Source organism: Rhinolophus ferrumequinum, chromosome 13 (genome assembly GCF_004115265.2).
Source record: "Rhinolophus ferrumequinum isolate MPI-CBG mRhiFer1 chromosome 13, mRhiFer1_v1.p, whole genome shotgun sequence".
NCBI classification, from domain to species: Eukaryota; Metazoa; Chordata; class Mammalia; order Chiroptera; family Rhinolophidae; genus Rhinolophus; species Rhinolophus ferrumequinum.
This window is the reverse complement of record NC_046296.1, coordinates 53,793,239-53,864,319: the sequence shown is the minus strand read 5'-3', so window position 1 is coordinate 53,864,319 and position 71,081 is coordinate 53,793,239. Positions and strand designations below refer to the sequence as shown.

The window sequence follows — 71,081 nt, the reverse complement described above, 5'->3', positions numbered from 1 at the left end:
ACTGCCTAAAATATAGAATTCTAGAACATAAGATCAGGAAAAGTGCTTTTAAGAAATCTACACAGATGGTGAAATTGAAGGTCCAAGAGAAGGATGACAGGCCCAAGGTCACTCCACCAGCAAAGGGTACAACCCAGATCAAACACAGGTTTGTCTAACCCTGACACTATTATAGTTCCACTGTACCTGTTTCCCAAGGTCAAAAGCCAAGGTCACTGAGAGATACCATAACCCACACGAGAGAGCTCCACAGATAAAGCTGTAAGTGAGAGCTGAGCCATTCTGTGGGGAAACTGCCAGAGTCTAGAGAAAGCCCCAGAATAGACAGTTGAGTTGCCAAGGACACAGCTTCCCATGTTCCTTTTCCCAGCTTAGTAGCAACAGTTCCAATAGGTCCTTTCCAAAGGCAAGGCCAGTGGGGGGTGGCCCCACCCTCCAGGGGCCTGTGACCCCTCATCCTGCATCACAGCCCTGGGGTGGGGCAGACTTGACCTTGGGGTATTCTTTGGGCAGTAATAAGCGCCTTGACCTGGTGAACGCATGTGGAATACAGACTGGGAAGCTGGGCCCATGTGAAGGAGACTAGCTGGGCTGCAGCCTGAATCTTGGGGGATCTTTGTCAAACTGTGCAGGGGGGCTGCAGTGGGCAGCCACAGGTAGGAGGGTTATCCCCAAGACAGTATTCCTAGTGGGTAGAGCAATACCTGTGTCTGCAGATCAAGGAGAAAAGGCTGAGGCTGCAAGTTGAGTGGCATCCTAGACTCTTCCCTTGGACCCTGGGAATGTTTCCCAGAGTCATACCTAACTCCCCAGAGTGTGGGTCTTCACAAAGCTGGACCTCAAGGAGCCCCAGCCTTGTTCCTGGAGGTGGAGTTGGGGAAGGTGATGACAGGGAGGCCTACAATGCCGTTTGGCCTGTGCAACTTGAATCTCCATGAAACTTACAGAACGAGCTCCCGTTTCCAGCCCAGCATTTCCCAAAGTAAGCCTACGAAATAAAGCCATAGGGTGTTAGAGGAAAAAATGTTTCCATGGCCAAATAAGTTTGGGAAACCAGGTTAAATCAATCCTCAAACATATTACACATTTCCTGCAGACCTCCTAGAGCGGTGGTTCTCCGCCAGGGGTGAATTCATCCCCCAGTGCACATGTGGCAATGTATTTAGACAGTCTTAGTTGCCACATCTGGAGGGGCGCTACTTGCATCTAATGGGCAGAGGCCTGAATGCTGCTAAACATCCTACAATGCACAGGACAGCCCCACCACAAAGAAATTTGGCCCAAAATGTCAACAGTGCTGAGACAGAAACCCTGGAGCATTGCGAACTCCCAAAGGAAGCGTCTAAGGTCCACCGTGAGGGGAGAGAACACTTGTCATTCTTTGGGGCCATTCAGTATCTGCTGTCCCTTCCCACGCGTGAGGATTTCCCTTGTGTTGTGAAGCAGCACTGCCTCCCAGTACAATAGTTAAAAGTGGCCGATTCACATTGTCCCAGGCTCCCCTGAGCTAGGGTGCAGGCACCTGACCGCTCTCGTCCAACTAGATGTATTTCTCCAGGCTTTGAACCCAAAACTTGTGATACAACACAGCAGAGACTATGCAGAACCCATTCTAGTGAGCACAGTGGCAGCAGCTACAATCTGTTTCCAGAAGCTCCACCGGGGACTGTTCTAAAGGCAACATACAGTGTTGGTGGAGCTGGTGGCACAAGCAAAAGTGCCTGTGCCCAGGGGTGGCAGCAGTGGGGTCTTCCTGGGGCCAGTCCAACAACATGGTTTTAGGCATTGTTCCTGGCTGCTTTGCCTCTAACCTTGGTTTTCTGATCCTACAGGAAATTCTGTGAGCTACCCAAGATCCATAGAATAAATCCCTTTTAAGAATGAGTCAGCAGAGTTGGCTTCTGATGCTTGCAAACAATAACTAACTCTGAGGGATGCTCCGAGTTTCTCAAATGCATTTGAGCCCAGGATTCTTTCTTTTGCAGAATATCTCAAGGAACCTTTGTTCCTTGAGCCTACCTTGAAGAAAATTGACTAAATTGACGCATAAGGATTCCCATAACCTCTGCTCCAGCCACAAGCAGACACTGCAGTGGCCCACCTCTCCATGAGGCCATGGAGGCCTCTTAGCACCGCCTTCCTGGTCCTGAGTCAGAGCTAGCCCACAACTACCCTCCTCCCGAGCGCCCAGAATAACCGCAGCTGGCTGCAGCCTCAAAAACAGAATGTAATCAAGGTATGGAAACGCCTGGGCTGTCAGAAGGTGGAGGGAACTGAAATGTGAAGTCTGCTGCTTGATTGGGCTGCTGATGTTGGCAGGTCGGAGATAAGTTTAAAAAGAGACTTGAGATTTTGAAAATCTGTGGAGTCAGGAGGGGAAAAAGGGAAGCTTTCGGGAAGGTCAGCTCTCTACCCAAAAAAGAGTGAAGTTATTTTAGGGAAGTCTATGCCCCAATTTCACAGAAGGTGCTGAGGCCAGTTTCAGGTGTGCTTACATACAGCAATTTTAGACGCCCCTCATTCATTTACTCCACCAGTATATATGGTTCCCCAGTCATTGAGAAGGTCTGGGGAGACAGTGTTGAGCCAAACAGACACACCGACCTGTCCCTTCTTCCTGGTGCTTACGGTCTAGTGGGTGGGACATAGATATCCAATGCTTGAGGTGTAACAGGTCTTGAGGTGTCACGCAGGGTGTCTGCTCCCGCTCCCCACACAAGAATGCAGGACGTGGCGAACCCAAAAAGGAACACCAACGGAGCCATGGATGGGGGCTTCCTACCACTATATTCTTGTAGGTGGCTGGGTTGGAGACACAGGAAGTAGGAGCCACACGATGCGCAATCTGCTGTCTGCTTCTCTGCCAACCAACCAACCAACCCACGTGTTAGCTGCAATCCACCGTGCTAACTGCAATCCACGCTTGCTAGTTTAGCCACGGCAGTTATATCAGTGGCTAATGGCTAACAGGTAACAGCTGATGGCCAACTAGTCACAGCTGATGGCCATCTACTACCTGAGCCAGCACCTTTCCACGTGAGGCCAAGATCCTGGAAACTGCTCTCTGGGACTCTGTCTCCACGCTCCACCCCTCCAGGTTCTCACCTCACAATCTACGCGACAAGCATCTTCCGCAAAGGGCCCTGTGTGAGGAACCTGGAGGTGGATGCAACATGCTGGGCACAGCCAGGCTTTCTCAGGGTACCACCAGTTTTTCTGGGCACAGCCAGTCTCTCTCAGGGTACCGGCAGTCTTTCTGGGCACAGCCAGACTTCCTGGGCACAGCCAGGGTTCCCAGGGCACCACCAGTCTTTCTGGGCACAGCCAGGGTTCTCAGGGCACTATGCTGGAACAATAGTGGCTCACAGCCAAGGTGCTTACATATTCTCGATAGTGGCCGGTCGAGACACAGGAAGCAAGCATCCACCTGTTTCACTACATGGTAGTACGTTCCCAAGCAAACAGTCAAGAAGTCCATCAAATCCGGGATGGAAGGCAATTCCCCATAGTCCACAGTCATTCGCCAGGGCTATGCATTGGCCTCACAATGTGTGCCCTCTCTGCAGGGCGAGGGCTCCAAGTCCTCCCCAATCTTGGGGTAAGGGACGACCTTGATTTCACCCGCATCCTCCACAGAGGACTCAGCAAGTGTTTCCTCCTGGGACCACAAGTCCCGCATCTGGGCCGCCCCAGCAAGCACCTCCCAGCCCATACGGCTGCAACGACCTTCACTTTCTCCAGCCTATGCTGGTCAGAGAACCGTCCATGTCTTCCCACCCCTCCACAGGGGTCCAGTTCTCCTGAGAATAGTGGCTCCCGGGTACCATACACTGTGTGGGGGCCACCAGTCCTCCTGCCTAGAGTCAGACACCATTTCTACCTGGTCGGAATCCTGCTCGCCATGCCAGGTGTCTGATTGGGTGGAGGCCTCGGTGTAAAACGTCCAGAACTCTAGGAGCCCACGGCAGCAGCAGACCCCCAAAAGGCAGATGATACTTGCTTTGCCCAATAGGGCGGCGTGCCATCCGGAGGCTTGAGAGGACCACCAATTCACTGAGGGGTCACGTTTCTCCCAAGCAGATTGCGTTTCCCGTTCCCAGTGCCGCTCCTTCCGGGCTTCCTGAGACTCAGCTTTCATACACATAAACTGCTCCATTCTGCTTTTGAAAAGTCTGGCCGGCACCGTACCATGCTCGCTGCGCCATGTGTCAGGCAGGGTGTCTGCTCCCGCTCCCCGCACAAGAATGCAGGATACGTTGAGGCCAAAAAGGAACACCGATGGAGCCATGGATAGGGGGTTCATACCACTATATTCTCGCTGGCAGCTGGGTTGGAGATACAGGAAGTAGGAGCCACGCCATGCACAATCCTCCGTCCGCTTCTCTGCCAACCAACCCCACTTGCTAACTGCAATCCATGCTTGCTAGCTTCGCCACGGCAGTTGTATCAGTGGCTAATGGCTAACCAGTCACAGCTGATGGCCAGCTAGTCACAGCTGATGGCCGTCTACTACCCGAGCCAGAACCTTTCCACCTGAGGCTGAGAGCCTAGAAACTGCTCTCTGGGACTCTGTCCCCACACGGTCTTTTCCTTATGATGGTGTTTCTTCATCGGGGAGGAGAGGGGACGAGACGACCCCCGCATAAGGGACTGGCTCAAGGAGCACTTCCCTAGAGAAGGGACTGTCAGAGGAGCAGGTGAGAGCCAGGGGGAGACAGGATTGTGCCCCAACGGAGGTAGGCATCGCATGGAGGCTGAGACAGAAGGAGCGCAGTGGGTTTGGTACCTGAACGAAGGCTCCAACAGCCCAGAGGGGCAGGGCAAGTGGACCTCGAAGCCACACTGGAGAGGTAGGGAGAGTGGATCTGCAAGGACCTTGCAGACCATTCCGAGGGCTCAGCTCTTCATTCTAAAGCAATGGGAACCATTGAGGGTTCTGATTGGAGCCACGTGACACAGGTGGAGGGGGAACCTGAGAATGATATAACTTCTCCAGCAGCTGAGACAAGGGAAAGGAACCTGTCCTCAGATGGGGAATGACTGTCCAGGTGAACTAAAGGGGGAGGTGGAAGGGGAAAGAACGGACTTTGGGAAGCACCTACAGTGTGCTCAGGCCTCTTACTGGGTGCTCTACGTGGGACTTCGCATTTACAACAGAGCTGAAATCATTGTCATAGCAGCCCTGGCTCCACGCAGAGCCAGGATACGTGCTTCCCCACCCCACCCCAAATGCTCGCTGTCCAGACCTGAAGGCTGTCAGAAAAGTTCTGGGAGAAACAGGCAGGGCCCTTGAGAAGCAGGGGCTAAGGGAGGGAGAGGGAAATAAGCCAGGTGAACTGTCCCCAGCAGCTCCGAGAGTGGGCTGGGAAGGAATTTTAGTAAGGGGCTAGTCCAACCCTCTCCTTTACAGATCAGGACACTGAAGTTCAGGTTTCAGTGGCAAAGCTGGAAATAAAACCCAGGTTCCTCTGATGTTATTTATGCTGCTCCGTGTGTGTGTGTGTGTGTGTGTGTGTGTGTGTGTGTGTGTGTGTGAGACGAGGCCATCCGTTTCTCCCTCCATCCGTAATCCAGGCTGGCCATGATGTTGGCATGAATTAAGATGTTTATAGAAATTAAAAAATGCTTAGGAAAGAAGTTAATCTCTATATGGGGCATATCCAGATTCAGAAGGTTAATATCTTGATTTTTTTTTTAATCCCTATCTGTTTTTACAAAGAGGATTTGGTGTTCTCAGTCCCAGCTGGGCGCTTAAGAAAACAGAACAGGGTTTCTCCACTTGCTGCCTTCCCTGCAGCTCTAGGCTTCTTGCTGGACCTGGAGACCATGCCTGGACCCTGGCCTTAGCTCAGGCCAGCTCTGTGCCTCAGTTTCCCTCTCTGTACAGAGGTGTGGGGCTCCCCTTTCTGCGTCCCTCTTCTCACCCTTAGGGTGAAGAAGGTTGGTCTGGCCTGAGAGCGAAAGGGCTCAGTCACAGGAGTAGAACTTACATTGCAGGAGTTCAGGGGACCTGGCCTGGCAGCTGAGAAGAACCGCAGACCCTGAGGGAGGCTCTGGAGGTATTTGTAGAGATAGGATAAAGATGCACAAACCGCAGTGTGGGGTGGAGAACAACCCTGGAGTCCACCTCCCACATTCACTTCCTGGGTGAACCTCTGGGCCATCCTTCTTCCTTGGAAAAATGGAGGAGAATGGGACGACATGTGCACTGGATGTGCTCTTAAAACTGAGTTTCAGGGCAAACAGGAGAGTGTATATCTGGGGTCATCATTGGTGGGTGGTCAGAGGCTTGGCATGGTCATTTGTATCCCCCAGCCAAGGTCCTGGAGTCCCAGACCCCACAGCTCCCTGGCCCAAACTCCCAGGAAAGATCCCTCCTCTACAAAAGGCTGGGCCCCACACAGGGTTAATCGGGGTCTCAGCAATTCTGACTATAATTTAAAAAGCAGGTTCCAGCTTCTCCTGATTCCAAAAGTCAACACAAGTACTTCTCTCAAGTCCGATGACCTGCTCATGGCCTGGGACCCCATCCGCCCTTTGCTAGGCAGAGTTTCTTCCCATTAGGAAACTCAGCAATAGGATTTGAATTTAATCAAGACCCAAGTGCCATCATCATGTTGCATGTCCTTGACCCATCCCCTCTCTGGGCCTCTGTTTCCTCCCCTGTGAAATGGGAATTTAGATGGCCTCCCTCTCCCTGCCACACACACACACACACACACACACACACACACACACACACACACACTCCCTTTGGAACCCATTTCAAGATTCTCAATTGCCGGTGAGTCTCTGCCTCTAATCAGCTCAGCCCTTGTATAGCCTACACACCCCCCACCTCAAGCCAGCCCTCCAAGCCTCTTTCCCCTGCAGATCTCTTAAGCCTCAGGGCTGGCTTCATAGGGATTGGCTCCCCCCAGCCCTTGTCCAGGAAGAAGGAAACAGAGGGAAGGGAAGAAGGTATTTTCGACATGCCCGTCCTGACCTAAGGACCAGTGTTTCCTGTATCTCACTGAATCCTCCCAACCTCCATCCTAATAAGGTGGGTTATAGAGCCGGGCAGGGGCAGGCCACACCCAGGGATGCCGACCTCAGAGCCTGTGCTCTTTCCTCTGCCTCTTGGCTGCCTCCTTAGATCCACTTAGTTGAAATGGGACAGAGTTCTCTGGCCAGAAGGTCTGCCCTGAGTCAATTCATCAAGTCTGTATTAATAGACCAGAAGGTTTGTTTGGCAAGGTATTAGGGGGCAGAAAAGGTCCACGGAGCTTATGGGGTGATTCCCTTCTGGTGTCTGGGCTGGGGCTCTGTCCCTCCCCCAGGGCAGAGTCAGGCCATCATCAGACACCTCTGGGCCTTTGGCAGCTGTTTTCCCATTTGTGCTTTTGGATACAGCAACTTACAGCTCATTCCTTTGGCTGCATTGTTCCTCAACGACATCACTTTTTCCATCTCCCTGACGGCTCAGTGCCCTCTGCCTGAGCGCTGCCTCCCAGCTGATCTCCATCACCCTGACAAGCTGTGGATTCCATGGATCACAGGACTGCACGCCATCTGTAGGTCATTCAAGATCTCAGCACAGAGCCCAGGTGCCATCTGTGCCTCCCCATGGGGACCCAATAGAGTGAGCAACCCTCGTCCATGTGGTTGGTTGGTCCCTTCCCCTTCCGAACACTTGGTGCCCTGGAGACACTGCCCTTCTCCCAAACACCCAGTTCAAAGGGTCTACACAGCGGTGGAGACCCTTCTGAGTCCCTACCTGGATTGGGTGCCTGGGCTGGGTGCCTGGGCACCGTGCTAGGGCTGGGCTGTGGACAACTTTGCCTCCTCCCTGATCTCCACAATGGATACATCACCAAGTCCAGTTGATTCATGGACAGTCCTGTCTCCTGGCCCCTTTGCAAGCTGGAATATTTGGCCTCACCCACAGTTCTGCCCTGTTTCCTACGCAAAGTCAAGCAGCTGTCCCTCCTGGGCTAAACCCAGGTGCTGGATCCTGGCCCTTCCTACAGCCATCCTCTCTTAGCTGCTCATTCATTCACACAACCACTATTTTTTAAGCTCTAACTGTGCCAGGCTGTTGGTAGCACCTTGTGTTCTATTTCCCTATGCTGCCTAGCTCTGCCCTCAATCATTTCCTAGCAGGAGTATGGCAGAGAATTGAAAGCACAGGCTTTGGAGTCAGACTGATCTGGGTTTGAATCCTTGATCTGTCATCTATTTACCCATAAAAACGTAAACAAGTTGCTTCACTGTGACCCTCAGTTTTTTCCTCTATAAAATGGGAATGCTGCCTTTCCGAGGGTTATTTGAGAGCATGAAGGGCAATCAAATATGGACCTGGCCTAATGGGGCATTTCTGGCAGAAAGGCAAGAAAGAGCCTGGAGCATTTGGAGGAATAGCAAAGAATGGCTGGTGCAGAGAGCCCTAAGTGGAACGAGGGGATGAGGCCAGAGAGGTGAGCTAGGTAGATCACACAGGACAGGGGGCTGTGCCGAGGAAGACAGGCTTGGCTCTGAGGGTCATGAGCCCTTCATGGAGTGGCCCTCCACTGCGTCCAAGTAGCAGATGTCTTTGGCTGGCACTCCAGACTTTCCCCCAACCTCCCGGTCCAGCCTTCCCTCCTACAACTCCCAGAATAATACACGTATGGTGAATAAAGTGGCTTCTTCCTTATACCTCTTTCCTAGCAATTGATTAATGTGGGGTGCTGAGGGGCAGGGCAATCCAGGTCTTCTTGGTACCCCCATACCCCCACATATCCCACCTTCCTCCTTCTCTTCCCTGCCAGCCTGACCCAGGGAATCAGCTCTCCTCATCCCCAGTGTCTGAATCAAGGTCGCTTCTCCTCTCTCTTACAACGCCCAAGGGCTGTGCATGGCCTTGCAAGGCCACTGGTTGCCAATCAGCTCTAGGACTCCTCTTTGAGGACAGACCAAGGCTTTGGTCTAATTACATGGGCACCAGCCATCTGAGCTCACCAAGGCCAGAAAACACTGGAAGTCCGCTGGCCCCTACCAGCTGTTCCAGCAAGGCCGCCTGCTCTCAAAGCTACAACCACGAAAATCAAAACAGAGAAGGGCTAGGTTGGAGAGGGAGACCTGCGTCCCAGGGGTTCATAACAATTTCACCTTTCTTTTATTTATGTTTTTTAACTGAGACATAATTGACACAGTCTTAGGTACACAGCATAATGATTTGATGTATGTACATATTGTGAAATGATTACCACAATACATTTAGCTAACATCCCTCACCACAAATAGTTTTTTTCTTGCTATGAGAACTTCTAAGATCTACTCACTTTAGACACTTGTACAATATATACAATGCAGTGTTGTTAACTAAAGTCACCATGCTGTACATTAGATCCCCAAGACTAATTTATCTGGAGGTTTGTACTTTTAGACCATCTTCACCCACTGCCCCACCTCTGGCAAACACCAGTGTGTTGTTTTCTGTATCAATGGATTCAGTTGTTCTAGATTCCACATATAAGTGAATTCATACATTATTTATCTTTCTCTGTCTGACTTATTTCACTTAGCATAATGCCCTCCAGGTTCATTCATGTTGTTGCAAATGATAGGATGTCCTTCTTTCGATGGCTGAATAATATTTCACTGGATATATGGACCACATTTTCTTTACCCAATGATCAATGGATACTTAGATTTTTTCAAGGTCCTGGCTATTGTAAGTAAATAATGCTGCAATGAACATGGAGGTGCAGATATCTTTTCAAGATAATTATTTCGTTTCCCAGAAGTGAGATTCCTGGATCATTAAAAATTCTATTTTTAATTTTTTGAGGAAACTTCATACTGTTTTCCACAGTGGCTGCACCAACTTGCATTCCCACCAACAGTGCACAAAGGTTCTCTTTTCTTTACATCCTTGCCAACACTTATCTTGTGTCTTTTTGATGACAGCCATTCTGAAAGGTATAAGGTTATATCTCATTGTGGTTTTGATTTGCATTTCCCTGCTGATCAGTGATGTTAAGCACCTTTTCATGTACCTGTTGGCCATTTGTATGTCTTCTTTGCAAAACTGTCTATTCAGATCCTCTGACCATTTTTTTATTTGGATTGTTTGTGTTTTATGTATTAAGTTGTAAGAGTTCTTTATATATTTTGAATATTGACTCCTTATCAGATATATGATTTGCAAATCTTTCTCTTGTTCCAGACGTTGCCTTTTCATTGCGTTGGTGGTTTCCTGTGCTGTACAGAAGGCTTTTAGTTTACATTCTCTTCTTTTAATAGAATTAATTAGTCTTAGTTTCACATTCATCATCTCACCTGAAGTCCCCCAGCCACTGTGTAAGTGAGGCCACCTGGAGATGATCTCCTGACTGTCTCATGTTACAGAGGAAACTGAGGCTAAGAGAGGGGCCGTGGCTTGCCCAGTTCTCACCGCTGGTCACTACAGAGGTCTCCTGGCTTCTGTCCTCTCCCCTAGGCTGCTTGTCTGGAGAGTTTGGGTCACACCAGTTACTTAGTACTGACCCAGAATCCTAGAATTTCAGTCCTGGGAGGGACTGATGTTTAAAATCCCTCCTCAGTATCCTGACAGTGTCCAAAAATTTTTCAAGGAATTCTTCCCCGGAGAGGAACCAACACAGATAGAAGGGACACCACTGTAGCCCAGGGTCTCATCTGTCTCCATCCTGCTCATCACCTCCTCATTTCCAGGGACCTCCTGTCATGCAGGGTGTCACGCGGGGTCTCTGGTCCCACTCCCCGCATAAGAATGCAGGATATGGTGAGGCCAAAAAGGAACACCCATGGAGCCATAGATAGGGGAGTCATACGCTATATTCTTGATGGCAGCTAGGTTGGAGACACAGGAAGCAGGTGTCACATGATCCTCAACCTGCCGTTCACTTCTCTGCCAACCAACCAACCCCACTTGCTAACTACAATCCACCGTCTTCTTGCTACCCCCCATTCTTCTGCTAGCGTAGCCACGGCAGTTATATTAGTGGCCAATGGCTCACTGGTTACAGCTGACAACCAACTAGCCACAGCTGATGGCCATCCAATCACAGTTGATGGCCATTTACTACCCAAGTGAGCACCTTTCCACGTGAGGGTGAGAGCCTGGGAACTGCACTCCTGGCTCTGTCCCCACACCTCCCCTCTCCTTTCTTCCCACTCTGACATGATCCAACTTCCTCAAAGAATCTGGGACTCAGAATCATGGTCAAAAACATCATGGCTAGTGTTTTGGGAACACGCATTTCGTTAAACTTCTAAAGGAAAAAAGAATGCTAGGAGGGCATCCATAGTTTTTTAAAATATATGGTTTCAGTTATTTTTTAAAAGCATAATATAAAAATTAGACACTGCAGCATACATGTTCCATGTTTGAGGATTTCAGACAGGTTCTTCACTAGCTGGTCAGTTTCTCTTAGCCTGGACTAGAATCCAAACCAGATGGACTAGCTGAACTAGTGTTTCTGGTTTTGTCTTGTTTTGTTTTAACCATTTTATTGAGGTGTGAGTGAAATACAAAAAGCTGTACATATGTATACAACTTGATGAGTTCGGAGATAAATATACATCTGTGAAACCGCCACCAAAACCTATGCCATAAACATATCCATCACCTCCAAAAGTTCCTTCTCCCCTCTTTATTTATTATTATTGTTATTATTTTTTATAAGAACACTTAACATAAGCTATTCCCTCTTAGGAAAATTTTAAGTATAAAATACATTACTGAGATGGACTTGAGTTTCAAACTTGGAATGGATCCTCTCTAGTCCATTCTACTCATTTGACAGACAGGGAAAGTGAGGCTTGGGTCAGAGACATGCTCGTCTCAGTAAGATTCAGCTCCTTAGTGGCAGAGCCAAGCCTCAATCCAGATCTCTGAGTCCCCAATCACAGCTACTTCCATGGTATTACAGTCTCACTGTGGCCCGAAATCTGGGTAGTCTCAGGAAGGGGCCAGGGGACCACTTTCTGAGCAGCTCCTAGCCTCAGACCCACCTGCCCAGGCCTGAGCCTCAAGCTGCTTTGATGCTCCAACTCCCATATGTGTCTGGCTGAAATGGCTGTCCCTTTGGACTGCTATAAGGGGCTGATTAGATGTAATTACTCTGCCTAGAGCGAGCTATCTGCCTAATAGAATCAGCTGCCAGTAATTAGCCTGCCAGAGGCCCATTTCCCTTGCTGGAGTCCTTCAGTTTCCAGGTCCTTACTCCAACCGGTGAGCATTGGACCTCCGCATGCAGCAGAGTATGGGGGTGTGGGGGCTTTGGGCAGGAGAGGGGGAGAAAGGGAGCTGGGGACAGCGGTGCTGTGAAGGCTCAGCAAGAACTCCAGGTGCAGCCCTCCCTGGGGCCAGAGAATTGTAGTATTTCATGGTTGGAGGGACAGAGAGCCTGGCAGGGAAGGACTGCTCCATGAATGTTGAATTGAGCCTGACTGGACCACAAAGGGCATCAAGTCCATCCCCAAACCCAGTACATTTAACAGTCATGTCAAAATGTATTTCTTGCAGACCTACTATGTGCCAAGAACTGTACTAACCCCTTGGATCCTTCTAAAATGGCCTCAACCCAAGGGATCAATCAGGCTGTGCTGGCATATCTCCATTGATCAGGAGCGCATCACATTCTGGGCAACCCATTCCTTCTTAAGAGACATAGAGAATGTTCCATCTGTTTTGAGCTGAAAGTTCTTTCACTGTAGCATCTCCTCATAGATCACAGGACCCTCCTAGGCCACCCAGAACAAAACTAATCCTTCCTGCATATGACAGCACACATGTCCCTTGTATCTTTCCTCCAGGCAGAATATCCTAAGTTCCTTTGATTGTGCCACATACATCATGCTGGTGAGACCCCCTCGTTAATCTGGTTGACAGGCCTGGGACCTACTTCTGCTGTCAATTTCTCTCTCCCAGCATGGTCAGGAGCCCAGCAGCGGGGACCATGGGGGTGAGGATTCCTCTCCCAGCAGAAGAAAGTGCAGCCTTAGCCTGAACAGGACACTCCCCAAGGAGTGCCATGGAGGCGACCCAGCCCCTCTACTAAAGGAAGGACAGCTGAAACCTGCTCACTGGGAGGAAAGTCGCCTCTCTTGCCCTCTCCGCCACTGGACACACACACACACATGCTGCCGTGCACACTCACAGGCGCCACTCAATACTCACGGGCTGATTAATCATTGTAAGTGCTATTATAATTATCGTGTTTGGTGCTGAGAACAGGCTGCCTCTGCTTGCTTCTCAGAAGCCATAAACCTGCAAAGAAGGATTTCAAGATTTGTGAGGCTGTTGACTAGATCTCCAGGCTGGCCTTTTCCTTTAGTAGCAACATATTTGTCAGGGAATACAGGCCATGGCCGCTCCAGAATCTCTGCAGAGGACAAGCTTAAGGGACTTAATTTTTGCAATGGGGAGGGGGGCGACTTTAGGCAACTTATCTGGTAGCTAAGGTTTGGAAGTCACAATAGCTGGGCTCGGGTCCCAGCTGGGGCCCAGCAAGCTGTGCGGCTTGGAGATGCAGTGGGCATAAGCACTGTGACACTTCTGGGTATGCGTCCCAATGAAAAATGCCCTGCAGGTTCTTAAAGACACACATACTCGTACAAGGACTCACATACTCATACAGTGTAGTCTTCAAAATCAGAGATGGCGGCCGCCAAGGAGGCCGTCTCTAGGGGAAGGGATCTGTCAAATGTAGGTGGATGCTGACTTTGGACTAAGGCTTTCTGCTAACGAATGGAGCAGACCTGACCCCTACAACAACTCCATGAAGACTGGCTGGTTCCCACTCTCACTAGTAGAAGACGCAAGTCTGTATCCTGAGCTGGTCCCACAGCTCATCTGAGGCAGGACTGAGAACAGAGCCAGGTGTCTACCTCCGAGCGTGGTGCTGTCTCCCCAACAGCTTCCAGAGCCTCTCCTTTGTGAACAGCTGACTTTTGTGTTTGGTTTGAGCTTGAGATGTTAAACAAATAGTGTCTCTTGACAAACCCAAGCCGGCTGCCCTGGGACCAGTTATGCTCTGTATATCCAGACTAATCCTCCATGTCTCTCCCTCTAGAGATACACCAAGAAACACCTCAGTCATGTCTTAAACACCCTGATTTCCTCAGCTGGCTGTTGGAGGCCACAATCCCTGGTGCAGCTATCTATGTCAGTCATTTCCCTGTCTTTCTGCGGCAGCTCCTGGGCCCATTGGGCCCCTTACCATCTCAGGCCTTTCCCTGGTTTGATGTTGAGATGGCTCTGAACACTCCTTCCTATAACTATGGGCCCTAGAGCCTGCCCACCCACCTAGCCCAGCCAGGCCTAGTGGAACGGATGGAGGAGTGTTGATAGAATGTGTTCTGTGTCAGGTGCTGTACCAAGGGCTGGTGGCACAGGGATGAGTAAGGCCCTCTCCTTGCCCTGTAGGAGCTCAGGTCTGATCTACACAGGATGGATCAGAATTTCATGTGAGGCTCCAGTCCAGCTAGTAATTGATAGAGTCAGGATTTGAACCCAGCTTATCTGACTCAGGGTCAGCTCTTTCACTCTCTACCTCATTACCCCCTACCCCCATCCTCCAACCAAACTGGCCAATAAAGGGGGGCTTGAAAGCAACGGACAGAGAGGGCTCTGTGCCCCTCATCCTTCAAACCATATTCTTGGCCATTGTAGAATGAGCGTTGTTCTTCAGAGGTCCAGGTCTGTCATTAGCATCACAGAATGCCAGATAGTCAACCCTTTCTTCTGTAGAAAAGGACACTGAGCCACAGTGAGGCCATGTGGCTCTTTCAAGTTCCCCCAGCTAGGAGGTAGTTGATGCCAGCACTGGTACCAAGAACCAGGTGTCTGGACTGCCAGTTCAATGCCCTCTCCACACGCTTGCTCAGGCCTTCGGACAATCACATCTGTCTTTATCCTCTTCCGCTAAACCAGGCAGCGCTTGCTCCAGCTTTAGAAGTGTCTGTCTGCAAAGAGTCACAAAAACAGATTGCCAGGGTTTTTCTGCCTGTGGACTCCACTGTCTGTGCTCCTCTCCCCGCTGACACTGCTGGTCTCCAACCCAGCAGGTGTAGGATGCTTTAAGGCCTTCACTGTGTGCTGAGTGCACAAGAAAACATGTGGAGCAACTTTGATGTGCAAAACACTGTGCACCCCACTGAGGAAGGCATAGTGTGAGTAAGAAGGTTCTCCACCCTGGAGAAGATAATGAGCGAGGGGGGAAGACAAATATGAAAGAACAGACTAATCGACCAGGCAGGAGGAATATCTGTCGAATTGAAGCTTAGACAGGGTGCCTTGGAAGCACAAAGGAAACGGTGGTCCTCATTGGAGGTAACTAGGGAATGCTTCATGGAGGGAGTAGCCTTTGAGTTGGGTCGTGAAGCCTGAATAGGAGTTTAACTAATAGAAAATAGAGGAGCCAGCATCTCAGCTTATGGGAACCATGTGAGCCAGGAGTGGCATGAAAATACTTGGATGTGTCTAGAGCATAGAGAGAAATGGAATGGGAGACAAAGCTGGCAAATAATATGTGCATAGTGTTTAGTGCATAATAACATATAGAAACTAATGATAATTAAATTCTATATCATTTAACCTAACCCTGATTGTGTCCTATTCCTCATAAACTAAAGTCTTAAAAGTACTGGCTAGACCCACTTTTCACCTGATTCTTTTAAGAACTAGGGAGGCCAAAACAGTCCAGGAAGGTCATGGGATGCTATAAATGAAGGGAGAGACGTGTCCTGGTCCAAACCCTTCCATTTATGAATGCGCAAACCAAGGCTCAGGGAGTAGTGAATGGCCCCAAGTCCCGCAGCAAGCAAGTAGCAGAGACAGGACCCTAGCCTTCTAACTCTCCACCCTGTGTTCTTTACACCGGACAGGATTTCATAAAAGGCTGACCAGTGTCATGATTTGAGAGACGCAAAAAAAATCCCTCTCCACCTGGCCCAAAGCTTACTCTACTAAGTCACCAATGGATTAAAAAAAAAATAAGAAAAAAAAAATAGAAGAACATGGAGAAGCCACCAATGAGCAGTCTTTCTAATGTATAACAGATAAGATGGACAGAGGTGCTTTCTGACACTTGGCCCTGGGCAGACAGTGGGGCATCCCCATCAGGTGTAGTTAGGTCCCAGAAATCCTGGATGGAAGGGAGTGCAATAGGTATGAGGTCTTTGCCACAATCCCACCCAGGTCAAGGATGTGTCAAAGGGACTCTTGCCTGAAGGTCTCAGGGGCTACTTAGAAGTCTAGACTGGCACCAGCTTGAACCCCTCCCCCAGACCCCCCTCCTTAACAGAAGGGATGAAGGAGGGGCTGGAGGAGGAGACCCAGGCTGCTTTGTAGGCTCCAGGGGTACTGTGGATGTGCTGTGCTCCCCCCGCTAGCAGGTGCCCTGATCCCATACATAACGGAAGCTACAGGAAAGACTCTAATCATGAGGCATGAGTCCTAGGTCCCCCTCACTCACTGTGTGACCTTGGGCTACTCCCTTCCTACTCTCTGGGCCCCAGTTTCTTCATCTGTAACATGAGAGGGTTGAGCTAGACAATTTGTAAAGTCCTTCCAGTTTTGAAGTGTTGTGAGAACAAGCTTCATCATAATTAATAATAAATGCCCTGCCCCTAAAGACAGCTTTTTCCCTTTTCCAACGCTCTTTCACTCATAAGATCGCGTTTCATCTACACAGCAGACTCCCCAACAGCCAGAAGCAAGCAGACCCTCAACACATAGCCTTTCACACTGGAAACCATGTCTGGTAAGCCACTGCTCATCTCGGCTGGCTTTGGGGGAATTGTCTTCTGGGGGAGGGTGGTTGTGACCAGGAGCACAGGACCCAGCTTGTACCCTGACCCCTGGGAAGCCAGGAAAGGAAGCTCTGTTCTTCCAGAGAGACAGAAGATGCCAAGGGGGAAAGTCTGTAATAAGCTGCATTTGTGGCCAAAGGGGCAGGGCCAGAACGGTTGTATCTTCAAAGAAGCAAAGATCTTGGGTGGAGTGGGAAAGGGGTGGGAGGGTGGGGAGAGGGTGAGAAGGTGGGGAGGGGGTGGGAAGGTGGGGAGGGGGTGGGAGGGTGGCGATGAGATGACAGGAGATAAGGTGCCAGGAACGAGGGCCTTCTCATCAGGCTCTGGTGAGAAACGTTAAGTCCCAGGGGAAAAGAGACGCTACAGAGCCTAGAGCCTCAGATGGTCTGATTTGCACACATGTGGTCGGTCTCCTTTGATCCCTCACAACAATCTGTTCAAGAGCTAATATAATTAACTATCCTCTTTACAGATGATTAAAAAAAAAAAAAAACTGAGGCTTTGGGAGTCATGATGGAGAAGAGCGCGAGCTTGGGAGGCAAACTGAAGTCTCTTCCCGCCTGAAAGTCTTCGTGTGATTCTCTGCACTGCCTTTAGCCTCAGTTTTTCCACCTATAAGGAATGTAACCTGCCTAGCCTGACACACAGCAATGCTTGATACATACTTGTTGAATGAATGGTTGGAGAAAGCAATGGGTTAGTGGCAGTCCCGGGATATGCAGTGTAGCGTCCAGCAGTGACAGGCCAGCCCAGGATGTGGGCAGATGGTGTTCCCGCCTCTGGCTGACTGCCTCCTGGGCCAACCCGCAGCCAGGGGCCTTGGCGCCTCTTCCGTGTCTCTCCTCATCGCCTATGCCAGGGTCCTGTGAAAGACTTTTTGACCCTCCTTGGCAGTGGGATTTGCATTCCAATCATTCTGCTCACTCAGCCCATCCAAGTCTGGAGTTGTTTGGAAATAAGCAAGGCCTGTGGGATCATCTGCCATGGCAGCTCATCCAGGAGATAAGGAAGCAAGACTCCGAGAGGGGCAGTGACATTTCGCCTGAGGTCCCCCAGCCTGTCCGTCCTCACCACCGTTGCCAACATGTTGACAAATGAAGAAACCAAGGCCTGGGGAGGCCTCCCGGTTCTTCCAGTTCTCAGCAAGCCTCCTGATCTGGGCCCCACCTGCCCTACTTCAGCTGGGTCTCAGTTCTGCTGGGATGCCCCGAAGTGGTGTCCGGCCCTGTCTTCGGCAGCCCACCCCAAGCCCAGCCTGGCCTGCTCATGCAAGGCTGGAGCCATGGATGTCAAAACAGCCTGATAGCCCCTGGGGAGCAGAGCAGAAGCCCCTGGGTGCTAGGCCACCAGCCTGTGCTTTCACAGCCAGTTCCAGAAGCCATGATGACCTGGGAAGGGACACATTTTACGAGAGCAGGGCTTTCCCTTGGGTGTTGGCCCATGTGTGCCCAGGTCCACAGCTGTGTCCTCCTGCTTCTGAGAGAGCCAGCAGCCTGGTGCAGGGGAGGGGGGCGTGGCTTGGGAGGAGGGACAGCTTGGCTGAGATCTAGTGTTGGGCACACTAACTCACTGTGTACCCTTGCCCTCTCTGTGCCTCAGTTTCCTCATCCGCCTAATAAAGGGCAGGACAGCAAGGACCTGTGATTTAGGTGGAGCGATGGGGGTCAGGTGGGGGCTTGCTCTGTCTATTCCCTTCTCCTTCCTTGCTTTTCTGTGTCTGTGTCATCAGTTTATCTCCAGCTATCCAGGTCTCCCTGTCATGGTCTGCTGCTCTCTGCCTCTCTCCGCTCTCTATTTTTCTGCCCGCCCCTTCTTTTTCTGTGTCTATGAGTCTACCTCTGGTTTCATCTCCTTGTCTGTCACACCCCCTTCTGCCTTTTTCTCTCTCTTCCTCTGTAGTTATATGCGTTTCTCTGTCTAGTTATCTCTTTCCCTGGTTCCCTCTCTCTCTGTCCTGCCCGCTTTCTCCGCGGCTCTCCCTCTCGCTCCCCGTCCCCTCCCCCTCCGCTAGCCCCCCTCCTCCCTCCCTCGGCGCGTCTCCCCAGTCCTTATTTGGCTGGGCGGGAGGGCTGGCGGGAGGAGGCGGCCTGCGGGCGGGGGACGGGGGGCGGGAGCGGGGCCAGGCGGAGGAGGGCGGTGGGTGGTGCTGAAGGGACAGCTCCACGGCCGCGGCCGCGGCGGCGTTTGCGGCGACCGCCCCGGGGCGCGGAGCGGGTGCCCGGCGCGGGGAGCGGCGAGCGCAGCCATGCCCCAGGCCGCCTCCGGGGCAGCAGCAGCGGCGGCCGAGGCCGGGACGCGGGCGGGGGGTGACCGGGGGCCGGCGGCGGCCCGGGCGGGACGATGAAGCGGCAGAACGTGCGCACGCTGGCGCTCATCGTGTGCACCTTCACCTACCTGCTGGTGGGCGCCGCGGTCTTCGACGCGCTAGAGTCGGAGCCTGAGATGATCGAGCGGCAGCGGCTGGAGCTGCGGCAGCAGGAGCTGCGGGCGCGCTACAACCTCAGCCAGGGCGGCTACGAGGAGCTCGAGCGCGTCGTGCTGCGCCTCAAGCCGCACAAGGCCGGCGTGCAGTGGCGCTTCGCCGGCTCCTTCTATTTCGCCATCACCGTCATCACCACCATCGGTAACTACTCGCCGGGCGGGGGGTGGGCGGGGGGTGGGCGGGGGGGGGGTTTGGGGGGACCCGGGGACGGGTACTCCGGATCCGGCCTGGGCGGAGGGGTTCCCCGGGAGAGGGTCCAGGCGCCCAACGCCGCACTCCCAGAAACCTGAGTTCAGCCTGGCGTGTCTGCTCCGCCGGGACAGGACTCGGGGGAGGCGTCGATTCCTGGCTCTGGACCTGACTCTCCAGCCGGGCCAGCCCTAACTTGTCCCTGCTAGGCAGTGTGGGGCCCCAGGGGACTCTGAAGTGTGTGAGAGGGGCCAGGAACGACCAGCGGAGGCTGAGCAGGAGGGGTGTGGCCCGGCCAGGCCCTGGAGCTGGGCGCTGAGTGTGAGCTGCGGGGAGCAGCTACTCTTCCGTGTCCCTGCAGAAAGACTTCAGCACCCGGTGTGTCTACACGGGCGGGGGCTCTAGGGAGACGCGTGGATGCAGGTACTCGGCACTCCGGGGCACTCTCGGCCACTCTGGGTGACTGAAACACCTTATAATTGCGGCTGTGTGTGTGTGTCTGTGTGTGTGTATCCAGTTCCGGAAGTTTGGGCACCACCAACCAGTGCCTTTAAATTTTTTAGGGCAGCAGAGCTGGTGCTGGAAGCCAGATCCAGCCCTTTCCACCTTCTCTGCTGTCCCAGGAAAGCACTCGCCTCACAAGAATGGCCCAGTTCTCTTCTCCAAGCCAAGGCTGACTGTGGGGTAGAAAGCCATACACACACTCAACTTTCTCACAACATAGCACAGGCGCCCACACAGAGGTACACACATAAGCACACACAGGGCAGACACAGGCACACACACACATCACACAAACGATGTCCAGGAAAGAAATCTCCAGTGAGGTCCTTAATGTGCTGTTCAAGAGTCCAGACCGTGTAAACACCATACGCACTCCTAAGACCACGATTCCAGCCCAGCTCCATCACGTCTCCAGCTGGATGACCTTGGGCAAGTCCCTTCCCCTGCCTGGGTCTCAGGCTCACCTTCAGGCAATGTGAGGGGTTGGCTGAAATGATCTCAAGGAATCCTCTCAGTCCTGACGTGCTGCCAGCCCACCTTCCCTCGGAGCCCACTGGGATGCCTCCAGGAGCTGTTTCCTCCATCTTTCCCATTCCCTCTCCTCTCCCTGATCCCCTCCTTGTTTTGGCTGAGCTCCCAGGGGCTCATTGCCACTTGGCATAGCCCATGATAAGATGGCAGTGTTTTCTTGGGAGTCAACATGAGTCGAGAGGGTAAAAGACAGGACTGAATGCTGCCCCTGCCGTCTATCCACTGCAGGACTCTGTGCGGAGACTCCACAGCTCCCTTGGGACCACAGGGAGCTATGCTACATGGTCTCTGGATTCCTGTCTTGGAAGAAGAGCAAAAGGGCCTCAGAGGTAGATGTGGCTCAAGTGGGGGCACCTCTGGGTCCTGCTGACCCTGTGAGTTAAGGGCAGGATGATCAGACTCAGGCCTGCCCAGAGAGCAGCCTGCTTTTCTGGGAAGGACCAGACCAAGTTTGGTCTGGGGTCTCTTCCCTTCTCCCACTTCCCTGCCATCTGCCAGGGTTTCAGGAGCATGGAACACCCTCAGGCTTTCCCTCTCCCTCTTCCCACACTTCGTGCCCTTGGTTACGTACCCCCTTTCCTTCTCAGTCCCATAGTCACCAGCTCCCCAGTAACCTCCCAACTGACTTCCTTGCCTCCAGCCTTATTTCTCCAAGGGGCAAGTTCCCCTGGACAATGCTGCCAGAAAGAATCTCCCCAAAGCACAGATCTGACCATACCAATACCTTTCTCAGAAGCCCTTGCTGGCTCCCCTGCCCATGGAATCTTATCCCAAATTTTAAGGACTTTCATACCTGGCTCCAATCTCTATGTCTAACTTCATGTCTCGGTTCTTACTGACATGATCCCTCCACTGCAGCCAAACGGTCCCCTGAGATCACCTTAAGTGTACCTGCCTGGCATGCCTTTTTCTCTGCCTATTTATCTTATCCAAGCTAAGCTTTCAGGTCCAGCTCAAACCCCACTTCCTCCTTCAAGTCTCCCAGAATATCCCAAGGCACTGGTCTGGACAATTGCAGGACTTATTGTCAGGATGACCTGGGTGACAGTGTAGGCTCTTTTGCGTGGTTATTTACATGTTAGGGGATGTGTTTGGTCTCTTTCACCGGACTGTAATTAACCTGCCTGTGGGCAGGGCCCTGTGATTCCTGTCTCTGTGTTCCCCATGCTGTCACAGTACCCGGCAGCACACGTGAGCACTCAGAGGAGGCTTCTGATGGGTTTAAGGTGTGCAGACAGGAAACAGCATCGTCTTTGCCCTCCACCCCTGCCATTTCCCAAAGAGCTCGTAGTCCACACCAAGAGAGTTGCTAAAAGCTGGGGGCAGAGGCAGACAGAGTGTGGTTCTGGTGATTATTTATTTATAAAGTGCCGGACAAGAGAAAAGACAGCATCATAGCACCACCCTAGTTCTGGAGCGGGGCGGGGGGCAGACTGGCAATGTCCACTCCCTGCCTCACCCAACCGTCCCTGGCTTTTTGTCACCTCTTGCTCTGTCTGTGTCACATGGCTGGAAGCTGCCCACAGAGACTCTGCTTTAAGAAAAACCTGTCTGGGTTGTAATCGGACGACTGGAAGGGGCCCTACATTAGACTGGTCTTGACTCAAAACACGAAGACAGCGGCCTCTGTCCACCTGACCCCTTTGGGGATGCAAATGGGTCTCCTGCGGCACCAGCAATCCCATTGGGATAGAATAATGACAGACCTCCCATTCATTCAATATCTTAATGATCACAACGCACTTCCATCTCATTTCTTGAGTCCCAGCCTTCATAGCTCAAGGAAGTTTCCAGGGCAGGCATTGTTAGCTCCATTGCACAGATGAAAGCATGGAGGCTCAGGGAAGGAAAGGGACTCCCCCAAAGTAATGCAGCTGGCGAGCAGTGGAGTTAGAGCAAGGAGCTGGGTCTCCTGACTCCAAGAGCAGTGCTCTTTCCCCGGCCGGTCTCTTCGCTGCTTCCTCTGCCTCCATATGGTATGAAGCCCAGAGCCCGCCAGGACTGGCATGACCAAGTTGTGCTCAGTGATGCCAGCCTACAGGGCACCCACAGTCAGGCTGATTGGTGGAGGGTCAGCAGGGTGTGTTAGTCATTCACCTGGTTAGTCACACACAGTCGGCACTGGCTGCAAGGATTCCTCCAGCTCCCTATCTCTGGCCTCCCAGCCAGGAAACCCTTCCTTTGTTGGGCCCTAAGTTCGTCAAATGCAAACAGAAACTCTTTTCTGGGAAGCTTAAACTCTCTATAGCTGTTGAGTCATTAAACTCCTCCAGGGCCCCAGCCCCATCTATTCATAGCCAGGAGGCTGTCAGAGCAGGAAGGAACCTGGAAATCAGCTGCTGCCAACCCCTCCTCTTGCAGAGAGGTGATGGGAGTCTCATCGCCAAAGGGTAGCAAGACCTGCCTCCCAGGCCCCCACGCCTTCCACTTGCTCAGGATGCCTCTTTATTTATTATTATTAACAGCAGCAACGGCAACAATACTAATAGCAGCCACCATTTAATATCCACTCTTGGGTAGGCTCTACCCAACACACTCACTTGTATCCCCTCAATTCATTCTCTCACCTACCCTTCAAGGTGGGCATTATTATCTACATTTTTCAGAGGAGGAACCTAAGGCTCTGAGAATAAATGACCCATGGCCTTGTGACTTGGAGGGAAACACCTGCCCAGACACAACTGAGCCTCTCTGACTCCCATGCCCTGGATATTTTGCCAGTTCTTTCCCCACTTCGAGAACCCAGGCCGGACCTTTGTATCCCAAGGGCACAGAGTAGCCACAGCTTGTCCTTCCCCAGCACACTGCAGCCAGCCTAGTGCTGCCCCACACCCTGGCCCCTGACCTGCCTAGACCAGGTGCCAGAGCTGTGCCCAGCTCCAGGCCCCACCTGAGGCTGCCACAGGCTCACAGGTGCCTGTTCTCCCACTGCAGGTCCCCGAATCCTTGTGGCTCTAAGGCAACAAGAGACCGGGTGATTGATTAGCTGAGGGAGCTGGTACAGCAAAGCTCTGTTCTGCTCTTTCCTCAGCTTCCAGCCTGTTCTCAGCTGAACACAGGCTCCCCTCGCACACCACGTCACCTGGGAACCCTTAGACTGGGAATTCAAGCTGGCAGTTCATGAAGGGACCTGTCCTTTTTGCATCTTTCCAAGAAGAAGGAAAGTACAGAAGGGACCTGCCATCCCTAAAACCCCAGAGTCCTCAAATAAAAGAGTGAAAGGAGACATTAGCAATCATCCAAACACCCAGAGAGGTGAGTGACTTGCCCAAAGTCACACACTAAGTTGCAGGGACACCTCTGATTAGCACCTAGGCCTTTGGGCGCCCAGACTGGAGTTCTCCATCAGCCCAGCCTGTTCCCCTAATGACCCACCATCCCGCTTAGCAGTGGGACCTTGGCTGCTTATCACTGCACTCCAGTCTTCTACTGACTTCCTGGGGGCATATGGAGGAGGCCAGCCTGGAACAGCCCCACTGCCCACTCTCAGTCAGCATTTCTTTCCTCCCTGCCCACAGGCCACCTCTCTGCATCGACTGCCCAAGCCTTTTCTGAGGGTGCTGTAGGAACGCAGGTACTGGCTTAGAAGCCAGGTACCTGGGGTCGTCTCTCAACCCACCTCTCCATCCCCTTCCACCAGCTTGCACAAGTCACTTAGTCGCTCTGAGCTTGTTTTGTAATTTATAAAATGAGAGGATAATATCTGCCCCTTAGGATTAAATAGGATAATGTAAAGAAAGTGCCTGCTACAGCGGAGGCACTTAGTAAGCAGTACCTCTAATTATTGGTGTTATTAGTATAATTGCTCATGTATTATTACCTCCCCCACAGAAGGGAACTGCTCTGTTTCCCAAGGATTACCAGGACCACAGCTACCTCTGCTCCTTCCTAACAGGTGGGACAATGGGGTTGGGGAGCAGAGGCCACCCCACCCTTCCCTTCATTCCCCTCATCCCAGTCCCCCACCCCAGGCTTCCCAGATCTTCACCTATGCCTGGAGTCTGCCTGACATCCAGGCTCAGGGGCAATGCTCGCTCCTCTGAGCAGACAGACCAGTCAGGGAGAGTAAGTGCACAGTGGTAGGAGAACCTACCATTGGCGCAAGGAGGCAAAAGTTCCAATTCCACTTAGTGCAGTTGCTGGTCCTCTATGACCGTCAGTTTCCTCATCTACAAAGTGGGTGTGTTTGATCAGAGGTCCTTCTGACTGCCATGCCTCTTGCCTACACATCCAGTTCCCACACATCATGGCTGGGGGCTGGAGACGTGGAAGGAATGGGGGCGAGGACAGGACAGGAATAGAAGACACATGCCTGGCCACAGTGGAGACAGGACAAACACAATAAGTATTTTCAAAGAAAACATAAATAAGCACAGATGAATGTAGTGCAAATCACCACTATAAACAGCTTTCAGCTGGCAGCACAAACGGTGAATCTGTGAGTTGATTTTATAATTTAAAAAAACGTAGGAATGGTTTCCCTGGAGTCGGCCAGCAGCAGGCGAAGAGCCCCAGCTCTAACTGAGACCATTACCAGTTTGGGCAAACCTCGGCCTAGACCCAGGATGGCCATTCCCTCATCCTTGGACAAGTTACTTCATTTCTACCTGGGATGCAGGGGACTGCCATGTGTCTCTAACATGTCAGGCACTGTCCAAGGCGCGTTTCACTGCCAGCATTCCCACAAGTGCCCTAGGAGGACAGGCGTTATCATCCTGTTACAGTCGAGGAACGAGAAACTCCTAGAGGTTCGGAAATTGACCGAGGACCCTACAAATATAAAACGACAATGTCAGGGCTTACACTAGCGTTGGAGGGAGTATCTTTTCCCGGAGCTACGCTGCAGACACCACCACCCCCCCACCCCCCGCCACCTCCCATGGAGCTTCTGCAGTCCCTTCTATGTGAGTGTCATAAATGATGAAGGATGGGTACAGGGTCCACACAGGGCACTCAGCTGTGGCCTCAGCTTCAGGATCTCTTGCCTTGGGACGAGGGATAAAGCATTTCGCCCTAAGAGAAATCACAATTGTAGCTCCACCCCTCTCATTTTACAGTGTGGAAACTAAAATCCAGATTGGAAAGGGGGCTTGCTAAAGGCCACACTCAATTGTTCTCAGAGCTGGCCTTTGAGCCTTGTTTACTGACACCTCACTCCATGCTCTTGGGCCCCCCACGGGCTCTTAGAAAAGACAGCAAGCTGCCAGCGGGCCTGTTCTGTTTGCCCTGCACCTCCTTCTGACCCGTCTCTTAGCCTCTGGTCCTCAGAGAGCCGTATGACAAATGCCTGTCATGGCCCTTAAGTGAGGAGTCAACAGCCAAGCTGACACCACCGCCTCTGTGTCTGCCCACACTTGCTCGTTGTCCAGAAACTGCAGATGCTCAGGCAGCTCCCAGGTGGCTCCGAGAGACATGCTCCTCACCTGGAGCCACCCAACCCTGAGCTACTGCCCCAAGTCACACCTTCACTTTCCCGTTTGCTATAGCTGGCTTCCCTGCTGCCTAGAGCAAACAGCTCCAGGCCTCCCAGTCCTGTGGCCTCCTGGGATCCCTGCAAGGCTGAGGCCAACTTCCCACCCCTGCTTCTCCCTCCTTCTTCCTCCAGTGATACCTAAGGACCCCATTGTGAGGGGGCCACTGGCTGCTGTGAATACAAGGCAGGAGCCTGGCCTGGGCACTCGAAACAGGGTTCTTTCTCTCCCCTGAAGGCCTTAGACAAATCATTCCAGTGTTCTCTCTCTCTCTCTCTCTCTCTCTCTCTCTCTCTCTCTCTCTCCCCCCCCCTTCCCTTGTACTCATGGGAGGAGCAGGTACTTCCCTGTGTGCCTCAGTCTTCCCATCTGCATAGTGGAGGTGTTCCACAGGGGGAAGTTAAGTAGGCTAGCTCAGCAATGCAGAATTTTCTACGTTAATGCTTCTCGAATGGTCATGTGCAGTGGGATGACCTGGTTGATGTCATTTAAATGCAGATTCTGAATCAGTAGATCTCGGGCAAGGCCTGAGACTCTGCATTACCAACAAGGTCCCAGGGGACCCTGATGCTATTGATCCATGGGCCACACTTTGAGTAGCAAAAATTTAAATAACCTGGAGACCTGACTTCTGGAAATAGACATGTGGACCGTGGTTTTAAGACCAAGAAGATTTAGAGCTGGAAAAAATCCTTAGGAATCTGGTTGTGGAATGTTAGAGCTGGTGGACCCTTCTCTAAGTTTTGGAGCGGGGTTGTGCCTTGCTCCATGGGAGCCAGCCATGGAGCCTGGTGGGGCCACGTGCTGTACCATCATTGTGGGTGGGGGAAAGGGAAGTGGAGAAGGGCTTGTCTCATGGGAAAGCCTGCAAACAAGAATCCACTGGTCCTCGGCTCTCCTCCTCCCTAACCGCCTGCCGGGGAAGTTGCTTAGATCCATGGAGAACAGGTGCCCCAGCGATTAAATGTCAAAGTGGGAAACTGGCATCTACTCAAAGTCCCAGGGGCAGAACGACCTCCAGCCCCATGAGAAGAAGAAGCTCAGGCTCATTTCTTCTTTCATGGGCTGGGATCCAGACAGCGAAGGCCCATGGAGGTCACCTGGCCCTGTGGCTACCAGATACTCTCACCCTGTGCCGGCTAGAGTATGGAATGCAGGTAGCAGGACAAAGCCCACTCTTTGCTAGACCTGCCAGGCCACATGTGTCTGCACATTTTCAGAGGGACATCAACAACCTGAGGAACATTCAGAGGAGGGAAACCCCATGTCAGATAAAGGACACTTAGGGAAAGCAGGCCTGCAGAGCATAAGGGCTACCTTCAAATATTTGCTGAGCTGTTGAAAGGTAAAAGAAACAACCTTGGGCTAATTGGGCGCAAGGGGTTGAACCAGCACCAGTACGTAGAGTCCATTAAAAGATTTAATTAAGTCCAATATAAGGCAGACCTTGTTAGAGTGGAAGCTGACCAATGATGGACTGTGCTGCCTTGGGAGGTGGTGAGCTCCCCATCAGAGGAAGCATACAAAAGACACTAGATAGGCATGCTGCAGAGGTCACCTGTATACATCAGGGTTCAACCGACAAGCAGAACCAATATGAGATATGTATTAAGAGATGTAGTCTAGGAATTGGCTGATTTCATAGTAGTGACTAGGTAGGCACGTTCGAAATCCATAAAGCAGGCCATCAGGAGGGACTGGCTGGAACTCTTTCCAGCATGGGCTGAAGTCGCTGTCCACCGGCAGAATTTCTTCTTCAGGGAAGCCTCAGTTTGGCTCTTAAAGCCTTTCAGCTGATTGAATCAGGTGCACGCAGATTATCTCGGATAATCTTCCTTACTTAAAGACAACTGATTATGGACTTTAATCACATCTACAAAATGCCTTCACAGCAACCCCTAGATTAATGTTTCATTAAATAATTAGAGACTTTAGCCAAGTTGACACATCAAAAAGATCATCACACCACCCATATGTCAGACTTGGGGGCTGTAATAAATGGCTTTTAAGATTCTTCCCAACCCTGAGATGCTTTGATTTCTTGATCTTTAAAGAGGCCGCCTGGAGAGTTAGAGTATCCAAAGTGAGACTCGGGAATGTCCTGGGGGGTTGCAGATCCTCTGGGTCACCTTCGAAGTAGGACCAACGTTAGCCTTCATTTCAGTTCAGCTTACCAAAAATCATTGAGCTGTTCTGAGGGTCAGGCAGTGTAGCCACTGATAGAGTAGAAAACTAAGACCCAGGTCTTTCCTCCAGGAGCCTCTGGTCCAGCAGAATCCTGAAACCACAAGTTGAATGGTATATATGCTAAATCTTAGTGGAATGACTAGAATAGGATCGAGAAGGCTTCCTGGAGCGGGTGGTACTTGAGGAAGGCTTGAATGGAGAGTGAGGATTTTAGTAGGTAAGACAGCAGGGTGATGGAACAGCAGGACACAGACTGAAGGGCACGAGCGTGCGCCAGGAAAGGTGGTTGGGAACAGACCCTGGAGGGAACTGACTGCTAGACTCTGGTGGATAGACTGATTTGACAGGCACTGGAAGAGGGAAGTGACAGGCTTCAACCTGTGTTTTCCTGCCTGTACCCTGACCATTGGGCGCCCCCATGACTCCTGCTGAATCACTAAGTGCCTCTATGACCCCAGTTAAACCAGTGGGTACCCTCCTCACTCCAGTTGAACTAGTGAGTGCCCCCATGACGCCATTTGAACCAGAGTGTAATGACAACCTGTACCCTGATTGCCTCCCTTCTTCTGGTCACCAGGCACACTTCAGCCAACCCCCAGGGAGTGCTTTCAGCCCCTCCTACCTACATACTTCCTTTTCTGGGCCACGGTCCACTCTGGAGCCCAGACCAAACCCAGTCTTATGGGTGGTGTGCAGGAGCTCTTGGGACAGCGCTGAGCTGAAAGAGGTAGTGTCCTGTGGATACGTGCTGCATGGACAGCCGCCGGCCCCCACTCTCGGACCCCCTTCATCTCTGCTCGAGGCTCCAAGGCTTGGCGTGGACTCAGTGTCCCTCTTCAGGAATGTGCAGGGCCTGTCCTGACCACAGCTCCGATGCAGAAATAACCATCTCAGAAATACCCTAAGAGGCACATTCCAGCCTGAGGGCCACAGGACTCTCTGGGGGGCTCCCTCCGGAGACCCAAACTGTCAGGCCCCTAGTGGAGGAGCCCAGAGAAAGCGACGCCAGACTCTCAGACAGAAGGTAGCCTCTCCTCGGAGATAGGTCTAGTCCTCCTGGGACACAGGAGAGCATCCCAAGCCCTTGGGGGCAGGCAGGGGCCCGGCAGTTACCTTCAGATCTATGCAAAAGAGAGGTTTTTCCCTGGACTGCTCCATCCGGATCTTAGACCTGACAGGAAGCTGCCATTCCCCGTGGAGCTGCCTCGCTTTCCACGGTCGTGAATCAGGCAGCCATTATGAGCTCTGGGCTGAGCTCATTACATGCATTACCTCATTGAATCATCACAGCCACCAATGAGGGTGGCACTGTTATAGTCCCCATTTTAAAGATGAGGACATTGAAGCTCAGATGGGTTAAGAAATGCTCCCAAAGTCACACTGCTGGCAAGTAGTAGAACAGGGGTGTATAAAGCATGCACAGCGCTTGATTTATAAAGCACTCGACCCTACAGTATCGCTTCTAAGCCTCACAACAACCCAGACATGTAGGTATCATTATTCCTACTTTGCCAGTGAAGTTGAGAACAGAAGATCACTTCCTGCAACCCAGAGTCAGTAACTGTGGCAGCAGGAGTCACATCCAGACCTTCCAATCCGGAAATCGAGCTTTCCCCCTGGGAACACAAGGGCTGACGGTGGGTCATTCCCACTGGATGGTGTATCGTAGAAGCGCACGTCAGCCTGTGGACGGCAAAGGGCAGTGTTGTTAGGGGCAGTTTGTCACAGAGTGACCTTAGTTCCATGCACTTGTCAACACCATCCTTCTGGACAGAATGGGAACCTTAAACTAGAAATGGGAACAGAGTGACGGTTCTTAAGAGTAGCCAGTGAATGAGAGAGGGGGCCTTTTGGGGGCGACTCACCTGCTCACCAGTGTGTTGGGGGTTGGGGGGGCAGGTAAGATGGCTCCCGTGTGCTCCTGAGTAGGAAGCTTGTCCCGATAGAGTCAGTTGTTTGGACCAGAGTGATGGGTGTGAGGGCCTGGCCCTTAAGAGTTAACTCATTATATCTGCGCTAAGCCCAGGAGGCGGTAAGTTTTAAACACTCCCCAGGTGAAGGAATCTGCAACCAGGTTTGGGATGCTCAGGAGAGAAGAGAGCTTCTTAAGATCAGCATTCTACAGCTGGGAGGCTGGGCCACTCACTAGCCAGCAGATAGCACCTTCTTTCTGGGTTTCCTTGGTATTTAAGAAACATTCAAGAGGCATCTGAGGAAGAATTTTTGGAGTTCGCAAGCCAAAGCACCTGTAGTGAGCCAGGTGGCAGAGACATCAGGAGTCAGTGGGTGGCCCCAGGAGAAGGTCATGTCTGCTGCCCCAGAGGAGAAAGAGACTGAGAGTCTCAGTGGGGGTGCCGGGGACAAGCTGTGCTTCCCCTTCTCGGCTTTAACTCTCAGCTTGCTCTCAAACAAGCCCAGGGAAGGGAGTCAGCCTAGGGGAGGCTCCTCGGCCATGTGAGATCACTCACCTGAGAACAAACTGGGGTGCTTTGATCAGGCGGAGCCAGTGTGACTCTCTCTTCAGCACGACCTGTGTCATGGATTTGCCACCATGAGGATTAGACAGAGCAAGACCCTCTGGGGCTGCTCTGGGTCCTTGGTCTACTTCCAGGAGGGGCCAGGGAGAAAGACCTGGACCCAAACTCTGAGGCAAGCAAGCTCCATCCTTCTGGGGTCGTGCTTAACTCAATGCTCCAGAGTCCTAAGCACTCTCATCTTCCCAGGGCACCGAAGAAACCCTGATCTGCCCTGCCTGCCCCTCAGGATTGCCCAGTGGATTCATAGAGGTGTCTACGTACCCTTTCTTGCATCTGTGACTTAGTGCAGCTGCGCTGAGGAAAGTGGAGGCCACGGCCCCCTCCACTGTTTCTCTGCTCCTACCTGGCCATGAGACCCATAGCAAGCCACATCCCACCCTAGGCTTCTCTGCAAGAGACCTGGGCCGGTGAGCTCTGAGCCCCTTACAGCTCGGACAGCCTCTGTTGGACCTACTCCTGGCCTCTGCTTCTTCCAGCCCTTCCTGAGAAGCACACTACCCAGAATTACACTCTTGTCCCCACTTCACCCCATGCTGGCTGAGCCCTGGAGGGACTTCCTCTGTGTCTAATCCCAAGAAAAGAGCTCTGTCCAAGACCTCCAAGTCACCCCCTTCTAACTGTGGCCAAAGCCTTATTATCAGCAGAGCGAGTCCACTGCCCCAGCCCCTGGGACAGCTGGAATGCAGGAGCCTCCACCCGGGAAGGGCAGCCGCTCACGCTGGCAGCTCCCACAGTAGTCCATGGGTGGGGTGTGGGAGGAAGCAGTGCTGAGAGCAGGCTGACCCCAGCCAGCGCTTTCTGGTGGTGGGGGGCAGTGGGGCGGGGGGAGGGGACGGGTAGCCCAGAGAAAGGCGGCAGACAGTCTTACTTCCCAGATTGCCTCTGGACCTGAGCCGGCCCAGGGTGATTGCACTGCTGGCCAGTCCTGCAATCCAGTCCCTAGGCTAGCTTGCAGGCTTCCAGGGCACTGGGAGCTAAGGTCCCGCTCATGGACCAACCTTTGACATTCCACCTAGGCCAGTGACCTGCTAGACCTCTGAGGGACCAGAGTTAGCCCCATGGGTCCTCACCATGGTTTGCTATCTCAAAATGTTTATGGGACATTACACGATCACCCATTGCAGAGCATACCAGGCCAACTAAAGGTCACGGCAAGCATCTTCCTTTAGCTGGAATGGGTCAGTTCTGGATGTGGACACTGGCATGCTTATGCAGAACAAAGGCTCAGCTTGGCACTTGGCAGTGGATGGCGTTACAGCAATACCTGGGGTCTTTCAGATTCCTTGAGAATCACTGATTCAGTCCAATCCTTCTCCCTTCTAGATAAAGAGACTGAGACCGAGGTTAGGGTTTAGGGAGAGACACCAGCAGTTCAGTAGGAGAGCCAGTCCTCCACCTAGGCCTCCTGACTCTCCACTCCCTCAGCCACCCACACGCCGTCCCTCCATTCCCTTTGTTTTTCTGAGCTTCTTCCTCATGTCGGGTATCATTCTAGGCTCCAAGGACTCAACCCCTCTCCTCATGGTACCTACATTGCAGAGGAAGCAGATAGGCAATAAACTAACTTATATGATCACAAATAAAACCATTATCTTAATGGTAGTAAGTACCAGGAGTCAGTAAAACAAGAGGATGTGGTAGAAAGTGATGGAGAGGGGGGAACGGGCAATCCTGGGGAGCATTCATGGGGGGGCGGGGGGGGCTGTGTAATGCAAAGATCAGAAAAGAGCCTTCCAGCAGGGAACAGCAAATGCAGAGGTCCCAGGTAGGCTCGAGTTTGGCATGTTTGAAGAACGGGACCAGAAAGAGCGGTGCGGCAGCAGCACACTGAGCGAAGAGGTGGAGGCAGGGAAGGGCAGGATCCTGGAGGGCCATGGAGGCCACAGTCAAGTTGGGATTTTATTCTAAGTGTGATGGAATTCACCGAAAAGTCTTAAGCAGGGTTGTGGTGTGATATGACTTAAATTTTTACCAGCATCCCTCTGGCTGCTCTGTGCAGGTCAGATGGTTATAGAATAAGAGGGAAGCTGGGAGACCAGCCAGGCTGCAGTTCAGTGATTTGAAAGAGAGCATGATGGAGGATTGGACACCCGGTGGAGACCCTGGAGGTAGAGAGCAGCGTGAATTGAGTATGTGTTTGCGAGGAAGACTTGGCCCCACCTGCTGATGCATGTGCTGGAGAGGAGGGCGGTGGGAGTCAGGCAAAGGGGATAATTGAGGGTGGTCTTTGCATGACTGGGTGGAGCGTAAACATTTTCTGAGATAGGAAATAAATCCCGGACAATAACGAGTTTGATAAAGAGATGAGATTTAAGTCTTCGGTTTTGGACACATAGGTTAATTTTGAGAGGCTTATTACAAATCCGTGAAGGCAGTTAGACAAGTCTGCAACTCAAGGGAGAGGTCAAAGCTGAGATATAAATTTGAGTGTTATCAGATGGAAGCAATATTTAAAGTCATGTGGCTAACTGAGATCAGCTGGGGAGAGGGGAGACTGGGAGAGAAGAGCCCAGGGCCAGCCCCAATCTCAGGAGGTTGAGCAAGGCAGGGGGCTGCCAGGAGACTGGAGGAAACCTGGAAAGTGGGGTGTCTGGAGGCTAAGAGGAGTGGTTCAGGAGGGAGGGAGCCATCCACTACCAGCTGCTGCTAGGAGATCAAGTCAGATGACCACCGAGAAACAATCAGTGGGTTTGGCAACACGGTGGCCACTGACCATGAAAACAGTGTAACATTCAACAGCTTGTTCCAGGAGGACGGGAAGGTGAGCGTGGGAGGGGCATCTTTTGTATTTGTCTAGCTGAGGTGGAACAGAAGAGCCAGATTCCAGGAGAGGCAGGGGAGAGAATGAACAATATCATAGCTCCCAGATTCCGTTTCACAAATGCTTCACCAACCTCCTCCTGCAGGGGTCACGACCTAATTATCATTATGTCCATTATGCAAATGAGGCTCAAGGCCCAACAAGGTTATCAGTTCAGGGAACCGTGCCAAGGACCCGAGTCTAGGCTTGTCTGGCCCCCAAAGCCGCTGCTCATCATGCAGTGGCCCCTACGCCCCAACTGCCCGCTCTGCCTGCCTGTCCTGGAAGTGTATTCCCACACCCCTTCTGTCTCTCCCCATGCGTCCTTGTCCTTTGATCATTTCTGTCAGCTTCCAGCAGTCTTGGCCCCTGCCTCCCTCATCCAGGAAAGATCTGCTTTTTCTCTTTGATCCTGCATATCTGTCCTCTGCTGTGTCCTCAGCTGGGCCCTGTTTCCACCCCACCCCCAGTCACAGCAGGATGTCCTCACACTAAGGTGGGGGACTTACAAGTTTCCGAGAGACTTGGGGGAGCCTGGGCCTGTGGGAGGGGAGTGTGGCTTCTGCCTCCCTGACTGCCATTTGTGAAGAGCCTAGGGACTCTGCAGGCCTGGCCAGCCTGCAGCCCCTGCTCAGCACCGAGGGTCCAGAGACAGGCCAAGGTTGACTGCAGAAGCATCCAGAAGTGGGCAGCCAGAAGAACCATGCAACTTTGGGGCAAGACATGCCTCACAGTTCTTCTCAAGAGAATAATACACATGACAAGTAGTGGCAGGAGTCCTAAATAGGGAGATGTAATGGGCCAAACCGGCCACCTGGCTGCTACCACCACTACATGCCCTTCAGAGAAGAGGGGGGCACTCAGGACCTCAAAGTCCCTTTTGAAGCCAGAGTGACTCCAGTGGGACGTCATGGGTGAGGCCCAGAGACAAGAGAGGCAGGGAAGCCCTGTCAGGAGCTGGGGCACAGAGCTCTCTGCCTGGCGCGGGAGTCCCCCTCCCTCCTCGGCCTCCCCATCCTGGTCATGATGAGGGAGACTGCCCAGGATGCCCAGAGCAACTTCCAGCTCCTCTCTCAGATTCGGAGGCCCCGTCAGCCCCTAGCTGCTCCAGGAGGACCTGGTACCAGGCTCCCAACTAGAAAAGACAAGCAGAGGGGGCCCAGCATGCAGGCTCCTCAGGCCCAGCCATACGCCCTGAAGACCTGACAGGGGGCTGCAGTAGTAATTAGCTCCTCACACATCCCCCAGGGTTATTTTTAAGCTTCTCATTCTTCCCTGGTTTATTTTTAAAGTAACACTGGCACATGGCTGGCCGGCTGCCCTTCCCAGGTGCTGGTACCAATTTGGGCCGGGAATGGAACAGGGCAAGAAGCCCCCCTGTTCAGGGCCCCCCCTGAGTGCCAGAGTTAACAGCCCCTCACTGGATGGCCAGGGAGGTTCCTACTGCGCCGAAAGCCGGGGTCCAGCCAGGGGTGCACAGGGGCCCCCCAGGAAACTCCCACATGTCTATCCTGGCCCAAGTCACCTCACTGGCCAAGCCTCAGCTTTCTCGTTTCTCAGTGGGGTGAGTGCTAGTGATACTTGCCTCCCTGACTGTCCGCACTGGGAAACCAGGGATACGCTAAATGCTGCACGAATGAAAAGGAGGACTGGGGCTCATCCCCCTGTGAACATGCTGCCCCACTGTCAAGCCAGGCCCTTCTCCCTGGGTGAGTGACTCCCATTCTGAGACACTCCTCTGTCCCCCTCACCCCTTACCCACCTGCCCTGAGACCTACCCTCCGCATTTCCAGTCTGGCTGAACTCTAATCCAGGCCCCCTGAGTGAAGGGCAGCTGTTAGGCTGCTGGTGGCCATTGAAAGACTTCAGCTTGGGATGGGCGGTGGGGGAGCAGGGGGAGGCATGGGCAGACCCGCATCACCCCAGCACTTCCCCCCACCCACCTCCTCCCTGGCAACCTTCGGAGAGCTTAGCTATGGTAAAGCACTGCCAAAAGTTAGCTCTGAAACCCTAGGGTATGGTATAGCAATAGCTAAGGCTGGAGAGGTATGACATATGGTAGAGGATGTTGAAAGGCAGGTTGAAAGTTTGAGCTTCTTTCCCTGTAGGCAATGGGGAGTCATGGAAGATTTTTGAGCACAAGAGTGACATGTGCAGAGCGGAGTATAATCTGGAAGTAGGTGTGGGGAAGACTGGGGGTGAGGGGACTGGAGGCTACGCTGGGCTAACAGTTAAGACCTGCTGCCGAAGTCCAGACTAGAGAGGGTGAGGGCCCAGACCATAGTGGTGGCTGAAGGAACAGAAAGAAAGGGCAGGACTAGGAAAGGAGGAATAGCTGGGGCTAGATGTGGGGAAGAGGAGGGAAAGGCAAGATGTCCACCTGGTTGACTGAGGCATGAGGACGTTATCAGAAATCAAGCAGCACAGAGAAGGCCAGCATTGCGGGGCAAGGGGACGGGGGAGGATGGGAGATGCATTCAGGTGAGCAGGGCACGCTTGGGTGTCATGGTTCAGCCAGGTGGTGAGTGGAGATCCAGCATGGACTGGAGCCGGAGGTGAGGTCTTGGTGTCCTCCCTAGAGCCAGCATCGGGGCACCCCAGGCAAAGTCTTAGCCACCTCTTTCAATCAGGATGCAGAACGAAGCAGAGGCAGCAGGGGAAACTGCAAGGGAGCAGTGGGAAGCAGGAGGGTGGAGTTACCAGAGAGGAGGAGGCTTGGCCATGAGGCCTGAGCACGGCCAGAATATGAAGGGAAATGGGGATGCCAACAGCCGAGGCCACCATGTGTGACTGTCCAGGCTGTGCACTGTCCAGAAGAATCCAGCCGAGGGGTTTGGGCTGCGGAAATCCAGCCTGCTCACCAAGCTATGCGCCGCGAGGGGCTGCATCCACCCAGAGGGGCCCATGTTTTCTAATTTGTCCCAGAGTGCCATGGAGCTAGGGCAGCCCTGCCCACAGGGCTCTGGGTCTAGAACTCAGGACATTCCTGATGTTCCTGGAGAGAACAGTCTTAGTGGGTGAAGTGAGGACAGCCTGATGAGTGAGGGGGAAAGCAAGACCAATGGGAGGGCGTGGGGGCCTGCCTCCCTTCCTCCCTCTCTGGCTCCCTCCCTTCAAAGTCTTGAGGCCAATAAGGAGAAGCTAGCAAACGACAGTTTGAAAATACCCTCCAACGAGGGGCCTCCAGGAAGAAAAGCACAGGGCGGGTGCAGAGTGCAGTTCGGGGGTCAGCCTTGGGAGGGGAGGCCTTACCTCCTCTGAAATGGGAGTAGAGGGAAGGGAGTAAAGTGCACAGAGAATAGAAGACCCATGCACAGGTCCTGGCTCTGCCGTGTACTTGCTATATGACCTTGAGCAAACCAACCTGTCTGTGACTCAGTTCCTGCGTCTTTAAATGCGGATAATAATAGTACCTACTGAATAGGGTTTTTAGAGGATTAACTCACCTAGAACAGTGTGGCACCTAGTAGTGCTGTATAAAGGTCCGCTGGTATTGTTTTGAATTGAGAAGGAGTGAGCAGTGACGGAGGCATTTAATCATTTGACAAAAGTCAAGTGCAGAGAAAGCCAGCCCCCCCCCCCCCAGCCACCAGATTCCACACAGGGATTGGGGGAGGGAGAGGGAGGCATAGCAGAGCTATAAGCAGTAGCTGGAGAAAGCTGGGTCCCGGGGAGACCGCCTGGATCCTGGGGACACTGCCCAGCTTAGAGCTCTTGGCACCATAAAAAGCAAGTTCAGGACACCGATGCGTAAATAGGCAGCCTCTATAGGCCATAGGAGCAATGAGGTCATTCTCCTATTATACCCTGGCCCGGCCAGTCTCTCATCTGATTCTGGGCTGTGAACAGCAGAGCGGATGGAGGGCTTGGAAGGCCGGTGGAGTGGCAGAGAAAATTGAAAAGGCTGGGAAATCAGAGGTCAGAAGAGAGGTGGCAAACCCAGGGTGAGTCAGGAGCAGGAGGCAGGCAGGGGAATGAACGTCTGCCTCCATGTCTCTGTGTGACGGGAAGAGTCCCCACGGATGGGGACAGCTGATAGTTGTCTCCACTGAAAACAGGCTGGGCAGGAATGGCCTGAGCTTTGGTCGTTTCATTCCGCCTAAGGGGCATTTCTGATGGACAGTGCGTAGGATTGAGTGAAGTGTGTTTCCATGGAGAGTGGTGGGATCTTAGCTTCTAAGAAGAGTCTCTTGGGTCCATTGAGCCTGCAGGGGGGAGAGGCTGGATTTAGTGGCTTTTTTTAGACCTAATAGCGTGGAACTTGAAGGAAAAACAGGGCCCACAGGCCAGGTCTTGTGGGGTAGGTGGTGGGCTGGGGAGGGATCCCTCTCCCTTTGTTGAGGTGCAGACTTTCCTGCTTCCCTGGGTGTGTCCACCCCGTAGACCATCTGGTTGGTGGATGAAGTGGTGCCAAGAGGCCACCGTGGGAGACATGTGGGGTGTTGGAGTGAGCGTATGTGGTGGAGAGTGGGGACACACGTGGAGGCTGGCTCAGAGGGAGAGAGGTCCTGGCTGAAGTCCCTGTTGCCTGGAGTCCCTCTCCTCCTGGGCATTATGCCAACCTACACCATCAGAGCTCCTGAGCCCTGGGGAGTGTGTTGAGCCTAAGAAAAGCCTCCTTCACATCTCTTGGCATCTATTGCCAAACTGCCTGCCAGCCCAGAGCTATCTGGGCCACTGGCCATGACCAGAAAGGAGAATGGGGAAGCAGGTGATGGAGACGGGGGGCTACACTAGCTCCAAAGCCTGCCCACCCAGCCCACCGATCCGTCAAGACGGCTTCATGCATCTGCTGGAAATCCACTGTGGATACTGGACAAGGTGGCCAGTGGGAGAGGGACCGACCTCCATGCAAGCCTCTGCCCTCACCACATCTGGCAGAGAGTGGTGAGGGCAGAAGGTGCCATTCTCCCAGCCAGGAGATGGGAAGGTGTGCCAGAGACGGCAGCCCTGGAGCTGTCCTTGGAGGGCTGAAGAGATGAGGAGGGAACTCCAGGGAGCCCCAACAACACGAGGAAGTACTCAGAGGCGTGGGACAAGTGCAGAGGACCTTTGGAACAGAGGGGACTGGAAGTATTGGGGGAATCAGGGAAGAGAAGGCCAGGTAGGGGGTGCGTCAGGCTGTGAGTGGCCCGCCTATGTGCTGGACCAGGAAACCCCCAGACGGTATTGTGAACACTTGGGGAACTAAGGAAGGCTTCTGAGTAGTGAGTGACAGCTCAGTGTTGTGCTTTAAAAAATAATAAAATTAACAACAGCTCCTCCTTCCTGACAACCGCCACATGCCAGGTGTTGTACTAGGCATTTTATATAAGGTATTTCTAACCCCAGGGCCACCCAGCTCCCTAGATAAGGGATCAGAGAGGCAGTGTGTGTTGTGGGAAAAGTAGCAGGCCTGGAACCAAGAGAGCTGGTCCTAGGTCCAGCTCTGGAGCTGCAACCTGGGATGAGACACCAACCTTTCTGGGCTTCACTGTCCCCTCCTGTTGAATGGAGACCACCCCTGCCCAGCGGGCTGCACAGGGCTGATGCTAGGATCCATGGGAAAGTTCCTAAACACTGTAGAGCGCAGTGGCCACATGGATCCCTGCAACCCAGCCAGGGCCCTCCTGCTTTGCTGCTCACGTGCAGACACACCTGGGATGCCGTGCTGGGAGCCCCGCGCCTCTATCTGCAGTGGCTGGAACTTAGCCAGGGCAAAGTACCCCCTTGGACCCGTGCAAGTAAAAGGGATTTTGGAAAAGAAAAGCCCCACTTAGCCAGTGTCGAAGGCCAGCAGTCAGAAGCCCAGGCGTCTCCCTCCCTGTCTCTCAGGCCACACCATCTCTGTCTCCGCTGTTCCCCATCACTCTGGCTTCTCTTCCCTTGTCCTTGTAATTCTGACATGCATGTGACTCTGGCTCACCCTGGTCCCGGCTAGGACCTGAGTGTCTGTAACCCAGCAGCTCAGTTCCCCAAAGCTGACCAGTTCCTCAGCCCCTGATCACTGGGAGAGACAACCTGATCGACTCAGGGCAGCTGATAGCTGGGATTCTCTTGGATCAGACATCCATCCCTGGTTCAATTCACTGTGGCCTGGGCCAAGGTCACATGGTACAAAGGGGCTGCCTAGGCCCACCCTTGACTAGAGTTGTTGCAGGAAGGACAGATCCAAAGAGGCAGGAAGGGGGCGGCCACCCTAGACACGTCCACCACAGAAACGGCTTCCCTCAGGGTCCTGACCAGCTTCCCTCTTCTCATCTCCTGCTCCCTGGCTCTGAGCCATACTGACACGTCCCAGGAATCTCTGAAGAGACCTCCAGGGGGCTGCTTCCTGGGACAGAAAGGACTGGCCATCAACCTCTGGGTTCATCAGCTTGGTAGAATGCAGGGGAGGGGCTCAGTGAGAGCGTCTTTGAAGGGACGCAATTAGGACACCTTCTCTCTCCTCCATCATTTAAACATCCACTGTCCACACAGCACCAAGCCTCTAGAACCCAGATTCCGCCCTAGGGACTTACAGTGGAGTTAGGATGATGGCCTGCTACACACCATGTTCTATCCACAACGTGGATGGTCCGGGGCACCTGAAGGTGCCTGGACTTTAAGGTCAAAAGATTTAAGTTGAATCCTAGCTTTGTCCATTTTTATCAGTCTGATCTTGGGCAAGTAATCTCAGTTTCCTCATCAAAATGGACCTAATCATGCCGACCTTGTAGGTCACGGTGAGAATTCGAGAAAATTGACATACGGGTCTCTGGATTACCTGATACTGTTGCCGGTATTAGCAGAGGCAGTAAGAGCAGAGAAAGCACAGGCTCTGTTCTGGGCTCCCTTTCTCTCCCCTTCCTTCTCACACGCCATCCTCTCCCCGTTCCCACCTGCCACCTGAGACCCAGCAGCACAGAGAGGAGGCCAGGAGGCAGGCCTGGGCCCTGACCGCCTCCCATACAAACACCTTGTTCAGTGTCCAGCATCACCCTGGGCCAGCACCCCCCCACACACACACATTCTGCACAGATGGACTTAACTAAAAGGAGCTTTGCTTACGGAGACATCGCTGTGCATAAGGAGATGGGTAAATACGCCAGACAGCATCTGCCAAGAGAGGCCGAGTGAGCAGCAGAGATGGATGCTGTGTGGAGAGCTGAGAGATGGAGATGTTTGTGGGGCCGGAGCAGGAAGAAGGCTTCTTGGGAGAAGGCAGTAGGGATGGAGACGGGGACACAGCAGCCAGCAACGTGTCCACATAGGGGAGGTGGTGAGTGTTTAGAAAAGGAAAGTCTTCACAATAATTCTGTAAACCTAAAATTGTTCTAAAACACTTAGTTTAAAAAAGTAGTAAATGGTAAAAAAAAAAAAAAAAAAGTGGGGTGGTGGGGGGGAGAGGATGGCCTCAGACAGTGACCTTCATCCAGTTTCTAGTGACAACCGGGGCCAAGCAGCTCTGTGCACCAGCCGGGCGTTCACACCACCCTGCACAATGCTTCCAGGTACCCATGGCCATCCTCGGAGGCCATCGGGAGCAGAGCATGCCAAGCTCCCAGCCACAGAAGCACTGGCAAGCTTGCTATGCCTCTGACTCCCTCTGGTTTCTGGATGCCCACAGTCCCGCCGTCACACAGTGGCCCCGCTGGCATATAGACTCAGCACACCCTGCAGCAAGGCTTTACTTCAAGGACAGTCTTCTCTCACCTGCCCACTGGCTTGTCTCTTTTCCCAGAGGGCAAGACTGAGCCATCCTTGTTTCTGCATCCTCTCCCAGCACTTAGTCAAGTGCCTGGCACAAAGTGGTAGGTACTTAAGAAATGTTTGCTCAATTAATTAATTAAGACAAGCTAAGAGGGAATGAAGCCATTTTATCTCACTATATTCCAGCTGATATTCTTGAGACCAGCCAAGTGCTATACCCTCCCTGGGGCCCCTGCCTCCCCCTCAGCCTCCTTGGTGCCAAACCCCCAATTCCACAGCTGGCTCAGACTAGCGGAGGGGGTCTTCTGCTCAGACTAGCGGAGGCCCAGTGCACTCTCAGGCCGAGCCTCTTGGGAGAAAGGCCTGGATGGGAAAGAGGAGGAATCTTAGCTGGAGAAGGCACCTGCTTTGACAGACAGGGAATGAGCTGTCTACCTGCCTCTCCACACCACAACTTTCCCAGAACAGCCTTAAGAGCTATTCATGAAGGTCCCACTCAGATGGGCCATAGACAGAGGCCCCGGAGGCCACTGAGAAGTGGCAAAAAAGAGCAGACCTTGGCCTAGAAAGGCCTGGCTTTACCATATACCTGTGTGGCCTTGTCCAAGTAACCCAGCCACTTGTCTCCATCTCCAGAGCTGGAGAACCAGGGTACCGGCCATCCGGATGTGGCATTTAATCAGGAAAGGCTTCACAGAGGGGTGACTTTTGAGATGGGCTTTGATGAAGAAGTAGAAGACCATCATGAGGGGGAAAAAAGCATGAGCAGTGTCCAGAAATGTGGAAATGCAGCCGTGGCCTTCCAAAGAACTGGGGGTACCAATCCCACATGCATGTTTGGGCTCCAGATCCTGCTCAAAACTCAGCCCTCTCCTCCATCCTGTGCATCGTATATGGAACAGGGAGCTAGCAAAATTATTAAATCCTAAAATATAACTTGTCAGAAAAGGAAATAACCCTCTAATTTAATTTTTCATTTGATAGGTAAGAAAATCTGAGGCTCAGGGAGCTGACATGCCTAACAAAGGCCCTACAGCTGGCTCAGCAAACTAGAGCCCATAGGCCAAATTTGGCCCACCACCTGTTTTTATAAATAAAGTTTTATTGGAACACAGCCACGCCCACTCATTTACATATTGTCTGTGGCTGATTTCTTGATACAATGGCAGAGTTGAGTAGTTAGTTGCAAGAGACAAAATGGACTGTGAAACCTAAATATTTACTATCTGGTCCTTTACAGAAAAAAGTTAGCCAACTCCTCTCCTCCAGCAAGGTAGTGCCAAAGCTGAGATGGATGCCTGGCCTCCAACTCCTGGTTAGGTGCTCTTTAACTCTGTGCACCCTAGCCCCTCTGGGCCCCACCCCAACCCTGTAATATTGCCAGCAGGGTAAGATTTCAGGCAACCAGGCTCTGGGCAGGCTCAGCTCCAGGACACATGATGCAGCCAACAGGGAATTCTTGGGCTGTCCACTGTTGCCCCCATTATCCAACAGGTCTTGTTCAGAGCAACCAGACCCTTTTAGGGGAATCTGACAAGGAGATGCCAGTATGCACCTGCTTCTCCTCCATGGACAAAACAGCAAGCACCAGATAGTGTAAGTGTAGGATTCAGACCAGCCAGATGCCAGAGTTACAGACCCAACCTTTCAAGAAGCACACAAAGGAGTACTGGCATCTCTGGCCATCTGCTGAGATGGCCAAGTTCACTTGAAATTGTGCTACAGAATTCCTCTCAATGCCAGGCTGTCCCTGGTGTATTCGTGTAATTAAAACCCCACCAGATCTAATGTGTTAGAAATTCTGAGTTCACACATGTCCTGTCCAGCTGGTCATAAGGATGTAGACAGGCCACGGCCACCTGGTGCAGTGGCTGGCCTAGAACAGACCCCACAGGCCCCAGGTCGGTGCCCTGCCCAGGACACCTGAGTTGCTGCCCTGTTCTTTGGACACTGCATGCTCGGGGCCTCACACTCTGTCCATCTTCTCTGTCTCCACCCCATTCAACCCGCGGGCTCATCTTTTATGCTTCCCCTTCTTAATTCTCTCATTCAACATAGATTTATTAAATGCCAGCTATGTGCCAAGCCCTCTCTAAGTCTGGAAAATAGAGTCGTAACAAAAGAAAAAAAAAGTCCTAACAAACCCCTGCTGCCATGGAGATTGCGATTTAAACCCACAAAGGCAAGAGCATCTCACACCTTGCGTGTCTACTCTTTTCCTCCCTGCCCTCTCCTCCGTTCCCCCTCCACTCCCTGTCGCCTCCTGAGCTCAGTGCACTACTGAGCACCTGACAGTGGGCCATGCAGAAGCCTTCTAAGGAGTCACCCATCTTCCACGGCCACGCCCCACCGGAATGCCAGGAAAATCCGTCTCAGTACCTCTCTGGCATGCCCCTCCCCTACTCAGGAGCCAGCAGTGGCTTCTTATTACCCTCGAGTTCAGATTGGAATTCCTGCACCTCCCCTTTCAAAGCACCTCACACAGTAGCCCGTGCCCGCCTTACCCACCTTCACTACTCTAGTGAACTTTTCTGCTCCAAGAAAACCAGAATTTTTGTTGTTGTGCGGGTTATACTACTTTCTACTTATAAAAGTAATACATTTTTTGTAGTAAACATAAACTATATCAAAGAAAATAAAAGTTAAATTATAAGCCCATAATTCAAAGGTAAACTCTATGATCGCTTTCGTATATTTCCTTCCAGCTTCTCTTTCTGCGTGTGTGTATGTATGTGTGTATAGATACATTTTTTATATTTATAGATTTAGTGTGGGATCCCATTATACGTAATGGGTTGTATCATCCTACCATTTTTATTTAACATTCTGTGGTGGTTTTCTGTGTAATTAAGAGACTCCTCAAAAACAGCACTTTAATGGCTGCACAATATTCCAACACATAAATATACCTTAATATGTTTAACCAAACCCTATCAGTGAACATTTGGACTGTTTACAATTTTTCACAATGAAAATGCTGCTATAAACACCCTTGTTCATAAATCTCTGTTCCAATCTCTGGTTATTTTCCCAGCAGAGATTCCTAGAAGTGGCACTGCAGGGTCACCGGGTAGACACACTTCTACGGTTCGTAATGCATATATATTATGAAGCTGCCTGCATGAGAGAGTGTGTCAGTCCCCTTTACCCCCATTTGTGAGAATGCCCACCAGCCTCAGACAGGTCTATTTTCTCTGCCCCTAGAACTCCTTGTGTCTTCCTAGCACTGTGTCTTTGCTTTAGCAGCTCCCCTCTGGCCAAACCCTGCATTTTCCATCCATCCTTCAGAGCTCAGGGTAAAGGCCACCTCCTCCATGAAGCCTTTCTTGATACCCCAACTGAAGTTCTCCACCTCTAGCCCAACTTCAGCCCCTGTCTTAAATTCTTCCTAAAACATTTCCCTCTGTTGCCATGCATTCACATAATTTGTATAAAAATGACCTCTTCTTTGTGGGGGGCATTGACGTTTTCAAAGTGTTTCCACTGAAATGTTTCCTCTGATTCACTTTCAGACAGAAAGTGGATTGACCATGGTTTGATCTTCTGATTGGATACTTTATCCCCATCACCAGCCTGAAATCTGGCCCAACCTCAAGCTAGCCTGTGATTTAAAGGAAGTTTATAATAGCCTTCACTATTGCTTGGCCTGCCAGAACAGATATTAGGATGCCCCCCTCTATAGGAGAGACTGAGCTAGGACAGAGGGCACTGGATTCCAGTCCTGGCTCTGTCACGGATTCCCTATGACCTAAGGTTGGTCCCTGCCCTCTTTTGAGTCTCAGTTTACCCATCTATAAAATGAGCGAGTTGAACTACATATAGTATCCCACAGTCCAGAGCTGATTGCCCCTGCAGCCCCTGGCCTCAGGCACCAGCAACCCTGGGGAGCCTTTGAGGGCCCCTGTGCTAAGCCAGCCTCTGGGATAGGCCGGCGGGAGCTGGCCAGGGAGGCAGGCCTGGCTCCAGGCCAGGCTGTGTCTGCAAACACTGACCTTGGCTGCCGCAGGGATTTTCCATGACACCAGCACCCTCCCCCTCAGCTCCCTTAATCCCGTGGGCCTGGGGAAGGTGGGGGATGGGAGTGGTGGGGGCGGTCCCATACCAGAGGACCCTGAATCTGAGTATTAGGGGCACCTGTGGATGGTAGAAAGTTCAAAGAGAGAGAGCAGTGGGCCTAGTACACTGCAAAGTCTGGGAGGAAAGCAGGGGTAGGAAGAGAACCTGCCGGTGGGGACTTGGGGCCAAGAGCTGAAAAGAGGAGCCGGGAAGATGGGAAAAGAGGCCTTGGAAAGGGACGGGGTAGAGGGAGGGAGGGTACTGTGCTTCAAAGCTGTCCTTCCCGGAGCTCTGGTCTGGAGGGGACAAACTCCAGACCCATTTCGGTGCACTGGCCCCTTCCCCCAGCCCAGGTCCATGAGGCCCTGGTGGTTTCCCAGGCTTAGCATGGGCCTTGGCCAGGCCCCTGGCAGGGGGGGATTCCTTCTGGGGCCCTGAAGCTGACCTCTTTTCAGGGGCCTGGGGCCACAGAGAGGGTAGGAGATGTGAGTCACTAAAGGCCCTCTGCCACGGCCACCTCCCTTCCCCCTGCTGGGATCTAGGGGAGGTTTCTCCCATCCACGTCCCAGACTTCAGGGCCGTCTGGGTTGAACAGTATTTTCTGAGCAGCTGCTCTCAACTGGCCTTGTGCAGGACACTGAGGGGACTTGTTGGCCCTCCAGGAGCTCAGAGCCCTGCAGAACTCTGCAGATGTGAGCGAACAAGCACTAGGCACGAGTCAGGCAGGGGGAGAGGCCCCTCCAGCTCTGGGAAGGATCCCGGATGTTTCTTGGAAAACGTGGTATCTGAGTTGGATTCTAAAGGATGGAGGAGAAGGCCTACACTTCTCCCCAACTCCAGGCAGCCTCCTCCCTCCCTCCTGAGGGCCTGGGCACCGCTGCCAGCTTCTTTCTGCCTCATCTCCTTTAACATACCAGTTAGGCTCCTGAGAGCCTCCTGTCCCACTTCCTGGCTCCTCACTGCTACCACTTCCAGACAAAAGGGGCAGCTCCCTATCCTGTGTGTGCCTCTGGCCCCTGAGGAGGCAGGGTCCTCCCAGATCTTTCTGAGGTGCCCCTGAGGCTCAGCGTGACAGAAGAGCCCAGCCTCTGGAGCACCTGTGTCTTGCAGACAGTCCCCTGGAGCTGCCTCTGTCTCCCTCAAGCCTTCTCCTCTCTGGCCGCCTCACCAGGCCCAGGCAGCACCCTGAGGTCAGGCCCCCTCTGCATGTCCAGCTTTGTATCAGCCCAGCTAGGCCCACAGTTCTCAGCCTTTGGGCACCTCAGGCCACAGGTCACTCATCCATCTTCCCTCACGGCAAACATTAGCCCAGCCAGGGCCCATATTTACACTAGATAACTAGGTCTACAGGGAACCAGGAAACAGATCGCAGCCAGGCATTGCCAAGGGCTGTGTGTTTCTAATCTACAGCAGGACTGAGCCAACCAGAGATGGGACATCAGAGACTCTCAAAGTCTTGGAAGAGGAACATTAGAGTTCTTGATGTCACAGAGGAGCATTTCCCAAACTGCTCCAGGGAATACTTGTCCTGCAATATGCCCGGTGACAAAAGCATGAGAAGGTCAAATAAGTGGGAAAACAGCACGTTCTCCCAACTTTGGCTTTGCACATTAATACGTGGATGGCTCTGATAAAGCTAACACTTAAATCAAATGGCAACAAACCCTGTTAAATTCAGCCTTCCTCCAATTTAATTTAACCAGGCAACCCTTTTCTCACCCAACAGTTACTAACAGTCCATGGAACTGGTATTCCAGGAAAATTAACTTTGGGAAACACTGATCATAGAATGGTGATGCCAAAAAGAATTTTAAAGACCATCTAATCTACATGTTCCCCAAAATACTCATACTGATGATTAATATTTATTGATCCCAAGGTCCTAAGCATTTTAAGTCTACTAACTCATCAAATCCCCGCAGCAACTCTATGAGGTAAGTACATCACTATTCTCATTTTACTGATGAGGAAACTGAGGCACTTACAAGATTAAGTAACTTGACCAAAGTCGAAAACCGTCTGGCTCCAGAGGCTGTGCTCTCATCTACACCACTAAACACAGAAATTCCCCTGTGGAAAATAGAAACATCTATTTTCAGTTATTTCAAAAACATAACAATAACTTAATTCAGTCTCATAGAATCAGTTATCCCATGCTAATCAGAAGTTGTGATTGGCAGATGTGTTCTTAATTAACTTTGATGGGAAAATAATTATTGCCATCACAATTCTCTATTCAGTGCATGTCCTATGTAGTAGCTACACTGTACTGATCAACGTATTGAACTTCATAAATACAATCTTTCAAAATTTAGGCTCTGTGAAAGGGTGGGTGAACAGAAAAAAAATCACAAAAGGCATCCATAGCAAGGAAAAAAGGTAGGAGGAGCCTTTTATCTTGCCCTATCCTCCCATGTTACAGATGAGGAAAATTGAGGCCCAGAGAGGGGAAAGGACTTGCCAAAGGCACGACGCTAGTTCAAGTAAGGGCCAAGTCTGACCCCCAGATCTCCTACCTCCTAGCCCCATGCTCTTTCTTCCACCCCAGGCTGTGGTCAGCGTTCTGGTTTTGTGGCCAGCTAGACCGGGAGTACAAGGTCAGGCTGGTGGGCATACGAGATCAATGGGGAGCACGCAGCTGAGTCCAGTCCGGCCAAGACCATTACCAAGGGCTATGACCGGCTACTTGTGTTTTGACTAGAAGGAAACAGGCCACAGGGAGAGAAAGTCCGCTAAGAGGTACGACAACACCCAACCCTCTGCACGTCCCTGGAAGGCAGAATTCCAGCCAGTTTCTGAGCCCTCTGGCGATGCCAGGAGGAGAACAGAAGAACTGACACCCAAGATTCCCATCTCAATTCTCATTTTTCCTGCTGCCCCAAAATGTTTGTAATTAATCTTTATGACCAACCACGTAATTAATTTTTATATCCAACCACCTGGCTTCCGCAGGTGGATTCCATGCCTCCAGCCAGGTGCCAGGGCTATCACTTAGCTGAGTTGCTCCCACTCAGGAACTGCTGGGCCCTGGTTGAATGAACAGGTCACGTCTGGTCATGCTGAGCCAGAGGGCAGAGAATAGAGCATTGGGTTTCGAACTGAGTATCCTGGGGTATAGTCCTGGCTCTGCCATTCATCAGCTGGGTGACCTTGAGAAGTTCACTTTCCCTCTCTGGGCCCGCATTTTCTCCTCTGTACAATATAAAGACAGGGCCACATGATCACTCAGGGCCTGTCTGGCTCTGAGAACCTTTGTTTTTTTAGTGGATTCATACAGGGTGGCTGGGAGAGGAGGGGCAGGGACAGCCCAGGTCAACGCTCTGAGAGGCAGCAGCTAGAGTCTCATGGTTGGGGCATGAGCTCTGGCTGGTCAGTCCATCGAATACTGTGAGGGGGGTTCCTCAAAGAATCAGTCCCAGAGCACAGCCTCTGTGTGTGTCAGTGACACACAGGACACATGGAGCCCCTCACCCAGAGACACAGGGCTGGACAGAAGGGAGAAGAGGGGGACTACCTTTTGCCCCTCTCTTCCTCATAAACCCAAGCCTGACGTGGGCAAGGACCAGGCCAGCAGCGGGCCTGCTGGCAGGCAGACAGGCCTTACCAAACTCCCAATTACTTCCCAGAAGTTCCAGGGTCCCCTGGGAGTGGCTCCACCCCAGCTGGCACCCCTCCATGCTGGGCGCCCACGTCAGCAGGTCCTCACAGCTCCCTTGTCCTTTCACCTAGTGACAATGGAACAGGCGAAGGGGCAGGAGCATTGTGACCCTGGGTCCGATACTTGGAGAAGCATCTGATTCCCTGGACATTGCACCCCGGTTGCCGTTTCTGCAATGTCCAGCTCAGCGCAGTGCCTAAGGATGAGGGTCCAAGTGGAATGCTCCCCTCTCAGGGCCTCAGTTTCCCATTCTGGTCACCTTTCCTGGGCAATAAATTGGCTCTGAGGCATTAGAAGGAGCAATGAGTCAAAAAGTCCTAGTGGCCTTGGCCAATTCACAAAGACTCTCCAGTCTTCATTACTCTAAATATAAAATGGACATAGGCATCATAATGACCTCGTAGGAAGTTTTTGAAGATTAAAGTTAAAAATGTGCCTGAAGGATAAGACCTTAAGCCTCCTCCTGTGGTAGGAAGTGACAGTGGGCCCTGGGGGACATCTGACCCCAAGGGTAAGGCACATCCAGCCCCGGGCCAACCTGGACAGGACAGTGGCTGTAGTGGGGCATGAGGCTGTGGCCTGATAAGAGCCTTTGGTTAAGCCTCAGTGTGCCACTTGCTTTGAAAATCACTAAATTCAACAGGAGCCAGACAAGAAAAAGAGCTGTCACTTCTCTGGGAGACAGGGAAAGCATTGGGCACTCAGGATCTAGGCAGCCAGAGGCAGGGAGGAGGACGTTGTGAGGAGAGCACTGGGGGAAAGGTAGCCGGCATGTCTGCTGGGACGTGGGCTGTATTCAGATTGGGGAGACAACCCCTGCAGCTGGGGGCCTTGTGGGCAGCCCACAATGGTCAGTTAGGCGGCAATGCAGGTGAGCACTAGGTCTTCCTAAAGGATGGTGGGCCGGAAGTCACAGCCTATGAACAAACACAGGGTAATCTCTGTAGTGGTGAGAGAGGGTTCTTTTCCCTGATAATGGGATATGACTGCCTGACCCCACAGAGATTGTTCCTGCCCCCAGGACTACTCTCAGGCCAACTTTCCCCTGTGAGATCCCATCACCATTACTTCCGTCACCACTGCTACTGTCACAAACTGCACAGGTTCTGAAGTACTTTCACGTCCAGTCTCTCCTTTACTCCTGACTGCAGCTCTGGCAGGCAGCCAGGTAGGATTAACAGCTGTGGTTCAACTCCCCAGAGTGCAGGCAAGGCAAGAGGTCCAGAGACGGGGATGGATTTGCCCAGGGTCACACAGCCAGCATGTGGTCAAGCTGGGGCTGGACCTGGGGTCCATGCTACCCAACCCGTCTAGCCCTTTCCACAGTGCCATGCCCTCCCCCACATCCAGTGTGTTGCCGGCTTGGGGGACAGGGAAGGACAGGATGAGAAGCAACTCTGGCTTGGAGCCGGCCCAGCTGTCGAGGTGAGTTGTGGTCTGGCTGCCATGGCTGAGCTGGCAAGCACAATCTGTTCTCACCCTGCTGAGGCATGGAAGGGCCAGGCACGGTGGCTCACCAGCTCAGCTGTCAAGGCCCCTGGCACTGTCACCAGCTGGATGCTGTGATGGGGGCCAGCAGAAGCCATTCTAAGGGCAGCCCACACACCCCAACAAGCTATCCCCAGACCTCCCTGAGTTTTAAGAGTCAAATGGCCTTGGGCTGACAGAGATGCCAGCTTTACTGGAGCTGAGTTGCCCCTCAGCCCAGGTGCTCTCTTGGAAATACGAAAGCAATCAGGCACTTCATTCATTACTCATCACAGGGAGCTGTTGTTGAGCACTTGATGAGTACCAGGCTGTAGGCTAAGTACATTAAACGTATTACCTCACTTATTTCTCCACAAATGCCCTGTGAGGCAGGTGTGCTTATTAACCCCATTTTATAGATGTGGAAACTAAGGCTCAGAGAGGTTTTAAAAAACACGCAGTCCATGGCAGAGTTAGGATTTGAATTCAGATCAGACACCAAAGCACACAGTATCCTGCCCTGCCATTCAGTCATCAAGCATGTTTTGGGCATTCTCCATGGGCGTGGCTGGCAATGTGGAGAGGGTAACTAGAGAGGAAGATGACAAGGTCCAGCGGTGCTCACCCCATCACCCCAACCTAGTGTTTATCTGTACATATATAGTCGGGGGCACTGGGGGACGGAGCAGGTGGTGGTGGTAATTTTTGCCCTAGAGTCTAAAGCTGAACATTCTTAGTGCCACACAAAGCAGAGATCACCTACCACTATGAAGAATCCAGGATGACTGCATGGAAGAAGCAGCATTTGGTTAAGTTTTGATAAGGCTTAGAAAGGAGGAAAAATTGGAAAACCTGCCAGCACTATTTTATTATTATGTTGTTATTATTATTATTATTAATCATCCTATTAATGAAAGTAATAAATATCTTAACAGCCCAGTGAAGAAAACAAGGGCCAGGGCCAGAACCAGTAGAACTCATTTTACAAATGAGGAAACATGCTCAGAAAGGGGGAGTAATTTGCCTAAGGTCACACAGCCAGAACTTGTGCCTAGGGCTTCTGAGTTCCCATCCAGCGTCCGTTACCCTCCAGGTCTCCCCAGAGGCCATTTGATGGTTTGCTCAAAAGGAGGCTTTGCCTTTGTCTGCTGGCTTGGGGGGTGGGGTTGGGGGAGGTAGGGCTTAGGGCTGTCTGGCTGGTGACCGTAACACCTGGAAGGACACCCAAAGCTCCTGCTTTGACAAGGGCAATGGCACCTCCCCACAAGGACAGACCTTACTTTGGGACCAGGCACAGAGGATGACCCCTAGGAGGACCCTGGAGCACTAATTCATCCAGCTGTGGGTGGGGGTGAGGTGCTGTCTCCTTTCTCTTCAGATACTGGTGGGGCCAACTGCCTCAGGGAGACAGGAGGACCCCAGCTGCTTTGGCTAACAAGAGGGAAATCATCAAGCAGACATCCAGGCCTCAGTTTCCCTCCCTCCACACCGAATCCCAGGATGTCAGAACCCATATAATCCAACCTTCTCTCCTTAGAGTCAAGGAAACTGAGGCCCAGGTCTAAAGCCCACAGACACTGAACCAGAACTAGGTCTCCCGACCGACTTGCCAGTACCCTTCACACCATACTTCTGTCTCTGGACAAAGTTTCCAACAGTCCCAGGAGTCAGCTCCTTCTCTAGGTAGAGAAAACGTGTCAGGACTTTGAAGCCAAACAGTTCAAATAACAGGTTGTGCTGCTTCGAAACAGTGTCACTGTTGGGTCACTTGGGAAAATCACCTAGTCCTCCATTTCCTCCTTCCTTCCTACTTACCCTATTGGATTATCACAAGAGTAAGGGAGAATCAGCAAGGAACTAGCAGAGCACGTGGGGACAAGGGCATGCTCCTATCTAGGTGTGTCGTCTTCTCTTCGGCTAGAAGGAAGGAGAGGCCCGACTCTACAAGGTGGGGGAGGTGAAGGGCCGAGAAAGGGGAAGGGAGGAAGCTTCCCGAAGGGCAGCCCCACAGTGTGTGCTTTGACCCCTCTTCCCCTGCTCTCCCCCCAGGCTATGGCCACGCAGCGCCCAGCACGGATGGCGGCAAGGTGTTCTGCATGTTCTACGCGCTGCTGGGCATCCCACTCACGCTGGTCATGTTCCAGAGCCTCGGCGAGCGCATCAACACCTTCGTGAAGTACCTGCTGCACCGCGCCAAGCGGGGGCTGGGCATGCGGCGCGCCGACGTGTCCATGGCCAACATGGTGCTTATCGGCTTCTTCTCATGCATCAGCACACTGTGCATTGGCGCTGCCGCCTTCTCCTACTACGAGCACTGGACCTTCTTCCAGGCCTACTACTACTGCTTCATCACGCTGACCACCATCGGCTTCGGCGACTACGTGGCGCTGCAGAAGGACCAGGCGCTGCAGACGCAGCCGCAGTATGTGGCCTTCAGCTTCGTCTACATCCTCACCGGCCTCACGGTTATCGGCGCCTTCCTCAACCTCGTGGTGCTGCGCTTCATGACCATGAACGCCGAGGACGAGAAGCGCGACGCCGAGCACCGCGCGCTGCTCACGCGCAACGGGCAGGCGGGCGGGAGCTGCGGCGGCGGGGGAGGCGCGGGCGGCAGCGCGCACACCACCGACACCGCCTCGTCCAGCGCGGCGGCGAGCGGCGGGGGCGGCTTCCGCAACGTGTACGCCGAGGTGCTGCACTTCCAGTCCATGTGCTCGTGCCTCTGGTACAAGAGCCGCGAGAAGCTGCAGTACTCCATCCCCATGATCATCCCGCGGGACCTCTCCACGTCCGACACGTGCGTGGAGCAGAGCCACTCGTCGCCGGGAGGGGGAGGCCGCTACAGCGACACGCCCTCGCACCGCTGCCTCTGCAGCGGGGCGCAACGTTCCGCCATCAGCTCCGTGTCCACGGGCCTGCACAGCCTGTCCGCCTTCCGCGGCCTCATGAAGCGCAGGAGCTCCGTGTGAACGCCCCGCGGGGCCTGGAGCACCCGGGAGCGCGGGCGGGGCGGGGCTCCTGCCCCAAGGAGCAGCAGGGGTTGGCGAGGGGGCCTCCTCAGCCGCCTTTAGCCCGTGGGGCGCCCCCCCACACCCCTCACCACCTTTCCCCAGCCCTCCCCCATCTCCGACTGTGCCTGCTTGCACCAGCCGGCAGGAGCCGGGGCTCTGAGGACCCCTGGAGCCCCCATCTGCGCCCTGCAAATTCCGAGAAATGTGAAACTTGAGAGGGGAGGTGTAGTGGGGAGGGAAGCCAGAACCTGGGAGCCTCCCATCACTTTGGAAATCTAAGGAGCTCCCCAGTCCTCAGAGGCCCTGTTGGTACCCAGACCTCCCCCACCCCCCACCCTATATCCGGAGGGGACTTCGTGTTCCGTATACGTTTGCATCTCTATTTATACCTCTGTCCTGCTAGGTCTCCCACCTTCCCTTGGCTCCAAAAGCCAGGGTGTCTTTGTCCAGGTCACCCCCACCCAGTCCACTCCCCTTTCTCATCCCCAGCTGTGTCTCCCAACCTCCAGCGACCCTCTGTGTTGTTTTGCATGGCTTTGCAGTTATGGAGAAAGTGGAAAACCAGCAGTCCCTAAAGCTAGTCCCCAGAGGGCAGGCAGACAGAAGGAAGGACAGACAGGCTGCAGAAAGAGGAGTGACCCTCCAGGCTGCAGGGTGGTCCCACTGGCAGATGAGAGCTAACTGGATTCCAGTCACACTCTCAGAGTGGTCAAGGGGAATCCAGCCTTCCAGATACTACCCTTGGAATCAAACAGAAAACTTCATACTTGCCATCCTGGCCACTACTGACAATTACCAACTCTGACAGCTGTGGAATGGGTTTTAGCCTCCGAAAACCCTGTCCTGACTACTCATCATTTGGTTCTTACAACACTCCAGTTAGGTCACCATGGCAGGAGCCCTCATCCCCACTTTACAAATGACAGTGAGACCCAGACAGGTGACGTGACTTGCCCAAGGTGACAGAGATAGCAAAAGGCAAAGGGGAACAAGAACCCAGGCTACTTGTTCCCAGCTTGAGTTCCCTTTCCTTCCGACTCCTCTGCCCACTCCTGAAAGCGAGCCTCCTGCCCTGTACACTGGCATCGTGTGGGCAACTAGGTCCTGAACCAGACCCAGAGGCCAGGCCTGAGCCAGTGCTGGTACTCAGCCTCTATTCCACTTGGCGAGGAGGCAGGACTCTGAATGGGCCCCCGAGGCAGGGTAGGACACCTCAGTCTCTAGACTCCCTGCTTACAAACAGGGAAGTCCTCGGGACCAAAGTAAGAAAGGTGGCATCTCACCCAGAAAAGGCCAGGAGCTGGGGTTCTAGGAGTTTGGGAATCGGGCAGAGTGATCTGAAGAGCTGGCGGGGATATCCTACTGGGACATTATCCCTGGCGCCACAGCCCATGTTGGTGCCTGTGTCCCAAGTAGCTAGAGATAAGCTAAAGCTGCAGCAAGTAACACCCCTCCCAGGTGGGGTGCTTGGACATGGTGTGCCCACTGCCTCTCCCCCCCTGCAACCCAGAAGCCCAGAAGCAGATGGAGGTGAGACCCTAAGCTCCACTGTGGGGACACACAGCTAGAGCTGCTACCTTGACTCAGGACAGCAAAAGGGGTGGGTGAGGGGCCTCTCCCCACTCAGTACTGCCCTCCCATGCTGTTCCCATGTCAGCTCCTTAACACTGCTGAGCAAGGCCAGTCCTGGCATTCAGGAAAGATGGAGTAGGGGGCCCACAGGGTGATCAGCCTCAGCCCCACCCAGCCATCTGCTCAGCCTCTGGAAACCCCTAGGAGAGAAGAAGTCTGGCCTGGCCTGTGTGTGAGTCCTGCCTCACTGGGAGGAGCTGACTGTCCACATGCCAAGGAGAACAGGGCCCAGGACCCAGGGGTGTCCTCTGTGTTTATGTCGGGGTGGGAGGCACTGCTGGATGCCTCTGTCCTGTGTGTGACCCTGCCCTCGAGGGGTCCTGTCCTGTCAGTCCCGAGGGAGCCACAACCAAAGTTGCAGGGAAATGGTGGGGAAGGAGGCTGAATGGCCCTGGGCTGAGCGTGGCAGATGGCTCCGTCTCAGCTAGGTCTTTCCCAGGGTACTGGAAGGCCAGTGTTGCTTCCCCCTCACCCCTCCCACTGCAGGCAGCCTTTCTGCTTCCCCAATGCCTTATGCCTGGGCACACTGCCACAGAATATGCAATATGTGTGGGTGACATGCCCCCACACCCACACCCCCACCCCGGGCAGCCCCTGGACCCCAAAGGCTGCGGCTGCCATCGCCTCCCTTCAGCCCCTCCTGCCTATCTGTCTTCACACTGAGAATGGCGCCTAATAAATGCTGTCATGGAGACCAGGCTCAGGCTCAGCTGCTTTTCTCTTCTGTATACCCTGGGCGCTGGCAGGGGGCAGCCATCCCCCACCAGAGTCTACAGACACACCCAGCTGATGCACCTCGGGCTGACGAAGACCCTTTGCGTCCAGGGGCCTTAGGGAGAAGCCTGGAGGCGACACTGGCTTCCTTTTATGATTTCCTCCAAGATCCAGATTTCCTCAGTGTCACCCTGGAACAACTATAAAAATAAGACAAGACCTTAGAAAAGAAATCCCCTGGTCCAATCCTCCCCTTGTACATGAGTAAACTGAGGCCCCTTACTTTGAGTCGCACAACAGTGAGTGGCAGACCCAGGATTAGAACCAGAGCTGGGGATTCCAAGTCCAGTGCGCCCCCTTCTCACACAGCCTGCAGAGTCTGACTGGACACACTCCAGCTGAGAGTGACACCCCTGGCAGCCAAGGGTGGGGGTACCCTCCTCCTCCAGCAGGGTCTCCTAGGCCCAGTGGCCTGATTCACACAAAGATATCTCTTTCAAAGGGAGACATCCAGGTACATTTTTCTCTGGGTATAGAGGGACAACTCAGTCCTGGTCCCCGGAGCCCAGGACCGACCCAGGGAGCAGATACACCCTGCCCAGTTGGTGCCAGGTGCCAGCCCCTGGAATCTGCTAGCCAGTCGCTTCCAGATGTCACCGAGAAGAACCCACAATGCCTTTTACACTGCATACCCCATAGCTATCTATCTGCATGCCTATCCACCAATCTTTCTTTCATAAAGCAATACTTAACCCCTACTACAGCCAATGCATTCTACTACTTTCTACTCCAGTTCATGTTATAAAATGCTGGTCACGACACACTAAATTGATTTCTCTCCCCACTAATGGTTTGCTCCCTGCAAATTGAAATACACAGAAGAAATAAAAAGGGTGGGGGTAGGGGCACTCTCTCCCAGTCCTCGCACCTACCCACATAGATCAACTGAAAGACACAGAGGGAAGTGTATTTATTGGGGGTTCAGGGATCAACACAGAAGTGGTAGCACCAGCACCCCCCGCCCCAGGAGGCAGGACACAGTGTGACAGTGCTCCTGGCTGCTCCCTGCAGCTGCAGCAGTCGCCTGGGACATGTTCCTTGTTGGCCTGTGGCCCTTACGGCGATCTTAGCTCCCATTGGCTTACCTGCACCTACAACCACTTCATCAAAAGCCAGGGCTTCCTGCCCACGGCCCACTGCTTCTGCCTTTTTTAGTGCAACAGCAGAAATGATGTCACTTTTGAGGTCAGCGGTGACCAGTACAAGGTTGCTTTTACTTTCTTAAGCACTCCTTGTAGGACATAAACATGCTGACACTTGCCCTCCTTTCTTCATCACCCAGGACAAAATAATCAGAGCTCAACGGAATCTCCAAGGGGCTGCATTCATCCCAGTTTTCAGAACTGTGACAGCGCTGAACTGCACCTCAGCCCGCAGCTCCTAAGTGCTCAGAATTGCCCGTGGTCTTAATTTGGGTTCTTTATCTCCAGATGATGCCTTCCCCACCCTCCTCCCTTCCACACAACATCTGAGGCATCCTGCACATATATATATATATATATATATATATATATATATATATATACATACTATATGTACAGCAAAACGAAAATAGAAAACCAGCACCGCAGAGTGGGGGTGGGGTATTACATATACCAAGATCCGGGCTGATGTGGTAACTTCCTGTGAGATCAGATGGAGACAGAAGCTTTCTGGGAGCCAAGAGAGAAAGAGGCCTGCAATGTCAGCTCTTCCCAAAACATGTCCCATGGCGTGCCTTGTTGGTGCCTTGGCCACGTGAATCTGGGGAAATGCTGTGCGTGTCACTCACTCATAGAGCTTCACAAGGCATCTTAGCTTAGCAAAGGTTCTGAAAAGCCTGCAGCAAACAGCTGCTTCCTTCCACTTACCCCAGACTTGTGCAAAGTCATGCCCAGCACCAGACCCTCTGTTTGTGTGGTATAGCTTCACACCCTGTGGTCCATAGAGCATGCTTTGGGCAATGCTGAGCTAGCCAAATCTCATTGTCTGATGAAGAGAGAAGGCTGATCCTCCCCCTCAATCAATTCTAAAAAGAATGTAGTATTTAAGTCCTTCTATAACTGAAGGCCGTGGCATTACCAAATACACATTTTATTCTCAATTACGTGTCAGCTCCAACCAAGGCTCAGAGCAGCTCACTTGCCAAGATCAGGCCGTGGGTTGGTGGCAGAGCTGGGATATGAGCCCAGGCCCGATGACTCCTAAGCATACGTTCTCACCCACCTCACTGTTTCCTGTCCTCATGCTGGTCCATGTCTTCAGCAAAGGTTTGGCAGTATCGTAGAGCTCTTTAGAACATGTCGTTTCTCATTCAAAACCTTGGTGAGAGGGCAGGCTGCAATCTAAAATGTCATCCTGCAAAGATGCCAGATTCTGATGGAGCGAAGAAATCATGTTCCACCCAGGGTCCCCCACTCCCACGTGTAAGACCGTTCAGCTCTTTCTACAGGCTCAGTGTTGTCCCCAAGCCGAACAGCATCCCACAACTCATCTCAGGAAGCCAGGGGCCATGAGGGCGGTTCAGGGCCAAGGAAGGACTTCTTCAGGACAGACATACTGCCCAAAGAAAGAGCAACTGCCCACACTGACCATGCTAGCCTCCCCACCCCAGGGCACACCTCCCCATCTCCATCAAGTAGCATGCAGCTGATGCCCTTTCTCACTCCCAAAGCTGATTAAGACTGTTTCCAGGGCCCGCCCGGTGGCTCAGGTGGTTGGAGCTCTGTGCTCCTAACGCCGAGGTCGCCGGTTCGATTCCCACATGGGCCAGTGAGCTGTGCTCTCTACAGCTAAGTTTGTGAACAATGGCTCTCCCTGGAGCTGGGCTGCCATGAGCAGCCAGAGGTTGGCGTGAGCTGCTGTGTGCTGCCGTGGGCTACTGTGTGCCACCATGAGTGGCCAGCAGCCAGTGCGGCCGACCTATGACCGGCAACCGACTGCCTCAGCCGGGGGGAGCGCAAGGCTCATAATACCAGCATGGGCCAGGGAGCTGTGTCCTACACAACTCGACCGAGAAACGAAGGCTTGAATTGAAGTGGGCGGGGGAGAGGTTAAAGAAGGGGAGGAGGGAAAAAAGACTCTGCGCTCCTCTGTTTTAAAGGAAGAGATTTTTGTTTGCAGAGAGGAAGTGAGATGTTTAAGGTCATGAAGCAAGATAAAGGTGTAGCCAGGATTAGTGTCCGGATAGCCTAACTTTCCACCCTCCTCACACCACCATACACAGAGTGGGAGCCCAGCCTTCTCTGAATCTGATTTCAGATGAAAGCTGCTAATCTCTAGAGTTGAGTCATTCTCATGCTGGAAATTTCCCACATCTATGTCTGGACAAATATCAAAAGATTCACATCCCCACCCCTCAGTCTCCCAGCTGGAGAGAGCCTTGTGGGTGGTGCCAACTCCTTAGGGCAGGGACTGTGATGGAATTGACCATCCCTGTGCCCTTCTGCCTTGACGGCAAAGGGCTGACATTCCTTAGATGTTCGCCCTTCCCCAAACCCAGTTCCAGGCACAAAGCTAATTATGATGACCTCAAACATCTTTCCAAAGATTGGATTAGGTCTGAGGGTGTACAATTCTAGTTAATAGACTCTTCAGAGAAGTCTCCTGGTGCTACGAGGAAAGGCTTTCCTTCTCCTAAAAGAAATCACAATGGAGGAAACACCATTCTACTCTAACTGGACCTTGCCAGGTCTATGTGTGATGCCTGGAACAGTGGCAGCTATCTTGTGAACATGAGAGAAGACATCATGGACATAGCGAGGATGGCAGAAGGAGGCGATGGAGAGCTTAATTGTCACTGTGACATTGAGGGATCCTTGGAACCCCTGACCTCAGGACCTCTTATCACAGGAGATGGAAAGGGAAAGACCCAGATGTGTTTTCCATTATTGGCAGCTGAAAACTTCATAGCCCACAGGCTCCTGCAACAGGATTGTTGCACTGTCTGAACCCAGTGGACCACAAGAAATGGCTTTGTTTCTCCTCACTTCACAGGCTTTAGCAACACTAGGTTGAGTCTTCCATTCCTGTCTTTTAAATAGTAGCTGGAGCCAGGGTGGTCAGTTAGCTCAGTTGGTTAGAACGTGGTGCTCTTAACAAAGTTGCCGGTTTGATCCCCTCATGGGCCACTGTGAGCTGCGCTCTCCACAACTAGATTGAAACAACTGCTTGACTTGGAGCTGATGGGTTCTGGAAAAATACACTAAAAAAAAAAAAAAAATCTTAAAAAAAAATATATATTGTAGCTGGGGCCAATTCCAAAGCTTTGTGGTCACTCATGGGTAGAAGGAAGTCCAGTCTAGTCCAGTTTAAAACTTTAATCTCAAGTCCATTTTAATGCTAATATTCTCCCCTCCCTGCTCCCGGAATAAACCATCCTTCAGCCCAAGAGACTTAGAAAGGGGAGGAGGCATGTTCTCCTCCCCCACGCCCACCATCTATTTCTGACTGTTCCACAGTCAGGCTGGGGAAGAGGGACTAGAAAGACAATGGAAGCCCTCCTTGTACTGGCTCTCCCATGCCCCACGAGGGGTTTTTAGAACACATACAAGAGCCTCTTTATGTCCTGTTCCACAGAGGGCCAGCCCAGTGTCCCCACAGCTTAAGCCCTTGGAGGGTCATCCTTCCCCTACCGGCCTCTTCTGGCCTCGCAGCCAGCTCTCTTGGGTGGAAGACTATAAAAATCCAAAGGTGGCCCAGCCATATTCCAGTGTCCACTTGGCCCACAGGACACTCACACATCCTGACCCTGCTGGACAGTACGAGTGCAGACGGCCTCCGGTGAACCTGTCACCTCTCCCCAGTGCCCTTTGCCCTTGTTCAAACAGGTAGAGGGTGGAACAGCACGTTCATCTCTCACGTAGACATCCAACCTGAAAAGAAGATGCCAAGTCCCCTTCTTGTGGTTTCTAAGAGTGATTCCTGGGAGCCTGCTGCTCCAACCTAGCTAAGTGGAGGAGTCATAGCATTCTTCCCCCAGATTAACAAGTCACAATTAAAGTGACCCTCCTTCCTTTCGCTGATCTCTGCTTATTTATCCAGGCCAGGGAGGTCTAAGGACATCTCTCCGTCCTTGACTGTACATTCTGGTAGTTAATGCCAGGGCAAGAGAAAAAGTCAGTGTCTGTTCTGTCCCTTTCAAGCCAGGCCTCTCCTGCACTGAAGCTAAGCAGTTGCTCTTTTTAATGTCAGTGCAACATCTCATTGACTTAGCACTACTAGATCTCATCTGGTTGGTGCCAGGCTTTTGATGTTCCAGATGTTGAAGCCTGGTTCCACTATTAAATCTATCCTGCTCTCTCCCAGCTCCATACCACCCACAGATTTGATAATCCAGTTTTCTGTGCCATTATTCAAGCCTTTGATGAAAATATCAAAGAGAACAGGCCCTAATAGAGGACCATTAATTCAGGGTGACATTTATTCCAGCATGTTCCTGGTGAACTGTTACTGGCTCCTGCTACTTACCACTTCCTTTTATCTGTGCTCTAAAATTGTCTGTTTGATCAAAGCTCGCAGGTGGCTGGGCTCCAGTCCACAGTTCCCTTGCTCCCCCAGGGTGTCAGCGACCTGCGCTGGGGATTTGAACTTGCTGAAAATAGCAGGTGCTTCCTTTCCTGGCTCAGCCTTCACCCCCTCATTTGGGCTTCTTCATTTAGCTCAGTTCTGCCCAGCCCACACCCAGCCCCAGCTCCTGAGCTGAACACTGTCCTTCTCATCCCTTTCCCAGCTCAGCCTTGGCTCTCAGGCAACTGGCCTCTCCCTGAGGAGAGGAGATAGGAGGGCAGTCACTGGCATAGTCGTGATGGCCCCAACAGTTGAGATCTGCCATGGGAAACTGCTGATGTCCAGGGCTCTTAGGTCAGCTGGGGCTGGGGTGGGCGAAGCAAAGGAAATGTGTTAAGCGAGTGCCAGGAGCTGGGCTAGGTGTATTACTAGGTCCTCAGCAGAGCCCGGCGGATGTAGGCACAGTTGTCTCCATCTCCTGGGTGAGGAAATTGGGGTACAGGGAGGTCCCATCACTTGCCCAAAGTCAACCAACCAGTAAGTGGCAGAACCAGGTTTTGAACTCAAGGCTATGTGTTCCACCTTCCATGCCTGACCACCACACGCTCTGGCTCACTGTGCCACTGTTTTCTGACCTTCCCAGGTGCTCCTCCCAGGCTAGCAGGGGGACCCAGCTACTGCTTTAGTGGCCGCTGGAAAACAGAGTAAGCCTGAGCTCAGCCTTTCCTTATCCCCCTCCCCCAACCCCCCCCCTTGGGGGGAAGCAGCAGGTGGGTGGGGTGACATCAGGCTACAGGGAAACCACACCAGTGTTCCCGAGACCTGAGCGGTCTGGGATTAATCTCACAGATCTGGCACCACAGACGTGATAAGAATCTGAATCTGCCATCCCGCCCCCTCCAGCCCATCGTGGTGAACAGATGGGCAGACCCCTCCCTGGGGTCTAAGTAGGGCACTGCTGAGGCTGCTGGGAGACAGGGAGGGTGGCTAGTCAGAGAGGAAGGGAAAGGAGCGGCAACCCAGCTTACCCCACCCTGCCCGGGCCCCCAGAGCCTGTGGAATCAGAGGGTCAGCTTTCTGCTGACAAAGGTGGGTGCGGCTGCAGCACCCTGGCAGAGACACGCATCCCTGGGGTGCTCAAGCAGAGCCTGGACAAGCGTTGCCCGGGATTCATGGGCCAGTCAGGCAGCCCTTGCTAACTCCAAACTCCTTAGCCTAAGCCCACTGGAACTGATAAGCAACAGGGGCGTCCTCCTCGGGGTTCCAGAGTGAGGCCTGGGCAGTATGGTGCCCAGACCCAGCCTCCACTGTCTGCTCCCACCATCACCACAAGCACAGCGGAGTGGCATGGGGCATGGGGTGCTAGAACAATGTGGAAACATAAACAGCTGGCTAACAGAGCTGGAAGGAACTGAGGAACCATGAGTACAACGCTTTCTGTTTTACGAGTGAACACGGAGGCTCAGAGAGGGGAGGGGACGTGCAAGCAGTGAGTAGGTGACAGCGCCAGGGGCTCCCGGCTCCCTGACTAGCTTGCCTTCCACATCAACACAAGCCACAAGCTTATAACAGCCAGACACTGGAAACGACCCAAATGTTCACCAGCAGGTAAATGGATAAACCAACTGAGCACACGCATGCGAAGGACGACCTCCTACTCAGCAACGGCAAGGAATGAGCCAGTGATCCGTGCAGCATGGACGGGCCCCAAATCACCGTGCTGAGTGAAAGAAGTCAGTTGAAAAGAAGAGTACACGCTGCAGGATTCCATTCATATAAAGCTGGGGAAAGTGTAAACTAACCTAGAGGGACAGAAAGCAGATCGAGGGTTGCAGGGGAGGGGATGGTGGCAGGAGGAGCATTAAAAAGGGGCGCAGGGAAGGTTTGGTGTGATCAGGACTGTGCTGGCAGTTTCACACGTCAAAATTTATCAAATTCAACATTTTAAATATGTACAGTTTATTATATGTCAGTGTTATCTCAAAACTTGCTAAAAAACAAGGGACAGAGGCATTGAACATGGCCCACCCAGGTCTGCCAAGCAGCCCACCCATATCTCGGTGTGTCCTGGAGGCCGGGCTGAGGTGTAAGTACCCTACACCTCCTTACCAGAGGGTCCGTGGGGAGGTCGCCAAAGCTTCTGGTTAATTCTGCCCACCCCAAAACTGCTATACGCATGGTGTTACCAACGTCACGTGAAGCCAGATCTGTTTCAAGGTGTAACAAACAATCCATACGGGGTTGCTACACAAGCCAGACATCAAGCAAAGGTCAACGTCAATGGGTGTCTCTACTCGGGAGAAAGGAAAACCAATTCCCACTCCACTCTCCCAGGGCTAAAGCAAACTGGGCTGCTCCTGCAGTGGAATTGAAAAGGAGTTCCTTCTGGAAGGCACAGCCTCACGTGGTGCACAAGCAGCCCCTTCGTGTGGAAAAACAGGGTGCCCCTTGCTCCAGGCACATAGCTTGGGGAGGCGCTGGGAAAAAGAGCAAGGAGGTGCTTAATGCCACTCCCACAGGGTCACTTTTCACTCTAGAGAAGACTGTCCTCCCTGACGCAATTACTCTGCCTGCCCCCTCCTCGCTAAAGCCCATCTCTGCTATGGAGAAAAGGTCATTTTGCCCAGAGTCGCTAAAAATTACACATTAACAGCCCTACTGATTTCCAGCAGTTTCACATGCTGGCTTTGGCCAAAAATTTCTTTAAAAGGCCATCCTCCCTTCTTTTTCCATTGAGTTTACATTTTATAATATTTAAACAGAACCGCTTTTAAGCAAAGATACGCAGTACTTTCCTCACATGTCCCCATAAAAAGTAAAATCTGGGAACTGTCTACATTGGATGGCTAGGGAATGCCTTCGGAGCCCAGCAATGATTAGCTTTGTCTCCACAATAGTTTGGGATACTGCTGCCTCAAACCAGAGAACTCCCTCCTCCAAGAAGCCCTCATGCTTCCCATCCAGGCTCCGAGCCATGGATATCAATCTCTGGGACAAAGAGTCTTGGCAGAAGCAGCTTCTCCACTCTTTATACACCTGACAGCTACATTTACTGAGCTCATCTAACATGTCAAGGGCAGAGACTGCTAAGAGAACTACCTATTATACTTCATTTGCCAGGTGGACCCTATAAGACAGCTATGACTATTATACCCATTTTACAGATGGGAAACAGAGGTTCAGAGAGGTCAACAGACCCTTCACCCTGACTCCACAACCCACATCCTTTAAGGCTCTCTGCCCCAGCCGAGGCATCCAGAACTGACAGAGAGACTGAAACCTCGAGCCAGGCCTGGGGTCCCACCCACCTCATAAGCCCATCCATCCCGCCGTCCTGGTTGAGGGCACCTGACTGCATCCTCCACCAATTGAACCCAAAGAAGCTGAGCCCTCTGCCATCATTTTTGTTATTTTGCTTCTCTTTCTCCTTGAATTACTCACCCTACAATGCCCAAGATACTACTGTGGGTTTGCTTTTTTGATGTTAAAATTCCCTCAGGTGACTCAAATTTTTAAAAGCTGGATGGGCCCCAGCCACAGCACCTCCCCGTTAGCAGCAGGGGCAGCGCGCCATCTAGTGGCTGTGGAATGAACCTCGTATTGGCTGCCCTTTAGAAATAGAGCCACGGATCTGGGAGGCCCTTAGGTTGTCAGGTGGTCCAGCTGGGGATCAGAGAAGAAAAGTGACCAACCTAAAGGCACACAGCAAGTTAATATCCAGTCTCCAGGACCACAGCGCAGGTTGGGCAGCAAGACTGTGCTTCCCAAACTTCCCTGGTATTCAGGGGATGCTGCACATCTGGAAGCTGCTCTCAATTCCAGTAGTTGTAAGAGTAAAGAAAGTGCACCATCTTCCTGACAATGTGTCCTTTATTCCAGTTACCATTTTTGAGTAGGTAACGGTTCACAGGATATGGAGTGCAAAAGGTACAAAAAGGGTATATGGTGAAATTTAATACAAATTTAATACAAATCTCACCCCAACACCCAGTTCCCAGCCACAGAGGCAACCAGAGTTATCAGTGTCTACATGTCTATCCGAAGACCGTATATTTAAAAGTATACATATTTTCTAATTTTTTACATAAAAGGTAGCATTTCCTTCACTAGGCACTTAAGGTATTTTGGAGGTCATTGCACATTAGCACATAAAGAGCAGACTTGTTCCTATATAAAGGCACTCAGTATTCCCTCTGTGGGGTATATTTCCCATTTATTTAACTCCTTTCCCTTTGATGGACATTCATGTGACTCCCAATCTGCTGCTATAACAAACACATATGGGAAAACCTATAGAATCAATTCCTAAAAGTGGAATTGCTGGGATTATCAGTTCTGAATCATTTTGATCTCAGATACCAGAAAACCCAAAATAATAAGAGTTTAAATACTGACGGCCTTATTACCTCATGTCAAACAAATCTAGAGGCAGACAGTCCAGAGGCACATGGCAGCTTCATGCTGAGGCAAATATTATACATGTGTAACTTTCATAGATATTACTAAATTGCCCTCTTCAAAGGTTGTACTGTCTTGATTTTCTTTCTTTCTTTCTTTCTTTCTTTCTTTCTTTCTTTCTTTCTTTCTTTCTTTCTTTCTTTCTTTCTTTCTTTCTTTCTTTCTTTCTTTCTTCCTTTTTTTTATGTCTGATCTTATTTATTTATTACTCTTAGAAAATCTCATTTTTGACTGGACTCAGACTTAGAGGTAGAAGCTCTCAGAGAGGACAGCCTACATCTCTTGGCAGTCAGTTCCTGGTGTTTTTCTTTGGCCTCCTTCATTCTCTTGGCCAAAAGTTGAGCATAGTCCTTATTTTTCTTCCTTATTTTTCTTAGTTCGCTGTTTCTTCAGAGCAATACGCCCACATTGGTGTTGCAGGACGCATGGACTAACAAGACGCTGAATCTTGGGCGCTTTGGTCTGAGGTTTCTTACCTTCTTTGTTTAGGGGCTTGCTCACAACTCAGTGGCGGACGTCATCTTCTTTAGAGAGACTGCAGATTCTGCTAGCCCTTTAGGGCCCCAGGCGACAAGGCACGGCAGAATCAGTAAAACCAGGAATATCTTCCTCCCCCTTTTTTTACAATGACCGAGTTGAGAACACTCAGATTGGCATCCACAATGCCAACAGAACAGATTTGTACTTTCTTTCTCCAGTCTTTTTTTGTCCCCGTACTCAGGAGCAGGCGGACATGGCCATGGGTCAAGACATCCTGCTTCATGAGGAAACCTTGTGTGTCATTCCCACCACTGATTCTAACCACATGACCCTTCCATTCTTCACCCAGAGTGTCGGCAGCAACTTCTATGGCCATATGCTCCTCATAAAACGCGCGAAGTTTGCATTCATCGTCTACTTCAATGAGTTTCTGGCAGACAGTGGCTGGGAAGAGATGTTCAGCTTCATCCTGAAGCAGCCAATCGCCTCCCAGGTGCCACGAAAAAAAAGCTGTACTGTCTTGATTTCCACCATCGGTGTACAAAGTGTTTCCCTACAGCCTGCCCGACATTACGTTGTCATACTTTGATTAAAATTTCCCCCATTGAGAGGTGAAAATGGTGTTCTTTATACTCTTAATTTTCATTTCTCTTATGAGTGAAGTTGAACGAGGTATTTCTTTTTCCATAGATTGTCTGGTTATACTCATTGTCCATTTCCCTTTTATGTTTCTAGTCTTGTATTAAATTTTTGTTAATACCTTTATTAAGACACAATTCACATACCATAAAAAATCACCCAATAATGTATACAGTTCAGTGGTTTTAGCATATTCACAGGGTTATGCAACCATCGCCACAATCTAATTCTAGAACATTTCGTCTCCCTCACAAAAAGAAACACAGTAACATCGTCCTCTTTATCGGTCACTCATCCTCAATACCTCCCAGGTTTAAGCAACCGTTAATCTACCTTGTCCATAGTGTTGCCTATTCTGGACATTTCACATAAATGTAATCACATGAAATTTGGTCCTCTGTGGCTGGCTTCTTTCATTTAGCGTAGCGTTTTAAGGTTCATCCATTTCATACCATATATTAATACTTCATTCCTTTTTGCTGTTGATTAATATTCCATTATGTGGATATACCTCGATACCTCATTTGTTTATCCCTTCATCGGTTGATGGACATTGAGTCATTTCTACTTTTCTGACTATTATGAGTAATGCTGCTCTAAATACTCAGGTACAAGTTCCTGGATGAACGTATGTTTTCATTTCTCCTTAGTAAATACTCAAAGTGGAGTTGCTGGATCATATGGTAAGTCTATGACAAACATTTTGAGGAACTGCCAAACTGTTTTCCAAAACAACTGCACCATTTTACATTCCCACCAGCAGTTTATGAGGGTTCATCCTCATAATTTCCCTATATTTTCTCCAACACTTGTTATTTGTCTCTTTTTTTAATTATAGCCAAGTGGTAGATGTGATTTGATTTGCATTTCCCTAATGGTTAAGCACGGTTCAGCACCTTTTCATGTGTTATTAATCATTTGTATATCCTCGTTGGAGAAATACCTAGCGTATTGATTTTTAAGACCCCTTTAAATGGCAAGGAAATTAGCCCTTTGACATGGGTTGCAAATATTTTTCACAGACTGTCATATAGCTTTGTTTTTATTTATGTTTTTTCTTCCCCATGCAAGGTTTTGTATCATACTCATGAAGACCTTTTCCACTCCAGAAGTATGACAATTTTTTTAATGGCTTTCTATGTTTTCTTCTAGTAATGTTATGGTTTAACTTTTTTCCAGTCAAATCTTTGATCAAACTGAACTTATTTTGGTGTAAGGTGAGAGGTAGAAATCCAAATTCCCTTTTTTCAGATATCTACCCTATTGTCCCATGACTATTTAAATAATCCCTGCTGATTTGAAATGTCATGCTTTTATTTACTGAATCCCTACCTGTATTGGATGTATTTCTGGACTCCCTATTCTTTTCCATTTACTTATCTATTCATGTGTCAGAACCATAAAGATTGCATGTTTAACTTTTTATTATGGAAAGTTTCAAACATGCAGTAATTAGAAAAAAATAGTACAATGAGCTTCTGTGTACCCCAAACTCAGCTTCAACAACTATCATCTCTTGTCTCCTGTTTACAGTTTTGTTTTTGTTTTCTCCTTTTTTCTTTTTTTAGAGTTGTCTTAGTCTGCGTAGCCTACCATAGCAAAATACTACAGACTGGGTAGTTTAAACAACAGAAATTTATATCTCACTGTTCTGGAGGCTGGGAAATCCAAGACCAAGGTGATGGCCAATTTGTTTCCTGGTGAGAACTCTCTTCCTACATAGCAGACATCATCTCGCTATGTCATCACATAGCCTTTCCTTGGTTTGTACGCGCAGAGAGAGACCACCCTCTCTTCGTCTTCTTATTAGGCCACTAATCCCATCGTGAGGGCTCTATCCCCTAACCTAATATAAACCTGATTACTTCCCAAAGGTCCCATCTCCAAGTACCATCACACTGGGGATTAGGGCTTCAATATATGAATTTGGGGAAGAAAAATGGGAGTCCAGAAATACATTCAATACAGGTAGGGATTCAGTAAATAAAAGCATGACATTCCAAATCAGCAGGGATTATTTAAATAGTCATGGGACAATAGGGTAGAGATCTGAAAAAAGGGAATTTGGATTTCTACCTCTCACCTTACACCAAAATAAATTTAGTTTGATCAAAGATTTGACTGGAAAAAAGTTAAACCATAACATTACTAGAAGAAAACATAGAAAGCCATTAAAAAAATTGTAATACTTCCGGAGTGGAAAAGGTCTTCATGAGTATGATACAAAACCTTGCATGGGGAAGAAAAAACATAAATAAAAACAAAGCTATATGACAGTCTGTGAAAAATATTTGCAACCCATGTCAAAGGGCTAATTTCCTTGCCATTTAAAGGGGTCTTAAAAATCAATACGCTAGGTATTTCTCCAACGAGGATATACAAATGATTAATAACACATGAAAAGGTGCTGAACCGTGCTTAACCATTAGGGAAATGCAAATCAAATCACATCTACCACTTGGCTATAATTAAAAAAAAGACATAAGCGTTCAGTCCATAACAAGAGCATTTTAAAGCAAATCATTTCACCTGTAATTACTTCACTCTCTAACAGATAAGGACTTTTTTGATGTATCAAGACTCTTCTGTCACAACTGTGGTAGACAGAATAATGTCCTAATTCCCAAAACCTGTGAATATGATACTTACGTGATAAAAGATACTTTGCAGACGTGATTAAACCAAGGTTATTGAGTTGGGAGATTATCCTGGATTATTCAGAAGTGGCCAAGGTAATCATAGGATTTTGTCTTTTTTCAGTTCGTATGCTCACAGGTTATATTATTTTTAATGTAATTAAGCATTTCTAGGGCCAACCCATTTTTTTATTACTATCCAGATTAAGCTAGTTAATAAAAACTGAATCCAAATAAATAAATAAATGAAAAAAAGCTCACAAGTCACTTGCTACCGACCTGGACTAGTCACTTCCTCTCTGGGACTAGGCTTCCTACTCTGACAAGCAAGAGGATTGGATTAGATCACATGTTCCCTCCAGGGAATCCATGTCTGGGCTGCATGAGATCTGGGAATACCCTGAAACTGTGTGCAAGAAGGGAGGGTTCAAATCTATCTGCCTCAGAATCTCCTGCAGATGACCCCATCCCTCACTTCTAGTCAGAAGGGTGTTAAACACAGAAGCCTGGGGGTTCCGGGTGTAAGACTCTCCTCCAAGGAGGCTGGTGTCAATTTAGAGACTTAACTGAATCAGAGGAAGAAAATATCATGCGCTTACTCAACAGCATATTCAAAGAAAGATATTTGCCCGAGACACATCCATTCAATGCAGCTGATGTCATGGTTTACCTTCTCTGACCGAGGGCACTGAGTTGGGTGCCAGGCCAGCGGGGTTACCAGTCTGAGCAAATGAAATGCCCAACTAAATTCAAGTTTCAGAAAAATAATGAATCATTTTTTAGTATAAGTATATTCCCAAACAATATTGAAGATATACTTATACTTAAAAAATATATATTCATTGCTTATTTGAAATCAAATTTAAGTAGGAGTCCATGCTTAATCTGGATGTGGCTTGATCCTGCTCCCAGAGGACCAAGACAAACCCCAGCTTCCAGGATCCAGTGACCCACCCCAAGGCTAATGATCAGCACTGATGGGGGACTGTTAGGGACCAAAGAAGATGTTAAAAAAGAAAGGCAAAGAGGGAAGGTTTGAAAATGACCTTAAGAGGGCCTGAAGCTAGAAGGAGCAGGTGATTCCTGATCTAATCCTCTTCAGTCACCATGGAAACTGGCCATAAAGTCCATCATGAAAAGCTTGTAAACAATATCTACTGCCTCCCCACCAGTACAGACCACCCACATTTTCTGCCCTGGTTAGGTTCTGTCAGGCCTGGTTTCATTGTCACAGTTTGTCCCCCAGGAGACAGCTAAGATCTATCCTGCCCTCCTCCTCCCAAGGCCCTGTACTCCTTTTCCCAGCTACAGCCTCAGATGGCTGCCCTGCAATGCCCACCCTGTTGGGAGAGACAGACAACTGGATACCCAGTGCTGTGTCAAAGAAAAGCCAGAACCAGACAGTAGTTAAAGCAATAAAAACAGTAGTGCCATAAGGGAAAAGAGACCTGTCTATGCAGGGTTATCCAGAGCTCAATTCCAAATATAGCATGGGCAAGTGGTGATTTATAGCCTAGAAGCAGGGTGGGGGCCAATGGATGGAAAATTACTAAGAGGAAATGTCAGGTGTAAGGGGGATTCTGGCTAACCCCACCTGAAAGGATTCTTGCT

At 51.4% G+C, this 71,081-nt stretch overlaps 1 protein-coding gene across 1 annotated transcript; it reads left to right on the top strand.

Annotated features, from left to right (window-relative positions):
• Window positions 1-19,015: 19,015 nt before the first annotated feature.
• KCNK3 (potassium two pore domain channel subfamily K member 3) lies at window positions 19,016-55,695 on the top strand. The gene is made up of 2 exons (XM_033125399.1): window positions 19,016-19,423; window positions 52,403-55,695. The coding sequence occupies exons 1-2, from the start codon at window positions 19,141-19,143 to the stop codon at window positions 53,320-53,322; spliced, it is 1,203 nt and encodes a 400-aa protein (XP_032981290.1). The 5' UTR covers window positions 19,016-19,140; the 3' UTR covers window positions 53,323-55,695.
• The last annotated feature ends 15,386 nt before the right edge of the window (window positions 55,696-71,081 follow it).

Bases quoted from the DNA above. Each gene is read 5' to 3' on its own strand.
- KCNK3 (XM_033125399.1), top strand. From the start codon at position 19,141: ATGAAGCGGCAGAACGTGCGCACGCTGGCGCTCATCGTGTGCACCTTC. The intron at 19,424-52,402 runs GTAACTACTCGC...CTCTCCCCCCAG, and splicing joins CACCGTCATCACCACCATCG to GCTATGGCCACGCAGCGCCC.